This window comes from Xenia sp. Carnegie-2017, unplaced genomic scaffold, assembly GCF_021976095.1.
Source record: "Xenia sp. Carnegie-2017 unplaced genomic scaffold, XeniaSp_v1 HiC_scaffold_16, whole genome shotgun sequence".
Classification (NCBI taxonomy): domain Eukaryota; kingdom Metazoa; phylum Cnidaria; class Anthozoa; order Malacalcyonacea; family Xeniidae; genus Xenia; species Xenia sp. Carnegie-2017.
Window position 1 is genome coordinate 12,302,429 of NW_025813469.1, and position 72,089 is coordinate 12,374,517.

Consider the following 72,089-nt stretch of genomic DNA (forward strand, 5'->3'; position numbering starts at 1 on the left):
TCGTTATGTTGGTCACTGTCAAGTAAAGAAATTCGTCAAGTAAAAACAATGTTTGTATAAAATCGGACTTTCAATTTATTTTGCTCACTGAACTGGACAATGAAGAATGAATGGGAATTTATGTGATGATAATAATCGCAATATTGTTATTGATTTCCAAACCAATCAATCAATAAAATTTTATTTCTCTGCACTACTTTTTTGCTATTTTCTTATTTTCAACATTCACATCTCTTTCGAGCTTTGTATGGTGCCTTATTGTGCATTTGGTACATAAATTAGAAGATGTTCTTTAATAAAACGACAAAAAATGCTTTTGTTATGTTGACCTGACGTATAAAACGACAAAAAATGCGCTCGTTATGTTGACATGACGTATAAAACGCCAAAATATGCTCTCGTTGAGTTGACATGACGTATAAAACGACAAAAGATTCGCTCGTAATGTTGACATGACGTTATGGTAAATTGAACAGTAAACTTCATCAACAGTATGCACATATGAATATTTGCTCCTTCCTCCCCAATTATTGAGCTGCGTACGGCACTGATTAAGTTTAATTTGTACGATAAGCCATTTCATACGTCATCTCATACAGTTCAGTGTAAAAAATTATTTGTTTATCGCTACATTTTGAAGCTAGACGGTACGTTGAAATTTACAGTTAACGTTTGATGAACACGCAAATTGGAAGGAATGAATAACAACACCAAATGAGAAAATTAAATAAAAATATTCTGAAGCTTAACTCGAATAACTGGTGACTTGATTGATAAACTTGTAGATAAATATGGCAGCCATTATTTCACGTTATAACATGTTGGTGAAGGAGCAAGGATATTTTCACCTCCAGGCTCAAACGATAAGTCAATCAGTGAGATCCATGTCGAAATACAAGCCACTAGAATGTTGTAATAATGGCTTTGTATAACACCATTCTTCCTGAGATGATTTTTTGAAATGTTAGAGTGGCCTTTTTTAACTATTATTGCGTACTTCAGAAACACTTGAGAAAAAAGTGTTTTATGCACTATGTAGCCAATATACAGAGTGTCATCAGAAAAACGGAACCGTACAAACAATTTGTATGCATTAAAAGGAAATCTGCAATAGACAATATAGTCGGCAATAGACAATACAGTCTGCAATGGCTAATTGCTCGACCTGGTTCATTTAGTAACACGCTTGTTTGTTGCAAAATGTTCGTAGCAACTATTGGAAAATGTGAATACCTTTTTTGATTGCTCTCTCTAAGTTATTGTCGCTTTGATTTTAGAAAGCATTTCCTTATTAGATTTGAGACAAAAATCAGTGCATCATAGTAATTTTAAATTGCTTTGCTTTTAATTTTTAAATTCAACTTTTAAATCCCAGAGGAGCAGAACTGTCAAGAACATTAAACTGTTGTTAATGCTAGTTATATTATCAAAATATTTTTTCTTACTGAATCGATTACTAAGGGCTGATCATATGAGCCCGGCTAACCGGGATTCAGTGAGGCGTTAGATGATTTTGGCAAATGGAAACGATTCTATACTTATCATAAGATAAATCTTCTCGAGCAATTTCACAATATTCTGATTTAATGACAGCGCAAAACATTTAAAATTGAAACAGCCAGTTTGGCCTAATTTGAGAATTTCAACAGAAATGACTTGTGGCGCTTAGCAAACAGTTGTAACTTTTACGCTTAAAGTTTTGCCCCCTTTCAATGCAACAAAATCATTTAATGCATCACTAAATCCCGGTTAGCCGGGCTCATATGAACAGCCCCTAAGTCAATTTGTAATGGCAGTGTTTGAATACGTTCATTTGTATTAATCTTTTACAACATTTGAAACATCATGGCTTACATTTCTTTAGTCACTGAAGATAGATTTTCTTCAAATCTCTCCAAAATCATGAGAAGCAATCTTTCTGCATTCACATAACTCAATTTCATGTTTAATCTTGTCTCGTTTGTTTATCTTCTTGACGCAACGTTCATTAGAACACAACACTGGAGTAAAACCACAATTTTCAACATGTCTTTCAAGATCTTCAACATTTATAAATTCAGGACAACCACGACTGGCGTAGTCGCAACTTATCTTAAACTTAGAAACCAAGTTATTTATAATACGCGCTGGAAGAAGTGTAGCTAGTTATCATGACATTGAGGACATCTTTGTGCATTAACTCGTAGTGGTTCTTCAATAGAAAAACGAAAAAAGATGTGCTCGTTATGTTGACACATTCTGGCATCTTTAACGACGTTCATGCAAATCGAACAATGAAATTTTCATCAACAGCAGTCTTAAATCTCCATTCATCATATCCACTTTCATAATCATTTAGATAGCACGCCATTTCCGAATATATTTCTGAAAAATCTAATGTCAAACTTACTCTAAGAGGTAGAAAATTATTTGTTTAATGTCCCGTTTTGCAACTAGAGAACACGTTCAAAATCCTATAATAGATATTATGCTGATTAAACGCAGACGTTAAGACAATAAGACAAATTCGTTCAAATATAAATATGCAGGGCGTATATGTGTTGTACTCAAACATGGCAAACAAAGAAAGTCCACAAAATTAAGTGCATCGATGAACACAGTTCAAATGATATTGGAACTATTGTCATCAATATCAACATTTAAATAAACATCGAGATAATCATGTACGAAAACTTCATTGTTTAGAGCAAATGTTCATAGAAAACAAATAGAACGAACGGGCTGTAAGTCGGAATAACACGGCTTTGCTTCTCACAAAATGCTTCCCAAAATTTCACCGTAAAAATGCCACGAAAGCATCATAATATTATTCTCATTCATTCTTTCACGCTCAGGTCACACGACCAATTATTAATAATAATCGTTTTATTGCTAGCACACTCAACAGTCAAATGCATGTCACGTGATTGTACTCACATAACATTCAATAATCACCACTTAGGTCATTCCTCACTTTTTGATGGTAAATTTCTTAAATATTTTTATCTATCTAATGTTGTTCAGTATTACAAGTTCGATGCTTTGAAACAAGGAGAGGTGTACCCTTTACTCTTTATGAAAGTATAGATAGTGACAATATAGTTTGGAACAGGGAGAGATGTACCCTTCACTCTCCATGAAAGTATAGTTTGTGACTAAATAGTTTAAAACAGGGAGAAGTGTACTCTTCACTCTATATGAAAGTATATTTAGTGACTACATAGTTTGAAACAGCGAGAGGTATACCCTTCACTATCCATGAAAGTACATTTAGTGACTACATAGTTCGAAACAGGGAGATGTGTACCCTTCACTCTATATGAAAGTATAGTTTGTGACTAAATAGTTTAGAACAGGGAGAAGTGCACCCTTTACTCTATATGAAAGTATATTTAGTGACTACATAGTTTGAAACAGCGAGAGGTATACCCTTCACTATTCATGAAAGTACATTTAGTGACTAAATAGTTTGAAACAGGGAGAGGTGTACCCTTCAATCTCCATAAAAGTATAGTTAGTGACTACATAGTTTGAAACAGGGAGAGGTGTACCCTTCACTCTATATGAAAGTACAGTTAGTGACTAAATAGTTTGAAACAGGGAAAGGTGTTCCCTTCACTCTATATAAAAGTATAGTTAGTGCCTACATAGGTTGAAACAGGAGAGGTGTACCCTTCACTCCATGAAAGTATAGTTAGTGACTACATAGTTTGAAACAGGGAGAGGTGTACCCTTCACTCTATATGAAAGTATAGTTAGTGACTACATAGTTTGAAACAGGGAGAGGTGTACCCTTCACTCTCCATGAAAGTATAGTTAGTGACTACATAGTTTGAAACAGGGAGAGGTGTACCCTTCACTCTATATGAAAGTATAGTTAGTGACTACATAGTTTGAAACAGGAGAGGTGTACCCTTCACTCTCCATGAAAGTATAGTTAGTGACTACATAGTTTGAAACAGGGAGAGGTGTACCCTTCACTCTCCATGAAAGTATAGTTAGTGACTACATAGTTTGAAACAGGGAGAGGTGTACCCTTCACTATCCATGAAAGTACATTAAGTGACTAAATAGTTTGAAACAGGGAGAGGTGTACCCTTCACTCTCCATGAAACTATAGTTAGTGACTACTTAGTTTGAAACAGGGAGAGGTATACCCTTCACTCTCCATGAAAGTATATTAAGTGATTACATAGTTTAAAACAGGGAGAGGTGTACCCTTCACCCTCCATGAAAGTATAGTTAGTGACTACATAGTTTGAAACAGGAGAGGTGTACCCTTCACTCTCCATGAAAGTATAGTTAGTGACTACATAGTTTGAAACAGGGAGAGGTGTACCCTTCACCCTCCATGAAAGTATAGTTAGTGACTACATAGTTTGAAACAGGAGAGGTGTACCCTTCACCCTCCATGAAAGTATAGTTAGTGACTACATAGTTTGAAACAGGGAGAGGTGTACCCTTTACCCTCCATGAAAGTATAGTTAGTGACTACATAGTTTGAAACAGGGAGAGGTGTACCCTTTACTCTTCATGAAAGTATAGTTAGTGACTACATAGTTTGAAACAGGGTGAGCTCTACCCTTTACTCTCTATGAAACCATAGTGAGTGACTACAGTGTGGTAATTTACTGTTTGCAAAGTGCAACGTGCACATTGTAGTAAAATATTAAAATTGGCACATTATTTTTTAAGCAATATGGAAAGAAGTAAATATTTTGCATTAATTACTAGCCCACAAATTGCCATTCTTTGTAGTATGATATCAATAGGATGTTTTATTATCCGATTCAAACATTAATAACAGAAGTTATACATACAGAAGCTTTTACAAGCTAATCCAGAGAAATGAGAAGTAAACATATTAGTCACATCATGTCGGGCAAACATGCCTATTTTTCAGAACAATTGACTTCAGAAAGTGACCAGTTGTACACATGAACCGTTTAACTTGTTTAAATGTAAAATATGGGCACAATTTTACTACTGCATCATGTTTAGCTTAATGAAGAGTTTGTTTGAATCTGACTCTGAAACTTCATGTAATATCAATCTAATTGTGACTTGAGAGAAACATTTTTCTGAAAAACAAGAGCACATCATTTTTTTGACACTAATTCATACAATGGGTGACTACTTGGCCAGGAACAGAGATAGGTCCATCTTTCACTCTTCATGACAAAAAAGTGGGTGATTGCCGAGTTTGAAAAAGGTAGAGGTGTCTGCTTTACTCTCCAGGAAGCATAATGAATGACTACTTAGTTTGAAACAAAGTGAGGTGTAACCTTTACTCTTAATGAAAGAAAAACAAATGAGATAGCTTAAAACAGGGAGAGATAAACCCTTCACTTTCAATGAAAACATAGTGAGTGACAAGTAGACTTGGAACAGGGAGTATATTAACCGTCACAAGCCAATACTACATTTAAGGGGTTGAATACATTATTTCACTTCATGAATTTTCCATGCAAATTTTTTATGCATTTGATTTTGACAAGGATTCATACACTGTGTCCGTTCACTGTGATTGAAATTACAAAAAAATATTTTAAATTATGGACTCTAACTTAAATTTAGACAAAAATAAAAAATGCATATCACATAAGAGTTACCTCACCTGAACATAACAGAGGATGTACTGTTTGAATTCATTGTTCATAATCCAAATTCTGATGACACTATCTATATATATACATAAAATTCAAAAAGAGAAAGAAATAATTATTTATTCATAGGCTAAGCTTACCATCCCCTCCTCTCCAAGGTACTTCACTTAAAGTTGAGGCAACTGTGGGGGGTCTAGTTTTGGAAATTCAGTTAAAAAACTTTATCATCATAATTTATTTCAAAGATATTTATTCTTGGGAAGCATATCAAAGAGTTTCTGAGGGCATCGCTCACTGTAGCAATACTAAAGTTAATTTCCAGAAACTAAAAACTTAAGACAAGACACAGTTGCGATACTTTACAAATTTGACAGCCATGTTGGCCATGTTGTTCTGTTCACTGAACTGCATAAACAAATTACTCACCCGCAGCAAGTTGTTCAGATTCAAGACTGTGGCAAAACGCAAAAACATGCTTCTTTACTTTTCTTTCCCCATCCAAACAAGCAGCTAGACATTGAAAGAAGCCTCAAAACACTTTTCAAAGATTAAATAATGTAATATATATAATATATTTTTTACAATTACGGTAAATTTGGCGCCACTCTCCGCCACATTGCATTGAAAAAACAATTTGCGGTATTTTCCGAAGAAAGCGACAAACGCTCAACATGGTATTTTTCGTCTTCGTTCGTATCCGACTACTACCGAGGATACGAAATTGACAACTAACGAAAGCAGAGTTCTGATTGGCTTGAATCAGCCATTTTAAAGATCCAGTTGCTGATTCCTGATGGCAATATAGCCGCTTATTTTTTTGAAAATGAAATTCTTATTATTGATATGATTGTTTTTGAGGAAACGCAGGAAACAATTTACACAATACAAATACAGGGCAGATTGTATAACCCCCCGCCTGATAGTTCTACTCCTTGGATTGTATTTTCTCAATTCCATCAATTCAAAAAGCTATGGACAATCAATAAATAAACTGCACAGGCGTATTGAGGAAACCTTGGGCATACCTCGAGAGCTGATCAGTGAAAGCCTGAGAGCGAAGATCGAGGGTTGCACCTGCTCGAGAGTTCTTACAAACGTCTCTGAAGTTTGCATAAGCCATGCAGTCCAAACACGAAAAACACCTTTTATTTCTTTTAAAAAATAACTATAGACAATTTTAAACAAATGTTTTCATGATCGATTTGCAAATTCTCTTCGATTGAGTGATTGATTTGTTTGGTTTAGCTCAGATCGGTTTGTTTGCACAGACTAATGCAAACACTTTCGTTAACCAATCACTGCACGCGTTTTATTGTGTTTATTTTATGAATAAAATATTTATCTTCAATGGGAGAAATGTGTTTTTGAGACTGAACTCTAAATTTCTTGATTTCTTTAGGAATAGTTTTCAATGCCTCCTGACATTTGAAATGGCAAAAAGATACACATTCTTGGTACATAACTCCATATTATTGTATCATCTTACTTTATTAATATCTCACTTTAAAAAAAACGAAAATTCTAGAAGAGATTGGAAATCGGTGTTTACAGAAACTTAAATTTAGAGCTTAAACATTCTGTTCCAAACCACCCGTATGATTGTGCGTGTAGTCATCTGCGACAATTGTTTAAAGTTGTGTACATCGAAAGAGTTTACATTTAAAAAATATTTTGACAGAAAAACAAACTAATAGGATTTCCTATTCAAGTTATTTTTCCTAAATCTATCGGACCACTTCACATTTTGGCACAGTCGCGAGTTAAATATAATAATTATTACGTCATTGTTCAAGGTGCAAAATAGAAATTGCCGTCATTTAATTTTAGCTCGTGTGAATTCATTCCACAGGGAAGTCTACTGAAGGTCAACATTTCTCCTTTCATCTTTGTTTATGTAAACGTTAAAGAATGATAATTTAATTTTGATATAACAAAAACGATCAAACAATGTCATTTCAATGGTAGTTTTCCACTTAAGTTTCTTTTTGTTATAAGTAGATGAAAATGTAGTTAAATAAGTAAATTGTGAATTTTGACATGACATCATGGCAACCATAGAAGACAGATCATCACTATACATGACGTCATTTATGATTGTTCATATTTGAAAGTGCTAAAAACGGTAACGGCATTGCTTCGTCAGCCATAAACTATAATTGGACAACTTATAGAAAAAATTTCTTCAGTCCCAGTTTATTTTTTATGACTTCAGAATACTTTACTTGATTTTCTGAATGCTTAAAAATAATGTGTATCCATTACCAAATAAGGTTAATTGTGTAGTAATTACATTTTGCTTCATTGCATTCCGATTTGAAATAGATGTGACATTTATTTTCAATATAATTTCTGATTAAATCACCAACTGAGCAAACCGATACCTTCGAATGGATTTTTTTTAACTTACTTATGAAACCACGCAATCGGTAGGGTAGCCATCCAAATGTTTTTCTGTTTACTCACTTTGAAAACAACAGATTTCAAAAAGAAAGAAAATAATGATAACGCTCTAAAATTTACATAACTAGCGTCAGTGTTATTAAAGCTCACACACTCACTGAGTGTGGCTTCAAAATCATCTCCTAACCATCTAAAGACTATTTCTACTCTAACGATTGCTCCAGGAGAATTATTTCAACAAAAATCTTGCTATGAATAAAGAAATAGTTTACCATTGATTAGCGGGAGTGCGTTTTTAGTGTCGCAATCATTGAGTGTGAGTGTGAGGGCGCTCTTAGAACACAGGCACAAAACTTGCGGGATAGCTAATGTCAATACTACTGCACAGTGCCCACACAACATTAGTTCTTTCTTTGCCGCATCGTATGGTATGTTCGTGCTCAATTTTGTCTGCGTGTTTTAATCAACTTTGTCTCTTGCATAAAGCTGCATCATTAATTTATATTTTTTTAAACGTGCCGAAAACAATGTGATGACGAGATGTCCATATTTCGATTAGTAAAACTGGCGTGGGTACATTCATTCTTAGTTTTCTTCCGGATTAAAGCTGTCATTAAAAGGCAATAGAGTAAGTTTTGAAAGAAATTGAAAAAACAATTTGAAAAATCGTGTTCCGTTGCGTGACTGTTTGTGAAAAAACAATTTTATTTTCGTTCCGTGCGACGAATGTGATTTGCGTTGGAGGTGCACGCGATATTGACGTCTGGTTTAGATTTAATTAACAGTCCATAAAATATACAGTGTTGTTGAAAGTTTTGTCTTTATAGATTCCATCAATATAGTTTCTTGATCAGCCACGTTGGGATGTCGAACCTCGAGTCTTTCTGATGTAGTCAAGTGGAATGTCTTCATCGGGAGTGATCTGATGTTGAAACTTGAGTTTTTGTACATACTTAAGTCAAGTGTTTTCATCAAGTGTGATTTGATTTTGAATCAGAAGTAGCCCTTACATAATTCGAGTGTATATTCAGGAGTGATCTGATATTAAAACTTGAGTATTTTTGTACGCAGTCTAGTGTTTGCTTGAGGTGATTCAATGTTGAATCTTCAGCATAAGTGCATGATCTGATTTGAAATAGGTTTTTGACCCGCATTGACTCCAGCGCTCGCATAACAAATTCGCCGAAAGCTGAGCACTGATAAATAATTTAAAAATTAGAGATTGGCAGTCTTCTTTCACTCATCTAATTTTATTGCTGAAATTTTGCGCATCAACATTCTATTATTACACTAATTACTTATGATAACTTCTATATTTTTCACTCACACCGAGAAATTCATCATTTCACATCATCAGAAATTCATCATTTCACTTCTGAAAATACAGCTTGTGCAAAATTGAAACTGTCGTGTTCAGGAATTGTAAACAGCTCACAATACTGAATTAACGGTAGCATCGCGACGCCATGGGAAAGTTGTTTCGTCTCCACTAAACTATTTACATAATTCCCACGTATTTTAATGTCATTATTATACGTTCTCCTGCTGTTCTATAAACTAATCAGAGAGACTTTGCCATTAAAACGAACGTTCTTTTTATAAACAATACGACTTGCAATATATTTACTAAAAACAAAACCGTGAATCTCGAAACGTGTAGACGCATGTGTAGGATGATCGTATTAAAAGAGGAAAATTTTGCATTATTATCGTGTCGGCACATTTGACCTGTTCTTCGTTTGAACCATTTCAAACTCTGTTGCCATGTCTGCATGTGTAACTAAGTAAAGGGATCTATTTCAGTAACGAAGACTTTGTGAAGAGGAGGGAAGGGTGTTGGAAAAGGAGTAACGAACTAAACACTAACAGTGTCTCAGTGGGGTGGGGAGGAAGGAGAGTGGGAAAAACACGAAGTATAAGTTACACAACAAAAAATGATATGTTTAATAACTACTGGATCCTCGTCTTATTTTAGTTACAGCTTTGCAACATCGGTTAGACATGCTGTATGTTAAATCAATGTATCTTTTGCGCGGATCGTAAACATCATTATCTAACAGACAAACTACGAGCAGCTCTTTTCGACTGCTTCTGCATAATCGTAATTTAATGAGTGTATTTAGCGAAAAACTCTCATCTAAATATATGCTGTGATGATGCTCTAAGCTTCTTGCATGCTGCCTAGTAATTAGTCAGGTCTTTTTTAAAGGCAGGTCTCATTCCATGGATGTTTGGAGGCCAAAGCTACAATGAAAACACTTTTTTCACTTGCCTTTCATGACAAACCTCGTGACTACGGTCGTGTTTGTTTACTACGGTGTTTTTTTATGTCTTATCTAATTTTTTAATGTGATCAGAAAATTAAAAAAATTTTAATCCAGAGTGCCCAAGCTTTTCACTTTGAAGATCTTGAGGGGACGGGTTAATGCACTTTCAAAGTTGAGTTTCGACAAAATTTTCGAGCGTGGCAAAAAGGTGGCTGTATTTTTCACGAAAATGAAGTTTTTCTCTTTGAATTCACGTTTTCCTCATTGACTGTCCTGTATAAATACCTTTCTGCCTTTTAAAAGATTTTCAAAACAATTTAAAAGGTTCCTTGCTCACTAGATTAATTCCAGCCATGTGGCCTTGTGTTAATGTATTTTAAGTGACCTGCATGCGGGCTGGTCAAATGAAAAAGAAAGTTGTCAAGAAAATTCTAGGTTTTCCTCAGGTGCTCTGTTTCTACACCAACTGTTAACAGGCTTCATATAAACCAGGGGTGGGCAACTTCTACAGTCGGCTGGCCAGTGAAAAACCCTTCAGGGGCCGGACCCGGCCGACGGTCCTTATGTTGCCCACCCCTGATATAAACCATGCTATAGTTGTAATCAAACTATAGGGTTTTTCCTCCATTAGGACTAAGTTGGTAATGAAAACAAAAATGAAGTTAAAAAGAAAAAAAGTTAAATACTTACTGATGTTCAATACTTGGTGAAACACACCAGCAGTACAAAAAACTTTCAATTTCAAAGTAGCTAGTTTATACAACTGTATAAATACATTATTAACAGCCAGCTTGTGAATAGATATCATTCTGTTTGATGATGCATGGTCCGTGAAATAAAACCGAAATACTACAGTTTAAATTGTCTCGGTTAGAACTTGAAAAACTGTGTATAAATGATGTCTTTTTACCGATATATTTTATAATTTAGAATATAAGCGTAAAATTTGCGAGTCCCTACGCTAGTATGGCCATGTTTTCTTTATCATACTGATCACGAAGGGTAGATTAATCTTGACAACAGAAAAAAAAACAACACGACACTTCAGAAACGATGCGTTAAATAATTTGATAACATTTTAATCTGCTTTTTTTTGCCACACATATCATATCAAGAGTTCATCTATAGCTATATAACAACTCCAGAGGTCTCGTGTCGCAGGCTAATAATGGATATATCGTGATAAACTATACGTGTATTGGATAAGTTCTTTATACATAATTATACATTTGATACATATTTATTGCTTATATCATGAGCTGGATAAAATTCGATGTATTTTTCCCCCATTTAAGACGGAAACGCTTTGCTGAAACAAGGCTGGAAAAAAGCATTCTTCTTCATCGATTAACGGATGTATTTTCCTTCAAATTGAATTAATCTTGCCTCGGCCTAACTATTTCATAAACATTTTTTGCTGTGCGTTGGTATGATGAAGCAAAGATTGCCAATATTCCAACCTCGAATCAGTCTGTCAAATCAGTCTGAAATTTCAGCTTAGATGAATATTTCCAAGCCCTGTCTACTACATAGCATTCATAATTGTTCAGCATTACTGAGATTGTTGTTGGTCAGTAGAATATGAATAACAAGTCGGATTATACCAGCTTTGAACAGCTGAGAAGATAAAACGGATAAAGATCGCGAATATTTTTGTTAACTTTATACCAAAACTTTTGTTCCGGAGTATTTATATCTTACGCTGACGTCATAGTATATGCTGACGTCATAGTAAAGCCATCGAAAAAATGCTTTTCATATATTCTCATTTCTAAGCCTTATTGTTATTGCGATAGCGTTTGAGGCATTGCTTCGTCTCCTCGAAGTCAAACCATGTCGGTCCAGGTCCATTCTGATAGATCAGTTTGTCCTCCTCAATGATCGCTATTCTGTTCGGACAACCGCTGAACGCAGTGCTTGCCGCGTTGTCCAGGGTATCCGAGTAAACCGGAAAGTTAGTCGGGACGAAGGCACGAAGAATCTGCGAGGCTTCCACGCGATCCTCGATTGAAACGTGTCTTCTTACAACATAGGTGTTCTATAAAAAAACATAAGGAATTACAAGTTATGAGCTATCAGTAGCAAGCCAGACATTTTAAGTTTACTTACTGTAAAAACAACAGATTTCTAAATACTTTAGTAATTCAATATTTATATAGCGAGAGCAAAGCTGTAGACTTTGCCCACTACGCTACTCACTTCTATAGCCTATGTATTGTCAAGGTACGGCATTAATATACTAAATATGCACTTGTGTATCATCATGTATTCATTCAAGATTGATGGAACCATGATGTACTTGTGTATTGTAATACATTAACGGTTTTCAATGCTATTTTTTTTCTGTACTCCGTTACTTAGACATTTCCAAACGTTTTTTTGCGCATTATCACTTGCGAGTTTCATTTTTCTTTATATACGATCTACAATACACTCAATGATAAGTCTTGTCAATCAGTTAAAGTCGTAAAGAGATTTCTTCCCTTAGGAAATGAGTTGGAACGTTATTACTTCAGTAATGCGGAAACTAAAATATCATTTTCATTATACGCATGTCGGTGCTGCGTGAGTAACGTGTTTACGCACGTGTACAATATTGGCAACGGCCAACTACTTCGCTGCATATCAAAATTCAAAATAATTAACTTGAACATTATTCGTTAAAAGTGCACGGATAATGTATTGCAAAATAAAGTATATAATGTACGCAAAGTGAAGCCAGTTGCGCCCGTCAAGAATAGTACTTGCGGTTCCTTATCCAATTGTTCTCAGTTAAGATGCCTAAGTAAGGCTAACAAACAGTTGATCGCCCCACGATTGTTCATAGCGTCCCGCGAAGATATGGCGAAAATCAACAAACACACATATATTGAATTTAACTGCGAAAAGCAAGTTTGATATCAAATATCGCTGTATGTAACAAAAATCACCGGATCGCTGACAGGTTTTCGTACGAGTCTATTGAAAAAAATGTTTCGAAGGTTGATTGCAGTTAAAGAGAATCCAATCAAGTTATCTTCTTATTGTTTATAGAAATACATGAATTGTATTTGACACTCACGAATGTGTTCTAGAATCTCATTCACACCCAAAACTCACTAAGGGTCAAAATCACCTCATGCATATAACTATTCAAAAACGGCGTTTTCCCTTTGCTGATTTTTTGATTTGAAATATTTTTTGAAAAGAACCTCGCCATGAATGGAGAAACGAGTTTTCCATTGAATGGTGGGAGAGAAAGATTTCTCCGTCGCAATCAATGAGAGCGAGCGAGCTTCTATAATACGGGCGTAGGACAAAAAATTCCTCTAAACATCCCTTAATTATCCACAGTCGTTCGTACCTTCATTCTCCAGCCATCTTGAGGATGAGCTTCTTGGACGTAGACAAGGATAAAGTCGGCAATATCTTCAAACTCGCGTTGTACTTGTAGCATTTGCTCTAACTTTACTATGATAACTGGACAAGTACAGCTGCCAAAAATTACAACGAGCAGTCGATTCTGCTTTACCAATTCGAAAAGGTGAACGACGCTTTGACCTTTCGTTTCCGCAATCGAAATCGGGTTTGGCGCCGTGCAACCAATCTTGGACGCGCGATTGAGCTCATTCTTTTCGTATTTCCAAAGAGTTTGAATGAGGTTCCAAGAGAAGAGAGTAGTTATCGACTGGCATAACTATCGACGCTTCTCGGTTCATTTTCTTTATGATAAACGTACGAATGCACGGATTATTTTTTAAAATGTTGCCAAAGACATACAACAGGGCGAGTATTACGAAGAGCATATACAATTACTAATTTCAGAGATCGCTCATTCACAAATTTTCAGATAAATCAACTGCGCATGCGCAGTCTGTTTGATCATGCGCAGTCGAATTGATTAGCTTCCAAAGTTCATGGTCATGGCAACGACGAACTGCGTCTACTAGCACCGATTATGAAGTCAATAGCATGCTTATTATTAATTTAATAGAAAAATAATTTGCGCATGTGCTCTAGCGCATGCGCAGTCCACTTAACTAATTGTTCATATTCGTGGCCACGACTAACTATATGTACTTGCACTATATTTGTGGCAATTGGCTCACTTAGTTGCAAAGTATCAAAGAATTTATCTGGGCATGCGCAGTAATGACTTTAATATAACCGCAACTTTCGTATGCCTCTGAATTTTTGTGTATATATATATAAATCTAAAACTTCATATAGTACATGTCAACTAGCAATGGAAGCTGAGTGCGATAAAATATGCAGTATGCACTTCGGTCGCGACCGCACTCTCCCTGTGTACCTGAGCAAAGCCTATCGCAGGTGATCTCGGGGTCTGATGGGCGGAAGCTCGTTATTGGCATCTTCCAAGTAGGATAATGTGGATGGGCCGAAATCACCCACCGAAACGTTAACATGCGGCGTTATAGTGTTTTACGCTTAAGAAGGTATCGGGAATCATGGACCGAAAACGGGGTTTTTTGCTTTTGAATTTTATTTCTTTTGTTTATATCATAAAAGAAACTAGAGTACACTTTGAATTATCTTGCAAATCATCTCTTGTGGTGATTGCTTCCTCTTCACTATTGAAATTAGATGCCTCGTTCTAAACGAAAGACGCAGGTAGTTATCTTTACATATCTTCAGCGACATCATGAAGAATTCCCACTACTTTATACCCCGTGAGCCAACGACCTTCCAAATTGTATATGTGATTAATCGATGTTTCTGTTGAAAATGTCTTCAGAACACTCGGTGTTGTTAATGGACTATTATTGTATTGGAACCTCGTCCTCGCTAGAGCTTTTATCGTCGTCAACATACTTGAAATCATTCGCGTTTTCATTGTTTCACGAGTCCTCATCCAAAATTCTCGAGCGTACGTTAGGTGCTTCTACTACGTTCAATTTTATCAAGGTATCTTCAACCTTGCGTCTCTGTTTCTCCTTTGTCATGCTTCATTTTGTTTCACTGTTGGAAGTTTCATTTTCAAGTATTTGCTCTACATCAATCCACGAATTATAGTATCAGTCATAAATACTAGAGCATTGTTTATTCACAAAATATTCAGATACAAACTTATGGAGAAAAAAAACATATCTAACATTTTCACGAATATTACGAGTGGCGTAACAAAGTGTTGATGAATTTGATATGCATTTGTCAAAACAAGGTTAAGTTGACAAAGAGAATGCCAAAATTGAAATATATTATTGAAAATCTGCTAAGAGCATATACAAGCACTAATTCAGAGCTCGCTCAATCACAAATTAATTTAGAACGATCGACTGTATGTTTTAGTATCCAATATGGAAGAATTAGCTCGCTCAGTTACAAATTTTCAGATAAATCAACTGCGCATGTGCAGTTTGTTTGATCATGCGCAGTCGAATTGATTATTTTCCTAAGTTTATGGTCATAGCAACGACCAATCGCATCTACAAGCACCGATTTTGAAGTAAATAACAGGCTTATTAACAAAATAAAGAAAACATCTGCGCATGCGCTCGAGCATGCATAGTCCACTCGACTAATTGTTCATAGTCATGGCAACGACTATAAAACATGTACTTGCACTATATTTATGGCAATTGCCTCACTTAGTGGCAAACTATCAAAGAATTTATCTGGGCATGCGCAGTAGTGACTTTAATAATACCGCAACTTTCGTATGTCTCTGAATTTTTGTGTATATATATATAAATCTAAAAGTTAATACAGTAGATGTCAACTAGCAGTGGATGCTGGGTGCGATATGTATGCAGTGGCTTAGAGTAGAGGCTCAAACTTTGGTCGCGACCGCACTCTCCCTGCGTAACCCTATCAAAGCATATCGCAGGTGATCTCGGGGTATGGTGGGCGGAAGCTTGATACGTATTGGCATCCCCAAGTAGGATAGCGTGGAGGGGCCGAAATCTCCGACTGAAACGTTAACATGCGTTGTTCTAGTGCCTTACGCTTAAAAAGGTATCGGGAAGCATGGACAGAAAACGGGTTTTTTGTTTTTGAATTTTATCTTTCTGTTTATCTCATTAAAGAAACTAGAACATCCAAGGATACTGCAAGGGTTCAAAAAATTTTGATTTTTGACTTATAATTTAAACTAACTCTAAATATGTTTATACATTTTTTACATTATGGATTGTAAATTTCTTTTAACCTTACAAAATTTTCATGATTTAATCAGGAAAGGAACTTCTCTTCTCGAGTAATTTTGCGATTTAACAAAACACTTTTCGGATTCAAAAGAATTCTTTTGATCGCATAGAGACAGCCATCCAGATTTATTACGTACCTAAGCGTATATAAAGCATTTCCAAATCACGTTCAAAATTTCCTTCGCAACACCAAATTACCATCTATTTAAACGATGTATGTATTAAAAAGTTACCTTGACAAATGAAGCACAACCTCCTTTTTCCAATCATTTCCAACACCTCAAATTCATTTTCTCATGGACATTCTATACGATTTGTCAATTTAGTCAATAAAAACAGCAGCAACAAGCTGTTAGCGCATAATAGTGCGAGTGCCAATTAACTTGAAAATTTTCACGTTTCCACAAAGAAATGCCGTCTAGTGTTATTTTTATTCTTTAGATATGTAGAGGTTTCTTTACCGTAGAATTTCTTGATGTACTAACGAGTTTGTGTTCCAAAAAACGCTAAAGAAATTCCTGGTTTTACATTATGGTTTAAGTTATTGTGGTTTAATAGGTTAATTTTGTATTAAAGAATATTAGAAATCAGGAAGGAGTGAACGATATAACGAATTTTTAGAGTTTTTCACCCAAAATTTCTTTGTGGCATCCATATTTGTGATAACCGGTTCCAGACCTCTTTGTATATCTTAATAGAAATCAATGTGTAATGTATGATGACAGGAAATTTTCCTGCTGGACAGAAGAAGCAGGACCACGAGCTGCACAAATGATTATTAAGTACTTTCGAGTTCTTTGTTTTGGTTTCATCTTTAAGGACTTGTCAGTGCCCTTGAAGTAATTCTTGATTTAAAAAATTTTTAAGTGCTGTTTATATTAATTGTTCAATTTCAAATTTTCAAGTGTCCTTAAATTCATTTTTAAATATCTGATATTGATTTTTCAATATACAGACATATTATCAAATCACCACAGGTTAAAACTTAATCATTGGTGAATGCAGTTGGATTAAACTATGTTATCTTTTTTCTTTCTTAACAGTGTGGTGTTTTGGCTTGACTTCTCTGCGCTCCACAGATTTTCAATCAGATTGCATACTAGATTGCTATGGATAATTGATTTTATAATAGAACATGCTAAGTTCATAACTTTCTGAGATGGTTGAATACTTTGTTTGCACTTGTGTATATAGATTGGCTGAATTTTTTATTGCGTCTATTCAGTGCAATTGTAAGTGAGTTTTGAAAATATTACATGGGAATAATTGAATCACGATGCAACTTACACTTTATTAATAATGCAAGTAAAGTTCACTACAATTTTAACAACTAGAGTTAGTAGGGTTTACATATAAATATTTAATTCTCAATTAAATAGTGATAGATAAATGCTGCGTAAACAAATTGTGAAATGTGCGTTGTTTTGTGATAAAGAATTGAATCCTGAAAAAGCTTTAAGGTCTTTTATATAAGACTTAGTACATGTAAGAAACTTTTACTTGGATACTGCTTTGAGTAGCGTATTTTCCATGGTGAATGACAACTACAGAGTTCTATGAATAACTGTTAAAAAATCAAAATTAAGATATCTTTAAAATACATGGCACGATGTATTTCCGTGCAGACTTCTCATAAAGTGCGAAGTATACTTTCATGAAAAGCAAAAGTCTACTTATTAGTTGTGAAGACAAGAAAGAATAACATCACCGTTAAACGGAGTGGTGACGTTTAAGCGCTTAAAACAGGGATACTTTAAAATCCTTATCTAACCGTTTATTGTTCAAAATGATGCAAAATGGAGGCTAGAACTCTCTTTTCTACTGTCACTCTCGGTTTTCTGTTGTTTGATGCTGTAGGTGGCTTTGATAATACAGCAATCAGCGCGTTTCTACCGTGGTTTCTGTACAGATTTTGGAGGTCAGCGTATGATAGTCCACTGCCAGCAATCTTTTCTGCCATGTCTTTACTTATCACCGCTTGAAAAAAACTATCATCGCTGTATAACTTGTTCTTCATTGTTTGAAGAAGCTGGAGTCGATGGTCCAAATATTGCATATCTTTTAAAGCATCGTTAAAGAAAATCGGTTTACAATGATTGATAATATCGTGTTCGGTCAATTTGATTGGTGAAGAAAATAGAATTCGTTGCAAAGCTATAACGTCTTCTGGTCCCTCGTGTGCAGCATATGTTTCACCAAACAAAGTCTTGTACAGGGACAGCATGTTTAAAGGGCAACTCTGTCCGTTCGGCTGAATCAACGCTGGATGCTTTGTTTTTGATAAATGCTTAAACAAAGGAAGACTGTCGCCAAAAATAATCTCTAAAGCTCGCATTGATTCATGGATATCATTCTCACTGTTGTGAAACAATATTTTTGTGTCAAACAAGCTTGCATTGTGGCCGATTAATACAGTGCATACATCTTTGTTGGTTCTAGCTTTGCTTGCAATCTTTAATGTAGTTCACGAATAGCGAAAGAGCCTCTTGACAGGTAAATGACTCCAACGCCTCATCATCTTTAAAAAATGTTCGTCTTCCATCAACTGTTTGCACTGACAGTTTATTGTCGAAGGTAGCATAATAATGAATGTCCTCATCAGGTAAAATGTATTTGCAAAACTTAATTTGACCTGTTTTGTCGATAGCTGAAAGTTGACATAACTCGGCACCTCTATCTAATGAGGTTGTTTCAATATCAAACACGATGATATTGTATTCTATATTGATGTTGAATTTTTTAATTTGACAACTTGGCCTTGGGATGAAAGCGGAGATTGCTTCTTCATAAAAAGTCAGTATTTCTCTCGGGATACTTTCACTCGCACTGGTTGTAGACTCAAACTGATTCAAGCTCATGGCACTGTCGGACTTATACGTACGTTTTGCCCTCTTGATTTCCTTTTTACGCAGTGCTTTGATACCAGGATCTATATCCAAAGCTTTGAAACGTAGAAGAAATAATAATATAGGCAACGTTGGTCTAGTCCACAGCACTAGCCAGGGAAAATTTATAGAAGACCGAATAGACGCTGTTAAATTTTCAATGATAATGAAAGCGACGCTGCTTAATTGGTAATGATGAAAATGACCCTACGGTTGCCCGTATGTGCAATACACAAATAAATATAGAAGTGCGTAAAAAAGTTATAAATCTCCAGAAAAAGAATCATAACGAAAATCAAACTAAAGTAAATGGTTTGAACCAAGGAGAATCGTTATATCTTTGTAAATGTAGATCGTCCAGGTTGGTATAGTCCTGTAAAGGGCTGTTTTTGTTGTTGTTGACTGACGTTTCGACAACCTTAGTGGTAGTCATCTTCATTTGATTCTGAAGAAGACTACCGCTAAGGTTGTCGAAACGTCAGTCAACTACAACAAAAACAGTCCTTCAGGACTATACCAACCTGGACGATCTACATTTACAAACATGAAAATCAAGCTAGGTACAAGTAAATAAGGAACATTAAGTGTTAATTTTTGAATAATACGCGACAAAAAGTATTAAAAAACACGACTAAATCTTTTACTTGCGTGGAATGTAGAATCACCAGATATAGTTTGATTGCAAAATATAAAGTTGCATGTGAGAAGATTATGGATTTTGTGCGACGTTAGGTGTAAACGATACATGTTCTCAACTTGGCCTGCTTTCACAAACCAAATCACACACATGCGAAGCCGATTTTCTTGACACGTGTAGCATTTGGCGTATTCAAACTTTTCCATAAACGATTTTTTCGACTCTTACAACTAGTGTGAACTAGGCTTAAGTACTTTTCAATTTTTTTAAATTTGATTTTGAAGGACTTTTCATGTGCTCTTAAGATGACTTTCTAATTTAAAAGCTTTTTAAGTGTCCTTTAAATTGATTTTTTCGAACTAGAAAGTTCTTCTTACTGGAAAACACGGGTACGGGTACACCGGTAGAATATGACGGGTAGATTTTAACGGGTAGATTTTGACGGGTAGATTTTGACGGGTAGATATTGACAGGTAGATTTTGATGGGTACATTTTGAAGGGTAGATTGTCACAGTTGTTTATTTTGATGAGAAATACAAACACACGAACATATACAAGGAAATATATTTGCAAATTTCCAATGTTTTTTAGAGAAATCTACTCGTCAAAATCTACACGTCAATATCTACCCGTCAAAATCTACCAGTAAAATCTACTCGTCAATATCTACCCTTCAATAACATCTACCCGTCAAAATCCACCCGCAACCGTGTACCCGTATCCGTGTTTTCCAGTTAATCGAAAAGTTCTTTGTTTTATGTTAATTTCTAAGGACTTTCAAGCTCCCTTAAATTGATTTTCTATAATTTAAGGACTTTTCAAATGCTTTAAGCATCTGCACGAGCCCTGAATAGTAATACTATCTTACCTATATATCATATTTCTTCTATATGATGATGAGGAACTTTCAAAAAAAGCTGTCTATAAAAGTGAAATATAGCTGCATGAATTGTTTCGTTATAGTGAATCAGCGTGATTTTTTTTGCTCGGTGAATTTTTCTTTCTTTTTTTTCTAACTTTTCAGTAAGGGCCTATGACTGTTCATATGAGCGTGAGTTTTTTCTGCTCGGTGAATTTTTCTATTTTTATTTTCTGACTTTTCAGTAAGGGCCTATGACTGTTCATATGAGCGTAATTTTTTCAGCTCGCTGAATTTTCTAATTTTTCTCTGACTTTTCAGTAAGGGCCTATGGCTGTTCATATGAGTCCAGACATACCACTGACCGAGCTAAATATGACCTCGCTTTTATATGAGTAATTCAACCCAGTCTGCCGCGGCGAAATAGCAAAAAAACAATTTGCAAAATGTTGCGGGTTAAAAGTAACTTGGCACATCATACACCGGAATTCTTTGAATTGTATGGGTTTATTACCATTTATACCAATAGTTTATACCTTTTATAGTCTATGTTTTTATAACGAATACTAATTTTATATTCAAATAATGAATTCAACTTTAAATCATGTCATTATTCTAGCGTAGTTGCTTCTTTTCGGCTTAATTTCCGCTTCCACTCCATTGGCCGCCATGTTTTTAATATCATAATTTCATCTCGGAAAGCGAGAATTCACACGGAAAATTTTCATACTGCCTACATATGACCTCGCTTCCTACAGATGAAATCTAGACCACCGAGCCAGCCTGCCTTCACAGTTAACACAATTAACTGTGACTGTTCGACTATTGTCCACAAGCGCATTGATTTATTTGTAGGGTAGTTTTTAGTCCTGCTGGACAAAAGCAGAACGAACAGTAGGTACGTCAACGGTTATTAAGCACTTTCAAGTTCTTTGTTTTAGTTTCATTTTAAGGACTTTTAAAAGTGCCCTTAGATTGATTTTCTATTTTATGGACTTTAGAAGTGCCCTTTAAATTTATTTTTCGATTTAGGGACTGTTGAAAGCTTTAAGAACCTATACAAGGCCCTGATTAGTAATGCACGTTTTATAGTTTTTATGACCACGAGAAATTCTAAAAGCAGCCTGCTTGTAAGTCCTAATAAATTTCTTTCAATGTCATTATGACTTGCTATCAAGTAAATGGTTCAATACTTTAGTTTTAGGTGTGTAAATAGTGTGACTGAAGTTTTATTTTGTTCATGTAGTGTAGTGGGGATTTTATATAATTATATTACAATAGCTCAAGCAAAATGCAGCTTATACTTTAGTAATAATGCAGGTGAATTCCACTAATAATTGTGACAACCAGTTTGAATATTAATACATTTAAATATTGAACTATCGACAGTTCGTGATAAATATACGCTGTGTGGGTTGTATTTAGTTAAAACCAAAATGTAAAATATCCTTCATTTTATATTGAAAACATTTATTTAACTCTGTTCAGGATTTAACTCTTACAGTGATTTATTATCACCAAACAAAGATTGAGTGATTTAGTTTTTCCGATCACTTTCTTTTCAATTGTAAGCTCTCGACCGTAACAGTTTCACACTGCTGCACACAATTCAAAAGAAAATAATCACAAAAAGTCGATCGCGCGACAATTTACCCTGAATGGAAATCAGCCTTTACACAGCCGCGTTTACACTACAAGCCTTTGCCTTACCTAGGACTTATACAGTCGCGTTTATACTACGAGCCCTTGCCTTACCTAGGACTTATACAGTCACGTTTACACTACGAGCCTTTGCCTTACCTAGGGCTTACACAGCCGCGTTTACACGCCTTTGCCTTACCTGACTTACACAGCCGCGTTAACACTACAGGCCTTTTTACCTAGGACTTACACAGTTTACACTACAAGCCTTTGCCTTACCTAGGACTTATACAGTCGCGTTTATACTACGAGCCCTTGCCTTACCTAGACTTACAGCCAAGTTAACACTACAGGCCTTTGCCTACCTAGGACTTTACAGCCTGTTTACACCACTTCCTTTGCCTTACCTAGGACTTCTTACTACGAGCCCTTTGCCTTGACTTACAGCACGTTTACACTACAGCCTTTCCTCACCTAGGACTTGCCGCGTTTCCTACAAGCCTTTGCCTTACCTAGGACGTACACAGTCGCGTTTATACTACAAGCCTTTGCCTTACCTAGGACTTTACAGCCTTTCCAGCCTTTTCACCTAGGACTTACAGCCTTTACACTGCCTTTGCCTTTACCTAGGACTTCCATTACCTTACCTAGACTTCCATACTCTTTGCCTTACCTAGGACTTCCAGTTTATACTACAAGCCTTGCCTTGACTTAGCCTTACACTACATGAGCCTTTGCCTCACCTAGGACTTCACAATCGCATTTATACTACGAGCCTTTGCACCTAGGACTTACACAGCCATTACACTAAGCCTTTGCCTTACCTAGGACTTACAGCCGTTTACACAAGCCTTTGCCTTACCTAGACTTACACAGTCGCGTTTAAACTACGAGCCTTTGCCTTACCTAGACTTCACAGCCGCGTTCACACAACGAGCCTTTGCCTCACCTAGGACTTACACAATCGCATTTACACTACGAGCCTTTGCCTTACCTAGGACTTACACAGTCGCGTTTACACTACGAGCCTCTGGAAATTTGAATAACAATAGATTTTGCATGGGAATTGATTAAATTGTGGCGAATCGCTCATAGCTTAAGACTGCGTTTACACTATACCGGATTCCCACATCACGACATCTTCATTTTCTTTAAAGGGGTAACTGTACGGACTAAAAGCTGATAGATCTAGTCTATTTGACTGTGTTTCTGACGTCGAACAAATTCATTGCATTTTAATATAAAGAATATTCAACCTGCTCCGATACGAATCCGGTACAGTGTAAACAAGGCCTAAATTTCTACGTCTCCTCAGCTGAGCAAAACTGCATCCTGACTGAAGTTCGGTAAAAATAGACACAGTTCTACTCTATTTCAATGTAGCTATTGGGTAAAGTAAGGATGAAAGAGACAGTTGAGAAAGTTTTGGGGCATTAGCTTTTTGAATCACATCACGAATGGATTTTGAAAAAATTACCGACTAACCAATTGTAAGTTTGATGATGAAAAAATAAAACAGTATTTGCTTAAATCATTCTATAGTCAACGCCTTGTATTGTTGTCAACTTGTCTTGTTTTTAATTTATATTGTTGAATTTGCTTGGCAACCGACAAACACCTGTCTTACAACGACCCCTTTTTGTTGTAAGACAGGTTTTTAGAGGAGACCTAAATGCTATAAAACCTATTCATAACGTCACCCTATAGTGTATGCTTGCGTATACATACTTATATGGGGGATATTGACCAATCGCTACCATACGCTGGTGCTATATGCGTCTTTGTAACAGGGAGGTTATTCACGAATCGACTTGTCGCATGTTATGTTTCTATCAAGCTTATATCAAATATTCATATAATAATTTGTAAGAACGAAAGATTGATGTCATTGTTAACACCAGTCAAAAAAATATGCTCTGGTACAATGTTTATTGCTTTTTTAAAATGCATGTGTAGAATAGAGAAAGTTCTCGTGAAGAGATATTAATATATTTTGAATACCTCAATATGTGGGTGGCTTGAACGTAATGAGTCATTGAATAACACAAAATTTAATTGCTTATGGCGTACATTTAAAATAATTTTTATTTTTGCTTTATATCGTAACTAACCGCATAAAATGTCATAAATAAATCCCCGCATACGCCTAAAATTACTTTCATATTACTTTGCTATATATATATTGCACAATGTCAGTAAGTTGAACACCTAACATACCTGCTAATTTAAGTACTGTGAAGTAATGGAAATTTCAATAGTATAGTTGTGTAAGTTTCATTATGATTGGTTCAAATTTAAGAATAATGCATAAATGGAAGAAATATACTTATAATCATGAAAACAGACAGATTAAAGACAAACTGTTTTAGATTTTAACAATAAAGTAATAGAATCATCTGTATATATTCAAAATTTAAACATGAAATTGATTCATGTTTCGGTTATTATACTTCAGGCACTTTCATTTCTTGGCGGAATTAAAATTTTAGACATATTTACAAGCGGCATTTCTGACATTGTATGGCGCCGGGAAGTCAAGAAATCTTTAAAAGAAATAAAAGACAAATTAGATGGTCTTTCGCAGGTAGATCTTCGTTCGAGTATAGACTCTTTGGAAGAAGGAATTGTTGAACTTTTTCTGTGCTTTGACAAAGTGAAAAATTTTGAATGGAGAGAACGTACAAAAGCAAATAATGACGACATTTCAACGGCAACGTCCAGTTCCAATGTGCGTAAAGCTTGGAGTTCAATGAAACAATTCATTCACGAAAATAAAAATTTAGAGACTGGGTCAATTAGCTTTGAAAATGCAAAGAAAGAATTTCAGACATCCCGGTCAAAAGCAACGGATGCGTTCAACAACGAAAATTTAAGCTTTGAGAACAGAATATTAGCTTTAAAAGTTAAGATCGTGGCAATATTTTTGGAGCGCCTTGATTGCCCAGAGGAAGAAGCCATTAAGTTGTCCTTTCAGTATATGAAAGAGCTACATCAACTGGCCGAAGTTTGTAAAAAGTTCTCACTTCACATCAAGGGTGGCTGGATAGCAACATTGAGAAATATAATAGACGACAGAATGAAAATTATAAAACCAGTGATGCTCCTCAACCGTCAATTGTATGACTTGATTGGAAGTATCAAGTACTATAGTAGTCATGTACGGGATTGGCCGACTATTGAACTTGGAGAAGGACTGTTGTTTAACCCCATATTAGACTGGCGAAAGATCTCCACCACAAATTCTTGGGGTGAAGAGTTGATTGCATCTCCTAACGAATTCGAATTTGTTTTTTCTATCGGACCACATTTGCGACGTATTATGAGTTGGGATGTTAACAGTCGTGGTGAAATCGTAAGTGGTACTAAGCACGAAATTAGACTTTATAAGCCATATGTTAATACTAAAGAGCGAGGTTATAGATATGATGACGTTTGTTATACATATCCATGTCATGAATATAAGTGGATCAGTGCTTTATCAGTGGATCAAGAGGATAACGTGTACGCAATACGAATGGTTGCTAAATTTGATGAAGAAAGATTTGAGAAGTCTTTTCATATTTTTGATAAAGATCTATCCTTGAAACATAAAGTGGACATTCAGCCTAGTGTGGACACTCGGGGCTGTAGCCGTCCCTCTGTGGGCACTCCTGATCATTGTTTGAAAATCTTTAACAATAATGTTGTGCTGCTCGAATCTCTAGTCAGGCGTAATGGTTACCCTTGGACAGGTGAAGTGTTTATTCATGACAAGAACGGAGTATTTCGCAAGCGTTTTTTTGCACAAGATTATGTGGAAGCATTGGGTATTTCTAACAAAAATATCTTTCTTGGTGGATGTGATGATATCTACGTTTACACGATGGAAGGCTCGTTGATTAAGAAAATAACACTATCAATGGAAGAGATTTATGATATAGCATTTCATTTTGGTCAAGGCAAACTTCTTATTTCAATTTGGCCAAGTCGTGCTATCAGTTATGATCTTGACTCCGAGGAGGAAAACGAGCTGATGCAGGAAAATCCTATTAGATATACTGTAGTCAAAGGGCATCCTGGTGGACCTACTTTGTTGGCCCAAGGGCCTAAGCGCATCTTTAAAGACCAGGAGTTGCATAAAGTTCTATTCATATAACTTTAAAAATTTTAACCTTCTTGCTCAATTTCAAATTTAGATTTACACAATTAAAATGAGAACCACTATTTTTACACATTCTTTTAAACTTAATTCATTTTAAGCTGAGAAGAAGACGTTCACGCCTTAGATCATGAAAAAGGCGGCCGTATCAAATCTCGTCCTAATAGACTTTTTCATACGAGCATCTGCATTGAAATTGGACTGCTTCCAAAATATTATACATGATTGTTTATTAAAATTCAAACTCTAAACTGTTTCATAGTGTAAGCAAAATATTCCTCTCGCATATATGAATACATATTTACTAAAAACCCGTAAAAAGTGAGTAATGAAATAACCTTGGAACAGGATTGTCTGAATGTAATTTTCTTGTTTTTTTTTTACATTTTATACGTACAGATAATACGATATTGCAGTTGTAGAATGCTAAACATCAATAAAGATAGAGCAAAATAACAGTGAAATAGTGTAATATTTGTAGAATAAGGGGCCCCGAAATCAGTTTACTTTACTTATAAAAATGACTTATTTAAATATAATCCTCGATTTTATTCAAAGCATAGCTAATAGTTATACCACTGAGCTGTATGTTAATTACGTGAACGGGAAATCCATAGAGATTATAAATAATACTAGAGGTGAAAAAACTAGACGACGAAAAGTTGGGGGGAGGGGGGTTAGGTCCCAGTATCTTGTTTCGTGAAGACGCTTAGTAAAGACAAAGAACCCAAAAATTATTTTGCCATCTTCCTTTGAGTTTCGGGCTCGTTCTTAATATACTGTTGTACGTGTTTTTGTTCTTCTTTCTTAACATAGATAAATTTTATCCATTTTAGCATTTTTATATTTAGATGTTTTTTTTGACGAGCTACCAGCGTTTTTTACCATCAGGTAAGACTTTCCGCGCTTTGTGTCTATAGTATACATACGACCAAATTAGAAAAAAAAATTAGTGTGTAGAGCTTATTTCAAGTAGGTATTAGTTCTCATCCATTGAAGACGGCTGATCATACTCCGTTGGCATTATAATATTATAACTATCAAACGAGAGAAAGTAGGATACTGGTTTGGGAAGCCGCAAAATAAAGTGAACCATTTGATGTTTGTAGATGACTTGAAGTTGTTAAGGAGATTAGAGGGTGAACTGAAAAGTCTGTTTGATGTCATACAAATCTGTTCATTCTAAAGATATTGATTTGTATAAAAGTGCTGCTTTGGTTTTAAAACAAGGGGAAAAAGTTAGTTGTGAGTGAATTGTTTTACTAGACCCCTGGCAATATGTGAGCTAGATGAAAATGGATACAAGTATTTGGGTGTGTTAAAAGGGGCTGACATTATGCAAAAGGAAATGAAAGAAAATAAAAAGAAATATTTGAGGATGAAATTGGTAGCAAAATTATAGTTGTATGCAGGAAATTTCATAAAAGCAATAAACGCTTCGGCTTATGGAGCAATACGATACATAGATGGGATTTTGGATTAGAATAAAAAAAATTGAGGGCTTTGGATTTACATACAAGGTAGAAAATAAAAATGTTTGAAGCCTTTCATAAAAAGGAACTGTGGCTAGACTTTAAATGAAGAGAAATGACGGAAGAAGAGCTCTGATTAGTAGTGTCGAATGTGGGAAAGAAGAAGAACTTGGATTATTTGAGTATGTCAACGCAAGTGAAGAATTGATGTTGAAAGCTGTTAGTGAAAGAGAGAGAACAACAAGCGAGTGGAAAAGCCGAAGGAGGAAAGAGAGTTTTTTCGAACAACGATTGCATGGAAAATATACCAACAGAAAAATATCGATCCCCACTTTCAATTTATTACCAGGAACACGAAGTCACGAATAAACTCCAATGAGAAATATCCAATGCTTACATTTCCAAAATATAAACCTAATTTTTTATGTTTATTTTCATAACACCGTTCAGAGTGCCACTTTGCCAGCTAATTCCTTGGGTGCCCATAGCTTTGCCCACTCGTAGCTAATAGCAGTTACGCCAATGGTTATAATAATCGTCTAGTGCAGACGTGCCCCTATAAGTAGTGTTATTGTTCATTATATGAGCATTCTTGGCTGTGATTGGTCAACTACCTTCAGATAATTCTTGATATCTGCAGGTTATGACGTCACACCTACAGATAATAGTTTCTACAAAAATAGCCGCCATTAAAAGCCGGTGTTGAAAACAAATCAGCGATGTTTGCCCCAATTTCTAAAAACGATGTGAAAGCTTTTAAAGGAAAACGATGCGGAAAACACTAAAAAAGCGACGAAGCTGGCTTCAAACACACGTACAACATATTTAAACAAGACGAACTTGAATAAACCGTCTGCCATAAAAAAATTAGCGAAGGTTTCAAAAATGTTTTATATTGATATGTTTTGATAATACTTCAGTGAATAATAAAACAATTAATGAATTCGTGTTTCGCATGATATCAAGAATTGTCCAGACCTTGGTCAATGTTATATCCGCCTCAGCTTCGCTTTAGCAGATAACAATGACATCGGTCTGAATAATTCTTGATATCATGCTCAATCTCATCCAATAATTGCTTATTATTCTGTCTCACGAAAAAGTATCGTTCGTTTTATTGCAAAAGCTACTACCTAAAAACTGGCGTAACATAACAATGCACATTGTTTTCTTAAAAGCTCATTTCATGATTATGATTGGTTGATGCATCGATATTTTATTTCTAATGCATTATAGATATTTTTGAACAATGAAAATTTTGATCATATTTTTAACGCTTCATACAAGACTCAGAACTCGACGTTTTCAGCGAAGGATTTGGAATGTTCGTTTGAAGTTTAAAGAATATATCAAGGTATGGATAAAACTGGTAATTAACGTAAGTTATTGTACGATAACTTTGTTAAAAAATACTTAACGGTAGAACACTATGACATCTGGTTTAATTTAATACTTGTGCAAGTATTTCGTCTTTCCCTTGATGGCGACAAAAAGTAAACTTGGTAGCTTATTGTTCCTCGCAGGAACAATGAAGCAATGCTTACAAGTATACGAATACCTTGTTCAAATAAAGCGACAACTAAGATGAAAACTATGATATGCATGTTTAACAAAAAATTCTTCAAAAGTGACTGGAATTCGTTTTCGCAAATGCTAGAGACATAATTCGATAGATTACGACAGTTTTTAAGATATCTCAATGAGTAATTAAATAAAAATTTTTATATATATACTTCAACTTTGTTTTGAACATTGTTCTTATTCAAACTTGTTTTGGTGTAATTTCTTAAGATTTTTGCATGGAATTAATTTCATAATGGCGAATCACTAATACCTTAAATTTTTAAATCTCCTAAGCCAAGCAAAACTGCGTCCTGAGAGAAGTTCGGTAGAAAATAGACACAGCTCTACTCTATTTCAATGCAGCCATCGGAAAAGTAAGGATGAAAGAGACAGTAGAGAAAGTTTGAAATAATAATTTTTGTATTGAATTCTCAATGGAATTTGAAAAATTCACCGACTAAACACAAAGATCTGATGCACGAAAAATAACGTGCTTTTTCTTTAATTAAAAAACATGAAAGATGATTTATGTATCCTACTTGAAGATACGAATTCCAGACAATTTATACGAAAAAAATCAGGTCGTTTTAATTCAGCATAAAGTCAGCGATGTTACTAATAAGTAATATGTAGCATTTCATAACAGCGGGGAGGCTTCGATTACACAGAACAAATTCCAATAGTTTGTTCTTCGATATATTTACAATTTAAATGACCAAAATTATGAACGTATTATGAATTTGAAATTCCTGCTATAATTCATTTTTTCTGACGCTGGTTCAACTATGCGTCAAATCATACATGGGGGAAATTTTGAAAATATCTTAGCGATCAATTCCCACAATACACTCCTTCATTTAGACTTTTCTAAGGTACAAAAAATACACTTTGTAAGCAGATAAAAATTTTCTTCTACAAAACATACAATTATAGTGTAAATGAATACACTTTGAGTTTTGAAACGTGTGCTTTTCTCTTTTTAGTGTTGTAACCAATCCAAATCTAAAGCATGACGTTTGACATAAGAGCGCATTACTATAAAATATGGACATTTGGTGTGGTAAGTTGGTCCGAACCATTAAACAGAATGCTGATATTTGTTATATTTATTTATAGATTCATCATATATTTTTAGAATATTGCTGATTGTAAATGCATTCCAAATGACCCTTAGAAAATTTTAATTTCATGAAGATAGTTAAAGAATGAACGGAATATGAACTGCTCTGCTACTTCCCGCCAAAGCTTTAAGGCATCAATTCAACAAATCTTTGCAAGCACGGCCCAAAGACAGTTTGTTAACACAGTAAGCTAAAATAAGCAAAGCCGCAGGAAAAGGAGGAAAGTGGGGGCAACTGCTCCCAATATTTCCCATACTAAGGCTTAATATATGAAATTCAAAAATGCCAGTCATATAAATCAATGCGTAATATATCTAAGTGACCATTGGGGAGTGTTTTGCCCCTGCAAAATGAAATCCTACATGCACCACTGTAAATGAGAGACTTTAACTAAAAACATTAGTGTCTGCTGGCTCATGTAAGTAGAGGCATATATACCAAAGGATAGCACAAATATTCATCTCAATGGTTTGCGCTTAAACAATTAGGATATCTTACTTTTAGACAAGACTGCACTTACCATCTAATGCAGGATGTACACTGGCTAAGATATAATTAAGCTGACCATATGTTTTTGTACACAACACTCAATCGTGAAAATTTATATTTATTTTGTAACAAAGCTTATGCGTTGTTTGAGTGAAGAGTTATTTATCCTGTTTGCGATTGTTTCTAAAATTGGTAGTTTAATGTCGTGGTCACTCACAGCAAGATAGCAATTTTATGGATCGAATTTGGGAAAATAGATTAAAATAACTGGGATAGTTTTTTTGTGGTTAAATTATTGCAAAAATATTAGCGACCTTTTCAAATGATGTGAAAACAATCAGCACTTTTTTGACATAATTACGTAACGGACCAATCAGAATGCGTGATGAAAATAAAATATAAACAAATCAAGCACTATGTTTAATCAACTTTCTGCAGTTTGTTGTTGAATCTTTTGACGAAATAAAAGCTGTCTGTTAATAAATGAGTATTTTTCTTCAATTTTGCCGTATGACATTTTCAATCATAGGAATTTCCTCAACACGTATCTAAAAAGAGAAAAATTACCATGCTGCTTCCATGAAGTTTTAGAAAGCAAAGTTATTATCGGGGTGATTGAACAAATGTAAAAACAAAAACGAATGACGTCATCCCAAGCAGCGAGTTGACGTTTAGAGCAGCAATAAGTTGTAGACGGTCCATCTTCATTTAAATTGCCATGTTCTAACCAACACAATTTAAAGTTTATGAAATAAAACAGATTATCCTAAATATAGCTCTTTTTAAGATTTGGCAACAATATGTCGTAAAAGTAACCAGAGCTTAGGATTTCGTACAAACTATAATTAGTATTGCCGCACATACAGAAACTATTTCAAATGTCATCAAAGGCGTCGGCGAGGGGTGACGTTGGGCGACTGCCCCCTAATATTTTCTAAACATAAGTCTTTACATACATAAGTAAATTACTCAGTCATGCATATAAAACAATACGTAATACATGTTAATGACATTTAAGGGGTGTTCCCCCCAAATATAATCCTTGTACCAGCGTCACTGAATGTTATTACATATTATATAATGACACGAAGAAGTTGAGCAATTTCATTTGTCGCGAGCTAATAGGAATTGACGTCACAGAAAATTTCATGTTTATAAAAACAAATGGCGAATATATTTGAAATTTATTGCAATACCTCCCTGAATGGGAAAATAAAGATATTTACAAAAACCTAGTTGAGGCAGTTAACGTATTTGAGCAAAAAGAAAAGAAAAAACCCCGTTTTCAAACATTAATTTGTCCTTCGTCTTAGATAACAAAATTTCAACAAAATTGGTCAGCCATTGCTTGTTTATTTTGTTAGCCAATCACGTTTTATGACGTGATTAAGCTAGCAAATAGAATTCCTTCAATCCTAGAGATCACGTCAGCGTGATATTTGCAAAATCAAGGCTTTTCAACGTTCCAAGTGTTGGGAGAAAAGAAGACAAACTGTTTGACGGTTTAATTTGGGAATTTTTTGATTTTAATTTATAAAACAAATAGATGACAGTTAACCGTTGTCTATACAGTTATAGATACACGGGTATGACGTCATTTATGATAAAGACTAAAAAAGTGACCACGAGCCGCCGGGGCGAGTTTTCCATTTAAGTATTCTACAATTTAGGCATATGGAAACATGAGCTTGCTCATTAACAAAACGTAATTGCAGAAATGATTGACCATAGTGCTTATTTTGTCTACATTCAATTCTGTTGACACATATTGATTGGCTATTGAAATATCCACAAAAGCACTAATTGCTTGAACATATTTGGACATTGAGAGGCCAATATCCGAGTTTGGAAATCCATTTCGCTCTTTGACTGGAAGATCTCCTTTCAGACCCTTAAACATCCTGAAATTAGTAGACCATTTACTACAAGCATCTTGATAATAATCATTACTATTTTCGACAAAAGCTAATTTCCGGGTGATTTTTTGAGCTAGATAGGGTAGGGGATAAATAGAGGTTGGGTGCAATGTCTGCTACCTTTCAAATGGATAATTATTACCAGGACGCAATTATGGGGTGTGGGCTTAGTACGAGTAGATCATCTCCTTATTTCCTTATACAGCTCAATTTCTTGATTTCCCCTCTCCAGAGATGGTACAATGCATGAAACCGGGGTAAAATAGTTATTTTTTTGTTGTTCAGGCTCTTTTGCTAATTGCCGTCATTGTATTTTGCATATGGGGAAGACCAAGATACATGGAATACGGAATGAGTGTTGTTTTGATCTTTGTGATTAGTTTAAATGCCATCCTCATACTAACAATAACGGATACAAGTCCATTAGTAAGTAAAAAAAATGGCTTAACTATCTTCGTCATCGAAACAAATAGCTTTCATAAAGAAACAAAACTTTACTACTATAAATTCCTAATATGAGTAACAAAATACACTTTAAGAGAGCAATTTGAAATCACCTCCATTGTACTTGTGATTTTAAGGTCTACTGGTGCAAAAATTTTTTCGCCATCTGGTTGCTTGCAGTTGGGGCTCTCTTAGCTTATATGGTTCATCAATAGATGGAAGAAAACTTCAAAAGGACGCATGGCATTTTGTAGTTGGCTTTAAAATTTCGCGACTCTCGGTCACTAACTCACTCACGCGTAACGTGGGACTGCATAAATTTCAACTTTTTTAATTCACAATATACTTCTTTCATAATACGAACAAACACTTTAATTGTAAATAACGATTTGTATTGTTGTCAATTTTTATTGTAATGAACTTGTATTGAAGTAATTTTGATTGTTGTCAACATGTCTTGTTGCCAACTTATATTGTTGTATTTGCTTGGTAACGAACAAACACCATCTTACAAGGACCATTTTTCAAGTTTTCCTAAAGTAGAAAACTTGTAGATCAAATTTTTAAGAGATTTGATTGATTGAGAATTCGCGTTACGACATTTTTTCACAAGGGTAGAAACAGTAAAGGCCGTGTTGCAAAAATGGCTCATGCATCATAAAGGCAATATGTAAGGTTTAGATTAAAAGTGAAAAATATATATTGCATAAGAGCAATCCTACCTGAACTTTACGGAGGATGTATTCTGTTGACACCATCTGCATGTACCTAAAATAAACAATAGGTCATGGTTACAAGTTGATGTATTTATAGGCAAAGCTTTACAACCTTTCTCCCCAGTTAATTTATTTAAATTTGGGGCAGATCTGTGGGGGTCTTATCCTAGAAATTCAGTTAACAGAACTTTTATCATCATTTAATTATCTCAAAGACATTCATTCTTGGCAAACTAAAGTCAAACTCTACGTATAGTCATCAAAAAATGACTAACACTATTGACTCCAAAGCAAGTTGTTCAAAGTCAAGATTTCGGCAAAAACGTGTTGTTTTGCTTTTATTCCTCTTCAAAACATGCACCAAGACAATGAAAGAAGCCTATAAACACTTCTTAAAGATTGCATTAGGTAATACATCTTTTAACAGTGGTTGGTGAATTTGAGAATCGGGGCCACATTCGTAAAACAATCAGTGGTACTTCGTCTACTCTCCGGAAAAAGAGACGAGCGCTTAAAGTGGTATTCTATTTCTTAGCTCGTATCTGACGATAACCGAGGATTACAAAATTGACAACGCAAGCAGAGTTCCGATTGACTTGAAACAGCAATTTTCAAGGTGTTGATGGCTCATTGTCTGCTCAGTTGTAAGTAAACAACACGATTTACTACTTGCTCGAGGTAAGTAGTGAACAGCTATCAACGCCTACAGGACGAATTATTTTATAATATTATCTTTGCAGCATTGTCTGCTCAGGCAGAAGTAAACACGATTTACTACTTGCTCGAGGTAAGTAGTGAACAACTTATCAACGCCTACAGGACGAATTATTTTATAATATTATCTTTGCAGCATTGTCTGCTCAGGCGGAAGTAAACACGATTTACTACTTGCTCGAGGTAAGTAATGAACAACATATCAACGCCTACAGGACGAATTATGGAAGACGTGGAATTATCTTCAAAAATTATTTTTCATACAAAATAGCAATGAGTTTATTACTAAAAATCGTAAGATTTCTTGAGGACGTCACCGCTGTTTTGTTTCAGTGCAAGACACTTTGAACACAAACACATCACATGCATTTTAAGCGAGAACGCACAGACAAAAAAGAAAGCTTAAGATGATAACTGGACCTTTTACGAAACAGATTAGACCTTCATAAAGGTTTTGCTCATATTTTTCTTAAACGTATCTCATATTTTGTACAGGGTTGATGTGTATTATTTACATGTAAACTCTGTTTATGGTCGAGCTATCCGAAATGCTTACCTATTTTTACATTTCAGTTTAACTAGGTGCACTGTTGAGGCGAGACCACTGGGCGAGACGGTTAACGTACTTGAAACTGAAGTGTAGGAACGTAATTATGCGAAGTGTGTAAGTTTTAATAACGCGTTTGAGAGAAACAAGAATAGGCTATCCCCATTTTCCTATGTTTTTAGATAACTCTAGATAAACAAAATGCACGTTATGGACACGTCACTGTAAGCTCTTAACTTAACTATGGGATCCTCTAATGCAATGCTCAGTGCTGTAAGGAAAACAACAACGAAAGTCAAACCCAGTGGCATGTTCCAAAAGCCTGTATTTTGTCGTAATCTATCAATCAGGTCACACAGCAGTACAAGTTATCAGAAGTAGAAACTTACTCGAAGAAACATTCTGAATTGTATTGTGGATAAGTTTTTACGGTAACTTAGTTGTAGATTTTCAACAGTGTTCATTCGCGTTCATCTTCGCCGTTCAGTTGAAATCGGCAATCTTACTTTTCGTCAGAGGTGAATACATGAACAAAACAGTTTATAATTCTTTCTTTAGTTTCGAGGAAATCCTTTAATACATTACTATCATTATTAAATTTAGGGGTTTTACGTAAGTTAAGAGTTTTTTTTATTAGTGTGGGTTCCGTTATTAGTAGGCGTGTAAGCGCATATATTGCATTGGAAAAGGTAGATGATGGAACGAGCTGAAACGTACAATTTTTTACAAGGATGATAGAATGAGCTTTGTAAGGAAATCATGTGATATCCTGAAGTGCTATCATTAATATAAATAGTTGTAACTATCTAATGAAAGGGGGATGTTACGTTTGTGTGTTCAATTAAGTATAGGAAAATAAAGTCCCAGAGTGTTATAGGATCAGCTCACGGACCGAAAGGAGTTTTCCAACATTTAGATTTCAATTTTCGTTATGAAAGTCTTGGTATTCACAGCGTTCGTGGTGCTCCTTCTCGGGTCGCTCGATCAAACGCAGGCGGTTGCCCCATTTTCAGGGTGTTTATAGCACTGGGCTACAAGTTGGCTACAAAAACGTACTACGCAAAATGCAATCCGCGAAACTTTCCTTCTCACTTGAATTGCCCTTCAGTCGCCTACGGTTTTGGCGGGAGCAAGAACTCGGCCATAAAAGCCGCAAGATGGTACGCGGATGGTATTGAGAACGGCTGTGGTCGTTATGTTGGTCACTGTCAAGTAAAGAAATTCTACAAGTAAAAACAATGTTTGTAGAAAATCGGACTTTCAATTTATTTGGCTCACTGAACTGGACAATGAAGAATGAATTTATGTAATGATAATAATCGCAATATTGTTATTGATTTCAAAACCAATCAATCAATAAAATTTTTTTTCTCTGCACTACTTTTTTGCTATTTTCTTATTTTCAACATTCACATCTGTTTCGAGCTTTGTATGGTGCCTTATTGTGCATTTGGTACATAAACTAGAAGATGTTCTTTAATAAAACTACAAAAAATGCTTTTGTTGTGTTGACCTGACGTATAAAACGACAAAATATGCCCTCGTTGAGTTGACGTGACGTATAAAACGACAAAATATTCGCTCGTTATGTTGACATGACGTATAAAACGACAAAATATGCGCTAAATTGAACAGTAAACTTCATCAACAGTATGCACATATGAATATTTTTTCTTTCCTCCCCCCCAAATATTGAGTTGCGTACGGCACTGATTAAGTTTAATTTGTACGATAAGCCATTTCATACGTCATCTCATACAGTTCAGTGTAAAAAATTATTTGTCTATCGCTACATTTTGAAGCTAGACGGTACGTTGAAATTTACAGTTAACGTTTGATGAACACGCAAATTGGAAGGAATGAATAACAACACCAAATGAGAAAATTAAATAAAAATCTTCTGAAGCTTAACTCGAATAACTGGGGACTTGATTGATAAACTTTTAGATAAATATGGCAGCCATTATTTCACGTTATAACATGTTTGTGAAGGAGCAAGGATATTTTCACCTCCAGGCTCAAACGATAAGACAATCAGTGAGATCCATGTCGAAATACAAGCCACTAGAATGTTGTAATAATGGCTTTGTATAACACCATTCTTCCTGAGATGATTTTTTGAAATGTTAGAGTGGCCTTTTTTAACTATTATTGCGTACTTCAGAAACACTAGAGAAAAAAGTGTTTTATACACCATGAAGCCAATATACTGAGTGTCATCAGAAAAACGGAACCGTACAAATAATTTGTATGCATTAAAGGAAATCTGCAATAGACAATATAGTCTGCAATAGACAATATAGTCGGCAATAGCTAATTGCTCGACCTGGTTCATTTAGTAACACGCTTGTTTGTTTCAAAATGTTCGTAGCAACTATTGGAAAATGTGATTACCTTTTTTGGTTGCTATCTCTAAGTTATTGTCGCTTTGATTTTAGAAAGCATTTCCTTATTAGATTTGAGACAAAAATCAGTGCATCATAGTACTTTTAAATTGCTTTGCTTTTAACTTTTAAATTCAACTTTTAAATCCCAGAGGAGCAGAACTGTCAAGAACATTAAACTGTTGTTAATGCTAGTTATATTATAAAAAAATTTTCTCTTACTGAATCGACTACTAAGTCAATTGGTGATGGCAGTGTATGAATACGTTCATTTGTATTAATCTCTTACAACATTTGAAACATCATGGCTTTCATTTCTTTAGTCACTGAAGATAGATTTTTTTCTAATCTCTCTAAAGTCGTGAGAAGCAATCTTTCTGCATTCACATAACTCAGTTTCATGTTTAATGTTCTCTCGTTTGTTTATCTCCTTGCCACAACGTTCATTAGAACACAACCCTGGAGCAAAACCACAATTTTCAACATTTCTTTGAAGGTTTTCAACATTTGTAAATTCAGGACAACCACGACTGGCGTAGTCGCAGTTGATCTTTAACTTTGAAATCACGTTATTTATAACATGCGCTGGATGAAGCGTAGCTACAGTTAAATCATATTGACATTGAGGACATCTTTGTGCATTAACTCGTAGATGTTCTTCAATAGAAAAACGAAAAAAGATGTGCTCGTTATGTTGACACATTCTGGCATCTTTAACGACGTTCATGCAAATCGAACAATGAAAGTTTTCGTCAACAGCAGTCTTAAATCTCCATTCATCACATCAACTTTCGTAAGCATTTAGATAGCACGCCATTTCCGAATATATTTCTGAATAATCTAATGTCAAACTTACCCCAAGAGGTAGAAAAATATTTGTTTAACGTCACGTTTTGCAACTAGAGAACACGTTCAAAATCCTACATTAGATATTACGTTGATTAAACGCAGAAGTTAAGATAATCAGACAAATTCGTTCAAATATAAATATGCAGTGCGTATGTGTAGTACTCAAGCATGGCAAACAAAGAAAAGTCCACAAAATTAAGTGCATCGATGAACACAGTTCAAATGATAATGGAACTATTGTCATCAATATCAACAGTTGAATAATCGAGATAATCATGTACGAAAACTTCATTGTTTAGAGCAAATGTTCATAAAAAACAAATAGAACGAACGGGCTGTTAGTCGGAATAGCATGGCTTTGCTTCTCATAAAATGTTTCCCAAAATTTCAACGTAAAAATGCCACGAAAGCGTCAAAATATTATTTTCATTCATTTTTTCACGCCCAGGTCACACGAATCAATTATTAATAATAATCGTTTTATTATTGCTAGCACACTCAAGCTTCAAATGCTTGTCACGTGACTGTATTCATATCACATTCAATAATCATTATTTAGGTTATGTCCTCACTTTTTGATGGTAAATTTCTAAAAAAATTTTATTTGTCTAATGTTGTTCAGTATTACAAATTCGATGCTTTGAAAGAAGGAGAGGTAAACTATTAATTCTTCATGAAAGTATAGTTAGTGACTAAATAGTTTGAAACAGTGAGAGAGGTACCCTTCACTCTCTATGAAAGTATAGTTAGTGACTAAATAGTTTGAAACAGGGAGAGGTGTACCCTTCACTCTCCATGAAAGTATAGTTAGTGACTACATAGTTTGAAACAGAGAGAGGTGTACCCTTCACTCTCCATGAAAGTATACTTAGTGACTACATAGTTTGAAACAGGGAGAGGTATACCCTTCACTCTATATTAAAATATATTTAGTGAATACATAGTTTGAAACACGGAGAGGTGTACCCTTCACTCTCCATGAAATTATAGTTAGTGACTATATAGTTTGGAACAGGGAGAGGTGTACCCTTCACCTTCCATGAAAGTGTAGATAGTGACTACATAGTTTGAAACAGGGAGAGGTGTACCCTTCAGTCTCCATGAAAGTATAGTTAGTGACTAAATAGTTTGAAACAGGGAGAGGTGTACCCTTCACTCTCCATGAAAGTATAGTTAGTGACTATATAGTTTGGAACAGGGAGAGGTGTACCCTTCACTCTCCAAGAAAGCATAGTTAGTGACTACATAGTTTAAAACAGGGAGAGGTGTACCCTTCACTCTCCATGAAAGTATAGTTAGTGACTACATAGTTTGAAACAGGGAGAGGTGTACCCTTCACTCTCCATGAAAGTATAGTTAGTGACTACATAGTTTGAAACAGGGAGAGGTGTACCCTTCACTCTCCATGAAAGTATAGTTAGTGACTAAATAGTTTGAAACAGGAGAGGTGTACCCTTCACTCTCCATGAAAGTATAGTTAGTGACTACATAGTTTGAAACAGGGAGAGGTGTACCCTTCACTCTCCATGAAAGTATAGTTAGTGACAAAATAGTTTGAAACAGGGAGAGGTGTACCCTTCACTCTCCATGAAAGTATAGTTAGTGACTACATAGTTTGAAACAGAGAGAGGTGTACCCTACACTCTATAATAAAGTATATTTAGTGACTACATAGTTTGAAACAGGGAGAGGTATACCCTTCACTCTATATTAAAATATATTTAGTGAATACATAGTTTGAAACAGGGAGACGTGTACCCTTCACTCTCCATGAAAGTATAGTTAGTGACAAAATAGTTTGAAACAGGGAGAGGTGTACCCTTCACTCTCCATGAAAGTATAGTTAGTGACTACATAGTTTGAAACAGAGAGAGGTGTACCCTTCACTCTATAATAAAGTATATTTAGTGACTACATAGTTTGAAACAGGGAGAGGTGTACCCTTTACTCTCCATGAAAGCATAGTTAGTGACCACATAGTTTGAAACAGGGAGAGGTGTACCCTTTACTCTCCATGAAAGCATAGTTAGTGACTACATAGTTTGAAACAGGGAGAGGTGTACCCTTCACTCTCCATGAAAGTATAGTTAGTGACTACATAGTTTGGAACAGGGAGAGGTGTACCCTTTACTCTCCATGAAAGCATAGTTAGTGACTACATAGTTTGAAACAGGGAGAGGTGTACCCTTCACTCTCCATGAAAGTATAGTTAGTGACTAAATAGTTTGAAACAGGAGAGGTGTACCCTTCACTCTCCATGAAAGTATAGTTAGTGACTACATAGTTTGAAACAGGGAGAGGTGTACCCTTCACTCTCCATGAAAGTATAGTTAGTGACTAATTAGTTTGAAACAGGGAGAGGTGTACCCTTCACTCTCCATGAAAGTATAGTTAGTGACTACATAGTTTGGAACAGGAGAGGTGTACCCTTACTCTCCATGAAAGCATAGTTAGTGACTACATAGTTTGAAACAGGAGAGGTGTACCCTTCACTCTCCATGAAAGTATAGTTAGTGACTAAATAGTTTGAAACAGGGAGAGGTGTACCCTTCACTCTCCATGAAAGTATAGTTAGTGACTACATAGTTTGAAACAGGGAGAGGTGTACCCTTCACTCTCCATGAAAGTATAGTTAGTGACTAATTAGTTTGAAACAGGGAGAGGTGTACCCTTCACTCTCCATGAAAGTATAGTTAGTGACTAAATAGTTTGAAACAGGGAGAGGTGTACCCTTCACTCTCCATGAAAGTATAGTTAGTGACTACATAGTTTGAAACAGGAGAGGTGTACCCTTCACTCTCCATGAAAGCATAGTTAGTGACTACATAGTTTGAAACAGGAGAGGTGTACCCTTCACTCTCCATGAAAGTATAGTTAGTGACTACATAGTTTGGAACAGGGAGAGGTGTACCCTTTACTCTCCATGAAAGCATAGTTAGTGACTACATAGTTTGAAACAGGGAGAGGTGTACCCTTCACTCTCCATGAAAGTATAGTTAGTGACTAAATAGTTTGAAACAGGGAGAGGTGTACCCTTCACTCTCCATGAAAGTATAGTTAGTGACTACATAGTTTGAAACAGGGAGAGGTGTACCCTTCACTCTCCATGAAAGTATAGTTAGTGACTAATTAGTTTGAAACAGGAGAGGTGTACCCTTCACTCTCCATGAAAGTATAGTTAGTGACTAAATAGTTTGAAACAGGGAGAGGTGTACCCTTCACTCTCCATGAAAGTATAGTTAGTGACTACATAGTTTGAAACAGGGAGAGGTGTACCCTTCACTCTCCATGAAAGCATAGTTAGTGACTACATAGTTTGAAACAGAGAGAGTGTACCCTACACTCTATAATAAAGTATATTTAGTGACTACATAGTCTGAAACAGGGAGAGGTATACCCTTCACTCTATATTAAAATAAATTTAGTGAATACATAGTTTGAAACAGGGAGAGGTGTACCCTTCACTCTCCATGAAAGTATAGTTAGTGACTAATTAGTTTGAAACAGGGAGAGGTGTACCCTTCACTCTCCATGAAAGTATAGTTAGTGACTAAATAGTTTGAAACAGGAGAGGTGTACCCTTCACTCTCCATGAAAGTATAGTTAGTGACTACATAGTTTGAAACAGGGAGAGGTGTACCCTTCACTCTCCATGAAAGCATAGTTAGTGACTACATAGTTTGAAACAGAGAGAGGTGTACCCTACACTCTATAATAAAGTATATTTAGTGACTACATAGTCTGAAACAGGGAGAGGTATACCCTTCACTCTATATTAAAATAAATTTAGTGAATACATAGTTTGAAACAGGGAGAGGTGTACTCTTCACTCTCCATGAAAGTATAGTTAGTGACTACATAGTTTGAAACAGGGAGAGGTGTACCCTTCACTCTCCATGAAAGCATAGTTAGTGACTACATAGTTTGAAACAGAGAGGTGTACCCTACACTCTATAATAAAGTATATTTAGTGACTACATAGTCTGAAACAGGAGAGGTATACCCTTCACTCTATATTAAAATAAATTTAGTGAATACATAGTTTGAAACAGGGAGAGGTGTACTCTTCACTCTCCATGAAAGTATAGTTAGTGACTACATAGTTTGAAACAGAGATAGGTGTACCCTTCACTCTCCAGAAAAGTATAGTTAGTGACTACATAGTTTGAAACAGGGAGAGGTATACCCTTCACTCTATATTAAAGTATAGTTAGTGACTACCTAGTTTGAAACAGGGTGAGCTCTACCCTTTACTCTGTATGAAAGCAGAGTGAGTAAGTAAAGTGTGGCAATTTAATGTTTGCAAAGTGCAATTAGCACATTGTAGTAAAATATTAAAAATGGCACATTATTTTTTAAGCAATATGCAAAGAAGTAAATATTATGCATTAATTTCTAGACCACAACTTGCCATTTTTTGTAGTATGATATCAATATGATGTTTTATAATCCAATTTAAACATTAATAACAGAAGTTATACATAAAGAAGTTTTTACAAGCTAATCCAGAGAAATGAGAAGTAAACATATTAGTCACATCATGTCGCGGCAAACATGCCTATTTTCAGAACAGGAGTCTTCAGAAAGTGACCAGTTGTACACATGAACTGTTTAACTAGTTCAAATGTACAATACAGGCACAATTTTACTACTGCATCATGTTTAGCTTAATGAAGTGTTTGTTTGAATCTGACTCAAAAACTTCATGTAATATCAATCTAATTTTTACTATGGGTGACTACTTGGCCAGGAACAGAGATAGGTCTATCTTTCACTCTCTATGACAAAAAAGTGGGTGATTGCTGAGTTTGAAAAAGGTAGAGGTGTCTGCTTTACTCTCCAGGAAGCCTAATGAGTGACTACTTACTTTAAAACAATGTGAGGTGTAACCATTACTCTTCATGAAAGAAAAATAATGACATATGTTAAAACAGGGAGAGATAAACCCTTCACTTTCAATGAAAGCATAGTGAGTGACAAGTAGACTTGGAACAGGGAGTATATTAACCGTCACAAGCCAATATTACATTTAAGGGGTTGAATATATTATTTCAGTTCATGAATTTTCCATGCAAATTTTTTATGCATTTGATTTTGACAAGGATTCATACACTGTGTCCGTTCACTGTGATTGAAATTACAAAAAAATATTTTAAATTATGGACTCTAACTTAAATTTAGACAAAAATAAAAAATGCATATCACATAAGAGTTACCTCACCTGAACATAACAGAGGATGTACTGTTTGTATTCATTGTTCATAATCCAATTCTGATGACACTATCTATATATACATGAAATTCAAAAGAGAAAGAAATAATTATTTATTCATAGGCTAAGCTTACCACCCTCTCCTCTCCAGGGTACTTCACTTAATGTTGAGGCAACTGTGGGGGGTCTAGTTTTGGAAATTCAGTTAAAAAACTTTATCATCATAATTTATTTCAAAGATATTCATTCTTGGGAAGCATATCAAAGAGTTTCTGAGGGCATCGCTCACTGTAGCAATACTAAAGTTAATTACCAGAAACTAAAAACTTAAGACAAGACGCAGTTGCGATACTTTACAAATTTGACAGCTATGTTGTTCTGTTCACTGAACTGCATCAACAAATGACTCACCCGCAGCAAGTTGTTCAGATTCAGGACTGTGGCAAAACGCAAAAACATGCTTCTTTACTTTTCTTCCCCCATCAAAAAAAGCAGCTAGACATTGAAAGTAGCCTCAAAACACTTTTCAAAGATTAAATAATGTAATTGCTGCCACGCTGATGCGAGACACTAATCTTGACATGTCTCGGCCCATTCCTCTACTCGACCTATATAGAGGTAAAATCTCGATTTGTGTCTGTCTGTTAACATTTCCGGGGGGGATTTTTACGGAATGAGGGGGGAAGAACAATCACAATAAGGTAGAACCTTTCGGAACTCCTGTCAGTTTCTATTTGATCTTAAATGTCTGGAATCCGAATAGATATGCGGCCTAAACAACTTTATACAATAGATACCAAAATCGAGTGATTACCGACATCAATTATATATCTCGTTTGGCGAAAAACATATGAAATGGATTCACCGTGCCGTATTTAGCCAGCTCGGTTCACAAATTTTATCTTGCACTCTATGATCGCACGGTGAGAAAAATGTACTGTAAGCATGTATTTATTTTTGTTCGAGCTTTTATTATTACTTGAAATATCGGTGTGGATTTAACTAAACGTCAAAAATAATTTAAACGCATGGTGGGAGTTCAACCATGAAATATGAATTACGAATATGATGAAACGTTTGCTCTTTGCGATAACTTTTCATCATTTTATCGCAGTCGCACATAATCATCGGAAAATAGGTTCTATCAAAATGTTATAAAGGAAATAATGGAAACAAAACTACAGTTTTATAATATAGTCCGCTTCTACGTTTGAAAACATGCGTTCGATCGATCGTTTGAGTAAACAAAGTATCATGCTTTTAATCAAAAAGCAATTTAAAGACTCAAAAGAATCAAAAGTATCAAGACATTTAAAAGAATCAAAAATTGTTTTCGTTCGAAATGGTAATGAATTTATCTTTAAAATTATTTTCACGCGTGAAATGAAATAAGATGTAAAGCACGGAGTTATTTTTCGCCGGAAATCAACCGTCGACTTTCAGAACGCGTGCCTTTGTTTGCATGTATACCAAATAAGGTATGGCACGTTTGAAAGGCCCGTTCACTCGATCCGATTTGTCGGATCCGGTTTTGTCAGATCCTAAAAACGGATCGTGTGAGCACATATAAAGTTAGTCTCCGACAGTCGGATCCGTCAATCTAAAAAAGAGGATAGAAATAGCCTAGAATATAATGACTAGCCAAATTATATATGTTTGAAAAGACATGGAAACAAGAAGAAAAGTACGCAAATATATCGATAAATGGACAACACAAATGGCTGCTCTCAAGATTATAAATATCTAAACGTATCTAAATATCAACACAACTATCTGACCGTCTGAACAAGCAATCAAAAGACGGAACCAAAACAATAGGATCTGACAAATCGGAACGTGTAAACAGGCCTTCAGATAGAAAGAAAACTTTGCCCATGGCGAAATAAACCTTGCCAACGCAAAGCTAAAAGTTAGAGACACGCATGTAAAATTTCTTTGTCTATCATTCTAATCACCCAATCATAACGTATGTATGAAACCACCTAGAATGCTGTACACGGAGGTGGCTCCAATGGATGTCACTACGTTCTGAACCCTGCAATTTTTCCAGATAAGGGGTCGGGGCAGCAATCCCCCCTTGCGATAGCAACTTCTAGTATATATAATATATATTTTACAATTACGGTAAATTTGGCGCCACTCTCCGCCACATTGCATTGAAAAAAAAATTTGCGGTATTTTCCGAAGAAAGCGACAAACGCTCAACATGGTATTTTTCGTCTTCATTCGTATCCGACTACTACCGAGGATACGAAATTGACAACTAACAAAAGCAGAGTTCTGATTGGCTTGAATCAGCCATTTTAAAGATCAAGTTCCTGATTTCTGATCAGTGTTGCCACGCCTTGGGATTTCTCCCAAGATCTTGGGATTTTCTGCTCAAGCTTGGGATCTTGGGAGTTTTTCGAAATATTGTAAAATCTTGGGATATTTTGTTTAAATATTTTATATGTAATATTATCTCGTATTATGAATTTATAAATAAGTGTGACACGTGTTTATAAAGAAGCTTGACAACCTTCACACCCTCCCACTGAAGATGCCGTCTGAATCTGATGTTTATTTGAACATAATATAAGTTCTTTTACCGTGGATATTCTTTAAATTAATGTACGTGTATTCCATAAAACGCTGAAGCATTTCTTTCCATCGAAAATATTATTAATTGGTATTGCATTTCTTGGTTGTCTTTACTATTGAACAGTAGAAATCAGGAGGGAGTGAATATTAAAAATAATTTTTAAAGTGGAAGTTTGACAACTATATTTGATCATTTCAACACTTATATACATATCTATAACTATCGATTTTTATGAAATTAAAATTAAAACAAAAATCAATTCATTCCACTCCTTACATTATGCGTTCATTAGTGTGGCTAATCGTGTACCCATGACAAAGGGGTCCCCCAGAAACGACTGTGGGGGATCTTGGGACTTTTTCCTCAAAATCTTGGGAATTTGTAAAATAGTGAGTGGCAACACTGTTCCTGATGGCAATATAGCCGCTTATTTTTTGAAATGAAATTCTTATTATTGATATAATTAATTTGAGGAAACGCAGGAAACAATTTAACAATACAAATACAGGGCAGATTGCATAACCCCCCGCCTGATAGTTCTATTCTTTGGATTATATTTTCTCAATTCGATCAACTCAAAAAGCTATGGCCAATCAATAAATAAACTCAGTAATAACTAAGTTTCATTCATGTAAAGAAATATAACCATCTTTTAGCACACTTGAAAGTCTCGAACGAAAACAGTCAAAGAAACTTAAAACAGGCCAACAGGCCGTAAAACACTATTTAAAAGCGACAAGTGGAAGTACCACTGAACTTGTTTGTACAGGCTTATTGAGGAAATCTTAAGCAGACCTCGAGAGCTGATCAGTGAAAGCCTGAGAACGAAGATCGAGGGTTGCACCTGCTCGAGAGTTCTTACAAACGTCTCTGAAGTTTGCATAAGCCATGCAGTCCAAACACGAAAAACACCTTTTATTTCTTTTGAAAAATAACAATAATGCGAAATAGACAATTTCAAACAAATTTTTTCACATTCCCCTAAATGCATTCATGATCGATTTGCAAATTCTCTTCGATTGAGTGATTAATTTGTTTGGTTTAGCTCAGATCGGTTTGTTTGCACAGACTAATGCAAACACTTTCGTTGACCAATCACTGCACGCGTTTTATTGTGTTTATTTTATGAATAAAATATTTATCTTCAATGGGAGGAATGTGTTTTTGAGACTGTACTCTAAATTTCTTGATTTGTTTAGGAATAGTTTTCAATGCCTCATGACATTTGAAATGGCAAAAAGATACACATGCTTGGTAGATAACTACCTATTATTGTATCATCTTACTTTATTAATATCTCACTTTAAAAAAAACGAAAATTCTAGAAGAGATTGGAAATCGGTGTTTACAGAAACGTAAATTTAAATCTTAAACATTCTGTTCCAAACCGCCGTATGATTGTGCGTGTAGTCATCTGCGACAATTGTTTAAAGTTGTGTACATCGAAAGAGTTTACATTTAAAAAATATTTTCACAGAAAAACAAACAAATAGGATTTCCTATTCAAGTTTTTTTTCCTAAATCTATTGGACCACTTCAAATTTTGGCACAGTCGCGAGTTAAGTATAATAATTATTAAGTCATTGTTCAAGGTGTAAAATAGAAATTGCCGTCATTTAATTTTAGCTCGTGTGAATCCATTCCACAGGGAAGTCTACTGAAGGTCAACATTTCTCCTTTCATCTTTGTTTATGTAAACGTTAAAGAATGATAATTTAATTTTGATATAACAAAAACGATAAAACAATATCATTTCAATAAAAGTTTTCCACTTAAGTTTCATTTTATTATAAGTAGATGAAAATGTAGTTAAATAAGTTAATTGTGAATTTTGACATGACATCATGGCAACCATAGAAGACAGATCATCACTACACATGACGTCATTTATGATAGTTCCTATTTGAAAGTGCTAAAAACGTTAACGGCATTGCTTCGTCAGCCATAAACTATAATTGGACAACTTATAGAAAAAATTTCTTCAGTCCCAGTTTATTTTTTATGACTTAAGAATACTTTACTTGATTTTTTGAATGCTTAAAAATAATGTGTATCCATTACCAAATAAGGTTAATTGTGTAGTAATTACATTTTGCTTCATTGCATTCCGATTTGAAATAGATCTGACATTTATTTTCAATATAATTTCTGATTAAATCACCAACTGAGCAAACCGATACCTTCAAATGGAATTTTTTAACTTACTTATGAAACCACGCAATCGGTAGGGTAGCCATCCAAATGTTTTTCTGTTTACTCACTTTGAAAGCAACAGATTTCAAAAAGAAAGAAAATAATGATAATGCTCTAAAATTTACATAAATAGCGTCGGTGTTATTAAAACTCATACACTCACTGAGTGTGGCTTCAAAATCATCTCATAACCATCTAAAGACAATGTCTACTGCAACGATTGCTCCACAAGAAATATTTCAGCAAAAATCTTGCTATGAATAAAGAAATAGTTTATCATTGATTAGCGGGAGTCCGTTTTTAGTTTCGCAATCGTTGAGTGTGATGTGAGGGCGCTTTTAGAACACAGGCGCAAAACTTGCAGGATAGCTAGTTGAAAAAACAATTTAAAAAATCGTGTTCTGTTGCGTGACTGTTTGTGAGAAAACAACTTTATTTTCGTTCCGTGCGACGAATGTGATTTGCGTTGGAGGTGCACGCGATATTGACGTCTGGTTTAGATTTAATTAACAGTCCATAAAATATACAGTGTTGTTAAAAGTTTTGTCTTTATAGATTCCATCGCTATAGTTTCTTGATCAGCCCCGTTGGGATGTCGAATCTCAAGTCTTTCTGATGTAGTCAAGTGGAATGTCTTCAACGGGAGTGATCTGATGTTGAAATTTGAGTTTTTGTATATACTTAAGTCAAGTGTTTTCATTAAGAGTGATTTGATTTTGAATCAGAAGTAGCAATTACATAATTCGCGTGTATAATCAGGAGTGATCTGATATTGAACTTTGAGTATTTTTGTACGCAGTCTAGTGTTTGCCTGAAGTGATTCAATGTTGAATCTTCAACATAAGTGCATGATCTAATTTTGAAATAGGCTTTTGACCCGCATTGACTCCAGCGCTCGCATAACAACTTCGCCAAAAGCTGAGCACTGATAGATAATTTAAAAATTAGAGATTGGCAATCTTCTTTCACTCATCTTATGATAACTTCTTATTTTTCACTCACACCGAGTTTTCATCACAAAAATTCATCGTCTCGCTTCTGAAAATACAGCTTGTGCAAAATTGAAACTGTCGCCATGGGAAGTTGTTTCGTCTCCACTAAACTATTTACATAATAACTCAGTTTCATGTTTAATCTTGTCTCGTTTTTTATCTCCTTACCACAACGTTCATTAGAACACAAAACTGGAGCAAAGCCACAATTTTCAACATGTCTTTCAAGATATTCAACTTTTATAAACTCAGGACAACCACGAACGACGTAGTCGCAACTGATCTTTAACTTAGAAACCATGTTATTTATCATACGTGCTGGACGAAGTGTAGCTACCGTCAAGTTATGTTGACATTGAGGACATCTTTGTGCATTAACTCGTAGATGTTCTTAAACAGAAAAACGAAAAAAGATGTGTTCGTTATGTTGACACATTCTGGCATCTTTAACGACGTTCAGGCAAATCGAACAATGAAAGTTTTCATCAACAGCAGTCTTAAATCTCGATTTATCATATCCACTTTCGTAAGCATTTAGACAGCACGCCATTTCCGAATATATTTCTGAATAATCTAATGTCAAACTTACTCCAAGAGGTAGAAAATTATTTGTTTAACGTCACATTTTGCAACTAGAGAACACGTTCAAAATCCTATATTAGATATTACGTTGATTAAACGTAGAATTTAAGATAATCAGACAAATTCGTTGAAATATAAATATGCAGTGCGTATGTGTAGTACTCAAGCATGGCAAACAAAGAAAAGTCCACAAAATTAAGTGCTTCGATGAACACAGTTCAAATGATATTGGAACTATTGTCATCAATATCAACATTTAAATAAACATCGAGATAATCAGGTACTAAAACTTCATTGTTTAGAGCAAATGTTCATAGAAAACAAATAGAACGAACGGGCTGTAAGTCGGAATAGCACTGCTTTCTTTTTAAACAAAATGCTTCCCAAAAATTTCACCGTAAAAATGCCACGAAAGCATTATTCTCGCTTCATTTTTTCACGCTAAGGTCACACGAACCAATTATTAATAATAATCGCTTTATTATTGCTAGCACACTCAGGCTTCAAATGCATGTCACGTGACTGTATTCACATCCATTCAATAATCACCATTTAGGTTATATCCTCACTTTTTGATAATAAATTTCTAAAAAAATTTTATTTGTCTAATGTTGTTCAGTATTACAAGTTCGATGCTTTGAAACAAGAAGAGGTGTACCCTTCACCTTCCATGAAAGTATAGTCAGTGACTAGATAGTTTGAAACTGGAAGAGGTGTACCCTTCACTCTCCATGAAAGTATAGTTTGTGACTACATAGTTTGAAACAGGGAGAGGTATACCCTTCACTCTCCGCGAAAGTATAGTTAGTGACTACATAGTTTGAAACAGAGAGAGGTGTACCCTTCCATTTCCAGGAAAGTATAGTCAGTGACTACTTAGTTTGAAAGAGAGAGAGGTGTACCCTTCACTCTTCATGAAAGTATAGTTAGTGACTACATAGTTTGAAACAGGGAGAGGTATACCCTTCACTCTCCATGAAAGTATAGTTTGTGACTACATAGTTTGAAACAGGGAGAAGTGTACCTTTCACTCTCCATGAAAGTATAGTTTGTGACTACATAGTTTGAAACAAGGAGAGGTGTACCCTTTACCCTCCATGAAAGTATAGTTTGTGACTACATAGTTTGAAACAAGCAGAGGTGTACCCTTCACTCTATATGAAAGTATATTTAGTGACTAAATAGTTTGGAACAGAGAGAGGTGTACCCTTCACCTTCCATGAAAGTATAGTTAGTGACTACATAGTTTGGAACAAGGAGAGGTATACCCTTCATTCTCCATGAAAGTATAGTTAGTGACTACATAGCTTGAAACAGGAGAGGTATACCCTTCAATCTCCATGAAAGTATAGTTTGTGACTACATAGTTTGGAACAGAGAGAGGTGTACCCTTCCATTTCCAGGAAAGTATAGTCAGTGACTACTTAGTTTGAAAGAGAGAGAGGTGTACCCTTCACTCTTCATGAAAGTATAGTTAGTGACTACATAGTTTGAAACAGGGAGAGGTATACCCTTCACTCTCCATAAAAGTATAGTTTGTGACTACATAGTTTGAAACAGGGAGAAGTGTACCCTTCACTCTATATGAAAGTATATTTAGTGACTAAATAGTTTGGAACAGAGAGAGGTGTACCCTTCACCTTCCATGAAAGTATAGTTAGTGACTACATAGTTTGGAACAAGGAGAGGTATACCCTTCACTCTCCATGAAAGTATAGTTAGTGACTACATAGTTTGAAACAGGGAGAGGTATACCCTTCACTCTCCATGAAAGTATAGTTTGTGACTACATAGTTTGGAACAGGGAGAGGTGTACCTTTCACTCTATATGAAAGTATATTTAGTGACTAAATAGTTTGGAACAGAGAGAGGTGTACCCTTCACCTTCCATGAAATTATAGTTAGTGACTACATAGTTTGGAACAAGGAGAGGCATACCCTTCACTCTCCATGAAAGTATAGTTAGTGACTACATAGCTTGAAACAGGGAGAGGTATACCCTTCACTCTCCATGAAAGTATAGTTTGTGACTACATAGTTTGGAACAGGGAGAGGTGTACCTTTCACTCTATATGAAAGTATATTTAGTGACTAAATAGTTTGGAACAGAGAGAGGTGTACCCTTCACCTTCCATGAAAGTATAGTTAGTGACTACATAGTTTGGAACAAGGAGAGGTATACCCTTCACTCTCCATGAAAGTATAGTTAGTGACTACATAGCTTGAAACAGGGAGAGGTATACCCTTCACTCTCCATGAAAGCATAGTTTGTGACTAAATAGTTTGAAACAGGGAGAGGTATACCCTTCACTCTCCATGAAAGTATAGTTTGTGACTACATAGTTTGGAACAGGGAGAGGTGTACCTTTCACTGTATATGAAAGTATATTTAGTGACTAAATAGTTTGGAACAGAGAGAGGTGTACCCTTCACCTTCCATGAAAGTATAGTTAGTGACTACATAGTTTGGAACAAGGAGAGGTATACCCTTCATTCTCCATGAAAGTATAGTTAATGACTACATAGTTTGAAACAGGGAGAGGTGTACCCTTCACTCTCTATGAAAGTATAGTTAATGACTACAAAGTTTGAAACAGGGAGAGGTATACCCTTCACTCTCCATGAAAGTATAGTTTGTGACTACATAGTTTGGAACAGGGAGAGGTGTACCCTTCACTCTATATGAAAGTAAATATTTAGTGACTAAATAGTTTGGAACAGAGAGAGGTGTACCCTTCACTCTGTTAGATTTAGAGGTTTTACCGAACATCAGATAGAATCATAAAGGAGTTTAACAACATAACGATTGACAATATATTTTAACATAACATGTGCTCTCTTTTATAAGGCAGAACAACAAGTACATACGTCACATGATTAACAATTAAGTTGAGAGTTATACACTGTGATGTCATTTCCTTTTTTAACACTCCCACTTAACGATCAACTAAATTACTTATTAAGTTAAATTTGTTTTACACCAAGAAGATCTCTAAAACGTTCATACGTAGGCTTGCTTAATGGTTTAGTCATAATGTCAGCAATCATTGATTCTGTAGGACAATACTTTACGCATATTGCGTTCTTATTAACTTGCCCTCTAATGAAGTGATAGGATATGTCAATGTGCTTTGTGCGATTATGAAATTTCGGATTCTTGCACAATTGAATGGCTCCTTGATTATCTTCGTAAATTGTTGTAGGAACAGGTTTCAACAATTCAATATCATTCAGTAATCTTCTTAGCCAGATACACTCTTGTGAAGCTGAACTCAAAGCAATATATTCGGCTTCAGTTGTAGATCTTGATACAGATGTCTGTCGTTTACTGCACCAGCTTATCGTACTGTTTTGAATCTGAAAACATACCCTGATGTAGAACGTCTTGTCTCCACATCACCACCCCAATCGGCGTCTGAAAACCATACAAATCAGAATCTTTTCCATTTGCAGTAAACAAAGACCATAGTCCATCGTTCCTTTGATATAACGAAACACTCTTTTCACTGTTGCCAATGATCTTTACCTGGTCTGGACATATATTTAGATAAAGTTGCGACGGCGGCAGCTAAGTCTGGACGAGTTGCAACAGTTGCATATGTTAAGCAACCTATTGCCATTTGATATTTCTGAACATCTACTGGCTTCTCATTATCAGATAATGATACAAACTTCTTTGACGTATCTAGTGGTGTTGATACTGGTTTTGATTCATCCATTCCAAACTTCTTTAGTACTCCAAGCAAATATTGTGACTGACTGATACTAAGTGTTTTAGCTTGACGGTTGCGCTTTATTGACATTCCCAAAATGTAACCTACTTCACCAACATGTTCGACTTTGAATCTCTTAGCGAGAGATCTCTTTTCTTCAGTCAACATATCTGTACAATTAGAAAACCACAGTATGTCATCCACATACAAGGCCAATATGACAAAGTCGATTTTACCATTCTTTCGTTTAATGGACTTTATATAGACACACGAATCTGCATTACTTTTTCGATATTCATTTCACAATAGAAACTTGTCGATTTCAGAATTCCAACATCGTGCAGCCTGTTTCAAACCATATATGCTTTTCTTCAATCGACATACATAATTCTTCTTCTCTTGATCAACATAACCTTCCGGCTGTTTCATGTAAATTTCAACTTCTAGCTTACCTTGCAAAAAGGCAGTCTTTACGTCAGTTTAGTGAACTTCCCAGTTGTGTATGTTCGCCACACTCAGCAATAATCTAATTGATGCATAACGAACTACTGGTGAAAAAACTTCTTCATAGTCGGTACCTTCAGATTGAGAGTAACCTTGCGCCACTAATCTTGCTTTGTATCTTCCACAGATCCATTCTCCCATTTACCTTGAATACCCAACGACATCCTACTATATTCTTCCCTTCAGGAGGAGGAACAAGTTCCCATGTCTGGTTATCTAATAATGATTGATACTCTGAATCAGTTGCTGTTCGCCAATTGTTGCTGTCTTCACCATTCCAAGCTTCTTGGATGTTACATGGTTCGTTGATGTCAGCAGTCAAGCTTTGTGAGAAGTAATTCTCTTCATCAAATCTGTTGGGAGGTCTAGATATTCTTTTTCTGGGAAGGCTTTGAGTTTCTCTAAGAAAATTTTCTTCATATGTCGCTCCCACTGGTTGAAGGTGCTTATCTGCTTCAACTGGGTTTTCAATTTCGTTATTTTCTTCTTGAGCAAATTCTTCCATTGGTATTTCATGTGGTTCATCAATCTTTTCTTCTAGTGGAGTGTAAAAGTTACCGAACTGTTTGTTTTCATTACCTTTCAAGTCGTAAAATCTTTTCTCAAGAAAGACAGCATCCCTACTTCGAAAAAACGTTTGACTGAGTACATCAAATAATCTGTAGCCTTTCGTCCCTTCAGGATATCCGATGAAGATACACTTCTTTGATTTCTCTGAAAATTTCTTTCGTTGACTTGCAGGCATGTGAGCGTAAACTAGGCATCCAAATACTCTCAGATTAGAAACATCTGTTTTTTTATTGAACAAGCATTCAAACGGTGTAACTCCATTAAGTGATACTGTCGGACTTCGATTTCTGAGATAGACAGCTGTATTCACTGCTTCTGCCCAAAATTGTAACGGCATATTACTGTGTGATAACATTGATCTGGCTGATTCTACAAGTGTGCGATTCATTCGTTCCGATACACCATTCTGTGCGGGATTATACGGCACAGTAAGTTGATGTGTAATTCCTTTCTGTTTAAGAAATTCTTTAAATTCTTTGGAACAATATTCCCCACCATTGTCTGTCCGTAAAAATTTAACTGAACAACCAGTGATGTTCAAAACCATTGCATTAAATACTTTAAACTTCTCCAATACTTCATGTTTGTTCTTAATGAAATAAACATAAGTGTACCTTGAAAAATCATCAATAAAAAGAACAAAATACTTTGAACCACCAAGTGAATTTGTTGACATTGGTCCACAAACGTCACTGTGCACCAATTCAAACGGTTTAATTGCACGCTTTGCTTCCTTTTGGGATACTTGGATTTATGATGCTTACCCATAATGCATCCCTCACATGGAGATCCTTCCTTAGGCGTAGTATCCATGCCAATAACCATATTATCATTCAGCAGTTTTGAAACATTGTTCATTCCAAGGTGACCAAAACGATAATGCCATAACATTAATTTATCATCTATTGCAACATTCACATAGTTACCTTCAATGATTTTCAATACATACAGTTTTTCCAGCATTATACCACTTGCCAACAACTTTGTACCTCTAAAGATTTCACATTGATCATCTCTGAAAGTAACACATGCTCCAAGCTTTATCATGGCTCTTACAGAAAGCAAATTCCTACCAAGATCTGGTACATACAACACATCTCGCAAACTTATCTTCTGAGGTCTTTCATTTGCATCAGCAATAATACGACAAACCCCTTTACCATATGCAAGAATACTTCTATTATCTCCAAGATTAACAATTGATGGATTTGAAAATTGAACATATTCAATCAAATTGCTCTTATTATAGGTCATGTGCTGTGTGGCACCTGAGTCGATAATCCAGCAGTTATTATTCCATGAACTTGAGGTATACAATGCTTCGTCTTCCACCATATTATCATCATCCTCTTTCTCTACACAGCTAGCAGATTCACCTTTCTTTCTTTCATTACTTTTCTTGTTCTTGTCGTCGAGGACCTTTTTCTTTGGACAGTCACGAGCAAAATGCCCTCTTTCATGACAGTTGTGACACTTCCCTTTAAATACATATTGTTGCTTTCCTTTTCTCATATTTCTTCCAGCAGCAAATGCTCCTTCAGGATCCTTTCCGTCTTGTCGTCGATCAACATCATTTAACAACATGTTTTTCACTTTGTCGTAAGATAAGGAGTCATCACCTATTGCATCCAGGGCTGTAATCAAGGGTTTGAACTCTTCAGGCAAACTCGCTAAGAGTGTCATTGCCAGTTCTTTGTCCTCTACTTCTACCCCATTTCTTTTAGCTGGTCATGCAATGTTCTTAAGTGACTAATATGCTCCAACATGCTTTCTCCTGAACGATAACGGCAAGCGTAGTATTGTTGTCTCAATCTCACTTTCTGTAACAGAGATTCTCTAGCAAATTGCTTCTTTAGAGCGTCCCATGCTTCTTTTGCAGTTGTGGTATGGCGTACATGAATTTGATATTCTGGTTCGATAGCCAGACAGATGTGAGTCCATGCCTTCTTCGCATTACGCGCAAAACTCTGACAAACTTCGGCACTTTCCGACGTAAGTTGAGCAGTACCCTCAGCATGTTCAAACAGATCAAGGCTTTCTAAATACAAACGCATGTTAAAAGACCAGGTCCGATAATTCGACCCATTTAACTTCGCAAATTTGAACGAATTCAATTCAGCCATATTCATTTTATATTCGACCGCAAAATACTTATAGAAATATCTTATAAAATCGTCGACTTGTTCGATTCACATGTAGACCATAGCATTCTGGGCCCATAACCTGTTAGATTTAGAGGTTTTACCGAACATCAGATAGAATCATAAAGGAGTTTAACAACATAACGATTGACAATATATTTTAACATAACATGTGCTCTCTTTTATAAGGCAGAACAACAAGTACATAGGTCACATGATTAACAATTAAGTTGAGAGTTATACACTGTGATGTCATTTCCTTTTTTAACACACTCTTCATGAAAGTATAGTTAGTGACTACATAGTTTGAAACAGGGAGAGGTATACCCTTCACTCTATATGAAAGTATATTTAGTGACTAAATAGTTTGGAACAGAGAGAGGTGTACCCTTCACCTTCCATGAAAGTATAGTTAGTGACTACATAGTTTGGAACAAGGAGAGGTATACCCTTCACTCTCCATGAAAGTATAGCTTGTGACTACATAGTTTGAAACAGGGAGAGGTATACCCTTCACTCTATATGAAAGTATATTTAGTGACTAAATAGTTTGGAACAGAGAGAGGTGTACCCTTCACCTTCCATGAAAGTATAGTTAGTGACTACATAGTTTGGAACAGGGAGAGGTGTACCCTTTACTCTCCATGAAAGTATATTTTGTGACTAAATAGTTTGAAACAGGGAGAGGTGTACCCTTCACTTTATATGAAAGTATAGTTTGTGACTACATAGTTTGAAACAGGGAGAGGTATACCCTTCACTGTCCATGAAACTATAGTTAGTGACTACATAGTTGGAAACAGGGTGAGCTCTACCCTTTACTCTGTATGAAAGCACAGTGAGTGAGTACAGTGTAGCAATTTACTGTTTGCAAAGTGCAATTAGCACATTGTAGTAAAATATTAAAAATGGCACATTATTTTTTAAGCAATATGCAACAAAGTAAATATTATGCATTATTTACTAGCCCACAAATTGCCATTCTTTGTAGTATGATATCAATAGGATGTTTTATTATCCGATTCAAGCATTAATAACAGAAGTTATACATACAGAAGTTTTTACAAGCTAATCCAGAGAAATGAGAAGTAAACACATTAGTCACATCATATCGGGGCAAACATGCCTGCATTTCAGAACAGGAGTCTTCAGAAAGTGACCAGTTGTACACATGAACCGTTTAACTTGTTCAAATGTACAATACAGGCACAATTTTACTACTGCATCATATTTAGCTTAATGAAGTGTTTGTTTGAATCTGACTCGGAAACTTCATGTAATATCAATCTAATTGTGACTTGAGAGAAACATTTTTCTGAAAACAAGAGCACATCATTTTTTTGAAACTAATTCATACAATGGGTGACTACTTGGCCAGGAACAGAGATAAGTCTATCTTTCACTCTTCATGACAAAGAAGTGGGTGATTGTTGTGTTTGAAAATGGTAGAGGTGTCTGCTTTACTCTCCAGGAAGCCTAATGAGTGACTACTTACTTTAAAACAATGTGAGGTGTAACCATTACTCTTCATGAAAGAAAAATAATGACATATGTTAAAACAGGGAGAGATAAACCCTTCACTTTCAATGAAAGCATAGTGAGTGACAAGTAGACTTGGAACAGGGAGTATATTAACCGTCACAAGCCAATATTACATTTAAGGGGTTGAATATATTATTTCAGTTCATGAATTTTCCATGCAAATTTTTTATGCATTTGATTTTGACAAGGATTCATCCACTGTCTCCGTTCACTGTGATTGAAATTACAAAAAAATATTTTTAATTATGGACTCTAACTTAAATTTAGACAAAAATAAAAAATGCATATCACATAAGAGTTACCTCACCTGAACATAACAGAGGATGTACTGTTTGTATTCATTGTTCATAATCCAATTCTGATGACACTATCTATATATACATGAAATTCAAAAGAGAAAGAAATAATTATTTATTCATAGGCTAAGCTTACCACCCTCTCCTCTCCAGGGTACTTCACTTAATGTTGAGGCAACTGTGGGGGGTCTAGTTTTGGAAATTCAGTTAAAAAACTTTATCATCATAATTTATTTCAAAGATATTCATTCTTGGGAAGCATATCAAAGAGTTTCTGAGGGCATCGCTCACTGTAGCAATACTAAAGTTAATTACCAGAAACTAAAAACTTAAGACAAGACGCAGTGGCGATACTTTACAAATTTGACAGCTATGTTGTTCTGTTCACTGAACTGCATCAACAAATGACTCACCCGCAGCAAGTTGTTCAGATTCAGGACTGTGGCAAAACGCAAAAACATGCTTCTTTACTTTTCTTCCCCCATCAAAAAAAAGCAGCTAGACATTGAAAGTAGCCTCAAAACACTTTTCAAAGATTAAATAATGTAATTGCTGCCACACATCAGCGTGGCAGCACACTAATCTTGACATGTCTCGGCCCATTCCTCTACTCGACCTATATAGAGGTAAAATCTCGATATGTGTCTGTCTGTTAACATTTCCGGGGGGGATTTTTACGGAATGAGGGGGGAAGAACAATCACAATAAGGTAGAACCTTTCGGAACTCCTGTCAGTTTCTATTTGATTTTAAATGTCTGGAATCCGAATAGATATGCGGCCTAAACAACTTTATACAATAGATACCAAAATCGAGTGATTACCGACATCAATTATATATCTCGTTTGGCGAAAAACACATGAAATGGATTCACCGTGCCGTATTTAGCCAGCTCGGTTCACAAATTTTATCATGCACTCTATGATCGCACGGTGAGAAAAATGTAGTTTAAGCATGTATTTATTTTTGTTCGAGCTTTTATTATTACTTGAAATATCGGTGTGGATTTAACAAAACGTCAAAAATAATTTAAACGCATGGTGCGAGTTTAACAATGAAATATGAATTATGAATACGATGAAACGTTTGCCCTTTGCGATAACTTTTCATCATTTTATCGCAGTCGCACAGAATCATCGGAAAATAGGTTCTATCAAAATGTTATAAAGGAAATAATGGAAACAAAACTACAGTTTTATAATATAGTCCGCTTCTACGTTTGAAAACATGCGTTCGATCGATCGTTTGAGTAAACAAAGTATCATGCTTTTAATCAAAAAGCAATTTAAAGACTCAAAAGAATCAAAACTATCAAGACATTTAAAAGAATCAAAAAATTGTTTTCGTTCGAAATGGTAATGAATTTATCTTTAAAATTATTTTCACGCGTGAAATGAAATAAGATGTAAAGCACAGGAGTTATTTTTCGCCGGAAATCAACCGTCGACTTTCAGAACGCGTGCCTTTGTTTGCATGTATACCAAATAAGGTATGGCACGTTTGAAAGGCCCGTTCACTCGATCCGATTTGTCGGATCCGGTTTTGTCAGATCCTAAAAACGGATCGTGTGAGCACATATAAAGTTAGTCTCCGACAGTCGGATCCGTCAATCTAAAAAAGAGGATAGAAATAGCCTAGAATATAATGACTAGCCAAATTATATATGTTTGAAAAAGACATGGAAACAAGAAGAAAAGTACGCAAATATATCGATAAATGGACAACACAAATGGCTGCTCTCAAGATTATAAATATCTAAACGTATCTAAATATCAACACAACTATCTGACCGTCTGAACAAGCAATCAAAAGACGGAACCAAAACAATAGGATCTGACAAATCGGAACGTGTAAACAGGCCTTCAGATAGAAAGAAAACTTTGCCCATGGCGAAATAAACCTTGCCAACGCAAAGCTAAAAGTTAGAGACACGCATGTAAAATTTCTTTGTCTATCATTCTAATCACCCAATCATAACGTATGTATGAAACCACCTAGAATGCTGTACACGGAGGTGGCTCCAATGGATGTCACTACGTTCTGAACCCTGCAATTTTTCCAGATAAGGGGTCGGGGCAGCAATCCCCCCTTGCGATAGCAACTTCTAGTATATATAATATATATTTTACAATTACGGTAAATTTGGCGCCACTCTCCGCCACATTGCATTGAAAAAAAAATTTGCGGTATTTTCCGAAGAAAGCGACAAACGCTCAACATGGTATTTTTCGTCTTCGTTCGTATCCGACTACTACCGAGGATACGAAATTGACAACTAACAAAAGCAGAGTTCTGATTGGCTTGAATCAGCCATTTTAAAGATCCAGTTCCTGATTTCTGATCAGTGTTGCCACGCCTTGGGATTTCTCCCAAGATCTTGGGATTTTCTGCTCAAGCTTGGGATCTTGGGAGTTTTTTTCGAAATATTGTAAAATCTTGGGATATTTTGTTTAAATATTTTATATGTAATATTATCTCGTATTATGAATTTATAAATAAGTGTGACACGTGTTTATAAAGAAGCTTGACAACCTTCACACCCTCCCACTGAAGATGCCGTCTGAATCTGATGTTTATTTGAACATAATATAAGTTCTTTTACCGTGGATATTCTTTAAATTAATGTACGTGTATTCCATAAAACGCTGAAGCATTTCTTTCCATCGAAAATATTATTAATTGGTATTGCATTTCTTGGTTGTCTTTACTATTGAACAGTAGAAATCAGGAGGGAGTGAATATTAAAAATAATTTTTAAAGTGGAAGTTTGACAACTATCTTTGATCATTTCAACACTTATATACATAAACTATCGATTTTTATGAAATTAAAATTAAAACAAAAATCAATTCATTCCACTCCTTACATTATGCGTTCATTAGTGTGGCTAATCGTGTACCCATGACAAAGGGGTCCCCTAGAAACGACTGTGGGGGATCTTGGGATATTTTAAAGGATCTTGGGACTTTTTGCTCAAAATCTTGGGAATTTGTAAAATAGTGAGTGGCAACACTGTTCCTGATGGCAATATAGCCGCTTATTTTTTGAAATGAAATTCTTATTATTGATATAATTGATTTGAGGAAACGCAGGAAACAATTTAACAATACAAATACAGGGCAGATTGCATAACCCCCCGCCTGATAGTTCTATTCTTTGGATTATATTTTCTCAATTCGATCAACTCAAAAAGCTATGGCCAATCAATAAATAAACTCAGTAATAACTAAGTTTCATTCATGTAAAGAAATATAACCATCTTTTTAGCACACTTGAAAGTCTCGAACGAAAACAGTCAAAGAAACTTAAAAACAGGCCAACAGGCCGTAAAAACACTATTTAAAAGCGACAAGTGGAAGTACCACTGAACTTGTTTGTACAGGCTTATTGAGGAAATCTTAAGCAGACCTCGAGAGCTGATCAGTGAAAGCCTGAGAACGAAGATCGAGGGTTGCACCTGCTCGAGAGTTCTTACAAACGTCTCTGAAGTTTGCATAAGCCATGCAGTCCAAACACGAAAAACACCTTTTATTTCTTTTGAAAAATAACAATAATGCGAAATAGACAATTTCAAACAAATTTTTTCACATTCCCCTAAATGCATTCATGATCGATTTGCAAATTCTCTTCGATTGAGTGATTAATTTGTTTGGTTTAGCTCAGATCGGTTTGTTTGCACAGACTAATGCAAACACTTTCGTTGACCAATCACTGCACGCGTTTTATTGTGTTTATTTTATGAATAAAATATTTATCTTCAATGGGAGAAATGTGTTTTTGAGACTGTACTCTAAATTTCTTGATTTCTTTAGGAATAGTTTTCAATGCCTCATGACATTTGAAATGGCAAAAGATACACATGCTTGGTAGATAACTCCTATTATTGTATCATCTTACTTTATTAATATCTCACTTTAAAAAAAACGAAAATTCTAGAAGAGATTGGAAATCGGTGTTTACAGAAACTTAAATTTAGAGCTTAAACATTCTGTTCCAAACCACCCGTATGATTGTGCGTGTAGTCATCTGCGACAATTGTTTAAAGTTGTGTACATCGAAAGAGTTTACATTTAAAAAATATTTTGACAGAAAAACAAACTAATAGGATTTCCTATTCAAGTTATTTTTCCTAAATCTATCGGACCACTTAACATTTTGGCACAGTCGCGAGTTAAATATAATAATTATTACGTCATTGTTCAAGGTGCAAAATAGAAATTGCCGTCATTTAATTTTAGCTCGTGTGAATTCATTCCACAGGGAAGTCTACTGAAGGTCAACATTTCTCCTTTCATCTTTGTTTATGTAAACGTTAAAGAATGATAATTTAATTTTGATAAAACAAAAACGATCAAGCAATATGATTTCAATAAAATTTTTCCACTTAAGTTTCTTTTTGTTATAAGTAGATGAAAATATAGTTAAATAAGTTAATTGTGAATTTTGACATGACATCATGGCAACCATAGAAGAGAGATCATCACTACACATGACGTCATTTATGATAGTTCATATTTGAAAGTGCTAAAAACGGTAACGGCATTGCTTTGTCAGCCATAAACTATAATTGGACAACTTATACAAAAAATTTCTTCAGTCGCAGTTTGTTTTTTATGACTTAAGAATACTTTACTTGATTTTTTGAATGCTTAAAAATAATGTGTATCCATTACCAAATAAGGCTAATTGTGTAGTAATTACATTTTGCTTCATTGCATTCCGATTTGAAATAGATCTGACATTTATTTTTAATATAATTTCTGATTAAATCACCAACTGAGCAAACCAATGCCTTCGAATGGAATTTTTTTAACTTACTTATGAAACCATGCAATCGGTAGGGTGGCCATCCAAATGATTTTCTGTTTACTCACTTTGAAAACAACAGATTTCAAAAAGAAAGAAAATAATGATAATGCTCTAAAATTTACATAACTAGCGTCGGTGTTATTAAAACTCACACACTCACTGAGTGTGGCTTCAAAATCATCTCATAACCATCTAAAGACTATTTCTACTCCAACGATTGCTCCACAAGAATTATTTCAACAAAAATCTTGCTATGAATAAAGAAATGACTTTACCATTGATTAGCGGGAGTGCGTTTTAGTGTCGCAATCATTGAGTGTGAGTGTGAGGGCGCTTTTAGAACACAGGCACAAAACTTGCAGGATAGCTAATGTCAATACTACTGCACAGTGCCCACACAACATTAGTTCTTTCTTTGCCGCATCGTATGGTATGTTCGTGCTCAATTTTGTCTGCGTGTTTTAATCAACTTTGTCTTTTGCATAAAGTTGCATCATTAATTTATATTTTTTTAAACGTGCCGAAAACAATGTGATGACGAGATGTCCATATTTCGATTAGTAAAACTGGCGTGGGTACATTCATTCTGAGTTTTCTTCCGGATTAAAGCTGTCATTAAAAGGCAATAGAGTACGTTTTGAAAGAAATTGAGAAAAACAATTTGAAAAATCGTGTTCCGTTGCGTGACTGTTTGTGAGAAAACAATTTTATTTTCGTTCCGTGTGATGAATGTGATTTGCGTTGGAGGTGCACGCGATATTGACGTCTGGTTTAGATTTAATTAACAGTCCATAAAATATACAGTGTTGTTGAAAGTTTTGTCTTTATAGATTCCATCAGTATAATTTCTTGATCAGCCACGTTGGGATGTCGAACCTCGAGTCTTTCGGATGTAGTCAAGTGGAATGTCTTCATCGGGAGTGATCTGATGTTGAAACTTGAGTTTTTGTACATACTTAAGTCAAGTGTTTTCATTAAGAGTGATTTGATTTTAAATCAGAAGTAGCCCTTACATAATTCGCGTGTATATTCAGGAGTGATCTGATATTAAAACTTGAGTATTTTTGTACGCAGTCTAGTGTTTGCTTGAGGTGATTCAATGTTGAATCTTCAGCATAAGTGCATGAACTGATTTGAAATAGGTTTTTGACCTGCATTGACTCCAGCGCTCGCATAACAACTTCGCCGAAAGCTGAGCACTGACAAATAATTTAAAAATTAGAAATTGGCAGTCTTCTTTCACTCATCTAATTTTATTGTTGAAATTTTGCGCATCAACATTCTATTATTACACTAATCACTTATGATAACTTCTATATTTTTCACTCACACCTAGAAATTCATCATTTCACATTATCAGAAATTCATCATTTCACTTCTGAAAATACAGCTTGTGCCAAATTGAAACTGTCGTTTTCAGTAATTGTGAACAGCTCACAATACTGAATTAACGGTAGCATCGCGACGCCATGGGAAAGTTGTTTCGTCTCCACTAAACTATTTACATAATTCCCACGTATTTTAATGTCATTATTATACGTTCTCCTGCTGTTCTATAAACTAATCAGAGAGACTTTGCCATTAAAACGAACGTTCTTTTATAAACAATACGACTTGCAATATATTTACTAAAACAAAACCGTGAATCTCGAAACATGTAGACCCATGTAGGATGATCGTATTAAAAGAGGAAAATTTTGCATTATTATCGTGTCGGCACATTTGACCTGTTCTTCGTTTGAACCATTTCAAACTCTGTTGCCATGTCTGCATGTGTAACTAAGTAAAGGGATCTATTTCAGTAACGAAGACTTTGCGAGGAGGAGGAAAGGATGTTGGAAATGGAGTAACGAACTAAACACTAACAGTGTCTCAGTGAGGTGGGGAGGAAGGAGAGTGGGGAAAAAACACGAAGTATAAGTTACACAACAAAAAATGATATGTTTAATAACTACTGGATCCTCGTCTTATTTTAGTTACAGCTTTGCAACATCGGTTAGACATGCTGTATGTTAAATCAATGTATCTTTTGCGCGGATCGTAAACGTCATTATCTAACAGACAAACTACGAGCAGCTCTTTTTAACTGCTTCTGCATAATCGTAATTTAATGAGTGTATTTAGCGAAAACCTCTCATCTAAATATATGCTGTGATGATGCTCTAAGCTTCTTGCATGTTGCCTAGTAATTAGTCAGGTCTTTTTTAAAGGCAGGTCTCATTCCATGGATGTTTGGAGGCCAAAGCTACAAAAAAAACACTTTTTTCACTTGCCCTTCATGGCCAACCTCGTGACTACTATCGTGTTTGTTTACTACGGTGTGTTTTTATGTCTTATCCAATTTTTTAATGTGATCAGAAAGGTAAAAAAAATTTAATCCAGAGTGCCCAAGCTTTTCACTTTGAAGATCTCGGGGGGACGGGTTAATGCACTTTCAAAGTTGAGTCTCGACAAAATTTTCGAGCGTGGCAAAAAGGTGGCTGTATTTTTTCACGAAAATGTAATTTTTCTCTTTGAATTCACGTTTTCCTCATTGACTGTCCTGTATAAATGCCTTTTAAAAGATTTTCAAAACAATTTAAATGGTTCTTTGCCCAATAGATTAATTCCAGCCATGTAGCCTTGTGTTAATGTATTTTAAGTGACCTGCATGCGGGCTGGTCACATGAAAAAGAAAGTTGTCAAGAAAATTCTAGGTTTTCCTCAGGTGCTCTGTTTCCACAGCAAATGTTAACAGGCTTCATATAAACCAGGAGTGTGCAACTTCTACAGTCGGCGGGCCAGTCAAAAACCCTTCAGGGGCCGAACCCGGCCCGCGGTCCGTATGTTGCCCACCCCTGATATAAACCACGCTATAATTGTAATTAAACTATAGGGTTTTTCCTCCATTAGGACTAAGTTGGTAATGAAAACGAAAGTGAAGTTAAAAAGAAAAAAAGTTAAATACTTACTGATGTTCAATACTTGGTGAAACACACCAGCAGTACAAAAAATTTTCAACTTCAAAGTGGCTAGCTTATATAACTGTATATATACATTATTAACACCCAGCTTGTGAATATATATCATTCTGTCTGATGATGCATGGTCCGTGAAATAAAACCGAAATATTACAGTTTAAATTGTCTTGGTTAGAACTTGAAAAACTGTGTATAAATGATGTCTTTTTACCGTTTTATTTTATATTTTAGAATATAAGCGTAAAATTTGCAAGCTCGCTAGGCTAGTATGGCCATGTTTTCTTTATCATACTGATCACGAAGCGTAGATTAATCTTGACAACAGAAAAAAAACAACACGACACTTCAGAAACTATGCGTTAAATAATTTGATAACATTTTAATCTGCTTTTTTTGCCACACATATCATATCAAGAGTTCATCTATAGCTATATAACAACTCCAGAGGTCTCGTGTCGCAGGCTAATAATGGATATATCGTGATAAACTATACGTGTACTGGATACGTTCTTTATACATAATTATACATTTGATACATATTTATTGCTTATATCATGAGCTGGATAAAATTCAATGTGTTTTTCCCCCATTTAATACGGAAACGCTTTGCTGAAACAAGGCTGGAAAAAAGCATTCTGCTTCATCGATTAGCGGATGTATTTTCCTTCAAATTGAATTAATCTTGCCTTGGCCTAACTATTCCATAAACATTTTTTGCTGTGCGTTGGTATGATGAAGCAAAGATTGCCAATATTCCAACCTCGAATCAGTCTGTCAAATCAGTCTGAAATTTCAGCTTAGATGAATATTTCCAAGCCCTGTCTACTACATAACATTCATAATTGTTCAACATTACTGAGATTGTTGTTGGTCAGTAGAATATGAATAAAAAGTCGGATTATACCAGCTTTGAATAGCTGAGAAGATAAAACGGATAAAGATCGCGAATATTTTTGTTAACTTCATACCAAAACTTTTGTTCCGGAGTATTTATATCTTACGCTGACGTCATAGTATATGCTGACGTCATAGTAAAGCCATCATAAAAATGCTTTTAATATATTCTCATTTCTAAGCCTTATTGTTATTGCGATAGCGTTTGAGGCATTGCTTCGTCTCCTCGAAGTCAAACCATGTCGGTCCAGGTCCATTCTGATAGATCAGTTTGTCCTCCTCAATGATCGCTATTCTGTTCGGACAACCGCTGAACGCAGTGCTTGCCGCGTTGTCCAGCGTATCCGAGTAAACCGGAAAGTTAGTCGGGACGAAGGCACGAAGAATCTGCGAGGGTTCCACGCGATCCTCGATCGAAACGTGTCTTCTTACAACATAGGTGTCCTATAAAAAAAACATAAGGAATTACAAGTTATGAGCTATCAGTAGCAAGCCCGATATTTTACTCCCTCTAGGAAAATATATTTTTAAGTATACTTACTGTAAAAACAACAGATTTCTAAATACTTTAGTAATTCAATATTTATATAGCGAGAGCAAAGCTGTAGACTTTGCCCACTACGCTACTCTCTGCTATAGCCTATGTCTTCTCAAGGTACGGCATTGATATACTAAATATGCACTTGTGTATCATGATGTATTCATTCAAGATTGATGGAACCATGATGTACTTGTGTATCATGATGTACTAATTCAAGATTGATGGAACTATGATGCACTTGTGTATCATGATGTATTCATTCAAGATTGATGGAACCAAGATGTACTTATGTATCATGATGTACTCATTCAGGATTGATGGAACCAAGATGTACTTGTGTATCATGATGTATTCATTCAAGATTGATGGAACCATGATGTACTTGTGTATCATGATGTATTCATTCAAGATTATGGAACCAAGATGTACTTATGTATTGTAATGCATTAACGGTTTTCAATGCTATTTTTTTTCTGTACTCCGATACTTAGGCATTTACAAACGTTTTTTTGGGCATTATCACTTGCGAGTTTCATTTTTCTTTATACACGATCTACAATACACTCAATGATAAGTCTTGTCAATTAGTTAAAGTCCTAAAGAGATTTCTTCCCTTAGGAAATGAGTTGGAACGTTATTACTTCAGTAATGCGGAAACTAAAATATCATTTTCATTATACGCATGTCGGTGCTGCGTGAGTAACGTGTTTACGCACGTGTACAATATTAGCAACAGCCAACTACTTCGCTGCATATCAAAATTCAAAATAATTAACTTGAGCATTATTCGTTAAAAGTGCACGGATAATGTACTACAAAATAAAGTATATAATGTACGCAAAGTGAAGCCAGTTGCGCCCGTCAAGAGTAGTACATGCGGTTCCTTATCCAATTGTTCTCAGTTAAGATGCCTAAGTAAGGCTAACAAACAGTTGATCGCCCCACGATTGTTCATAGCGTCCCGCGAAGATATGGCGAAAATCAACAAACACACATATATTGAATTTAACTGCGAAAAGCAAGTTTGATATCAAATATCGCTGTATGTAACAAAAATCACCGGATCGCTGACAGGTTTTCGTACGAGTCTATTGAAAAAAATGTTTCGAAGGTTGATTGCAGTTAAAGAGAATCCAATCAAGTTATCTTCTTATTGTTTATAGAAATACATGAATTGTATTTGACCCTCACGAATGTGTTCTAGAATCTCATTCACACCCAAAACTCACTAAGGGTCAAAATCACCTCATGCATATAACTATTCAAAAACGGCGTTTTCCCTTTGCTGATTTTTTGATTTGAAATATTTTTTGAAAAGAACCTCGCCATGAATGGAGAAACGAGTTTTCCATTGAATGGTGGGAGAGAATGATTTCTCCGTTGCAATCAATGAGAGCGAGCGAGCTTCTATAATACGGGCGTAGGACAAAAAATTCCTCTAAACATCCCTTAATTATCCACAGTCGTTCTTACCTTCATTCTCCAGCCATCTTGAGGATGAGCTTCTTGGACGTAGACAAGGATAAAGTCGGCAATATCTTCAAACTCGCGTTGTACTTGTAGCATTTGCTCTAACTTTACTATGATAACTGGACAAGTACAGCTGCCAAAAATTACAACGAGCAGTCGATTCTGCTTTACCAATTCGAAAAGGTGAACGACGCTTTGACCTTTCGTTTCCGCAATCGAAATCGGGTTTGGCGCCGTGCAACCAATCTTGGACGCGCGATTGAGCTCGTTCTTTTCGTATTTCCAAAGAGTTTGAATGAGGTTCCAAGAGAAGAGAGTAGTTATCGACTGGCATAACTATCGACGCTTCTCGGTTCATTTTCTTTATGATAAACGTACGAATGCACGGATTATTTTTTAAAATGTTGCCAAAGACATACAACAGGGCGAGTATTACGAAGAGCATATACAATTACTAATTTCAGAGATCGCTCATTCACAAATTTTCAGATAAATCAACTGCGCATGCGCAGTCTGTTTGATCATGCGCAGTCGAATTGATTAGCTTCCAAAGTTCATGGTCATGGCAACGACAAACTGCGTCTACTAGCACCGATTATGAAGTCAATAGCATGCTTATTATTAATTTAATAGAAAAATAATTTGCGCATGTGCTCTAGCGCATGCGCAGTCCACTTAACTAATTGTTCATATTCGTGGCCACGACTAACTATATGTACTTGCACTATATTTGTGGCAATTGGCTCACTTAGTTGCAAAGTATCAAAGAATTTATCTGGGCATGCGCAGTAATGACTTTAATATAACCGCAACTTTCGTATGCCTCTGAATTTTTGTGTATATATATATAAATCTAAAACTTCATATAGTACATGTCAACTAGCAATGGAAGCTGAGTGCGATAAAATATGCAGTATGCACTTCGGTCGCGACGGCACTCTCCCTGCGTACCTGAGCAAAGCCTATCGCAGGTGATCTCGGGGTCTGATGGGCGGAAGTTCGTTATTGGCATCTTCCAAGTAGGATAATGTGGATGGGCCGAAATCACCCACCGAAACGTTAACATGCGGCGTTATAGTGTTTTACGCTTAAGAAGGTATCGGGAATCATGGACCGAAAACGGGGTTTTTTGCTTTTGAATTTTATTTCTTTTGTTTATATCATAAAAGAAACTAGAGTACACTTTGAATTATCTTGCAAATCATCTCTTGTGGTGATTGCTTCCTCTTCACTATTGAAATTAGATGCCTCGTTCTAAACGAAAGACGCAGGTAGTTATCTTTACATATCTTCAGCAACATCATGAAGAATTCCCACTACTTTATACCCCGTGAGCCAACGACCTTCCAAATTGTATATGTGATTAATCGATGTTTCTGTTGAAAATGTCTTCAGAACACTCGGTGTTGTTAATGGACTATTATTGTATTGGAACCTCGTCCTCGCTAGAGCTTTTATCGTCGTCAACATACTTGAAATCATTTGCGTTTTCATTGTTTCACGAGTCCTCATCCAAAATTCTCGAGCGTACGTTAGGTGCTTCTACTACGTTCAATTTTATCAAGGTATCTTCAACCTTGCGTCTCTGTTTTTCCTTTGTCATGCTTCATTTTGTTTCACTGTTGGAAGTTTCATTTTCAAGTATTTGTTCTACATCAATCCACGAATTATAGTATCAGTCATAAATACTAGAGCATTGTTTATGCGCAAAATATTCAGATACAAATTTATGGAGAAAAAAAAACATCTCTAACATTGTCACGAATATTACGAGTGGCGTAACAAAGTGTTGATGAATTTGATATGCATTTGTCAAAACAAGGTTAAGTTGACAAAGAGAATGCCAAAATTGAAATATATTATTGAAAATCTGCTAAGAGCATATACAAGCACTAATTCAGAGCTCGCTCAATCACAAATTAATTTAGAACGATCGACTGTATGTTTTAGTATCCAATATGGAAGAATTAGCTCGCTCAGTTACAAATTTTCAGATAAATCAACTGCGCATGTGCAGTTTGTTTGATCATGCGCAGTCGAATTGATTATTTTCCTAAGTTTATGGTCATAGCAACGACCAATCGCATCTACAAGCACCGATTTTGAAGTAAATAACAGGCTTATTAACAAAATAAAGAAAACATCTGCGCATGCGCTCGAGCATGCATAGTCCACTCGACTAATTGTTCATAGTCATGGCAACGACTATAAAACATGTACTTGCACTATATTTATGGCAATTGCCTCACTTAGTAGCAAACTATCAAAGAATTTATCTGGGCATGCGCAGTAATGACTTTAATAATACCGCAACTT

General features: G+C 35.5%; 3 protein-coding genes and 5 long non-coding RNA genes across 9 annotated transcripts; 3 read left to right on the plus strand and 5 right to left on the minus strand.

The window, feature by feature from the left end:
- The first annotated feature begins 2,007 nt into the window (after window positions 1–2,007).
- LOC124437342 lies at window positions 2,008–19,323 on the plus strand. The gene is made up of 4 exons (XR_006945661.1): window positions 2,008–2,079; window positions 6,702–6,708; window positions 7,413–7,415; window positions 19,311–19,323. It is a non-coding gene; the product is annotated as an uncharacterized LOC124437342 (long non-coding RNA).
- Window positions 5,614–6,232, minus strand: LOC124437341. The gene is made up of 3 exons (XR_006945660.1): window positions 6,174–6,232; window positions 6,012–6,095; window positions 5,614–5,661 (listed from the first exon to the last, which is right to left on the minus strand). It is a non-coding gene; the product is annotated as an uncharacterized LOC124437341 (long non-coding RNA).
- On the minus strand, window positions 11,316–13,781 carry LOC124437340 (thyroxine 5-deiodinase-like). Its single transcript, XM_046987315.1, has 2 exons — window positions 13,596–13,781; window positions 11,316–12,290 (listed from the first exon to the last, which is right to left on the minus strand). Exons 1-2 carry the CDS (start codon window positions 13,686–13,688, stop codon window positions 12,024–12,026), a joined length of 360 nt encoding a protein of 119 aa, XP_046843271.1. The 5' UTR covers window positions 13,689–13,781; the 3' UTR covers window positions 11,316–12,023.
- Window positions 19,324–29,301: 9,978 nt separating the features above from the next.
- Window positions 29,302–34,035, plus strand: LOC124436930. Its single transcript, XR_006945543.1, has 4 exons — window positions 29,302–29,385; window positions 30,578–30,654; window positions 33,406–33,546; window positions 33,702–34,035. It is a non-coding gene; the product is annotated as an uncharacterized LOC124436930 (long non-coding RNA).
- On the minus strand, window positions 33,880–44,704 carry LOC124436929. Its single transcript, XR_006945542.1, has 4 exons — window positions 44,398–44,704; window positions 43,996–44,059; window positions 34,287–34,332; window positions 33,880–34,098 (listed from the first exon to the last, which is right to left on the minus strand). It is a non-coding gene; the product is annotated as an uncharacterized LOC124436929 (long non-coding RNA).
- LOC124436931 lies at window positions 44,696–49,515 on the plus strand. 2 transcript variants are annotated; one of them, XR_006945545.1, is made up of 2 exons: window positions 44,696–44,920; window positions 49,316–49,515. It is a non-coding gene; the product is annotated as an uncharacterized LOC124436931 (long non-coding RNA). The 2 variants fall into 2 exon arrangements; XR_006945544.1 differs by having other exon boundaries at window positions 44,696–44,909.
- Window positions 49,516–56,827: 7,312 nt separating this feature from the next.
- LOC124436094 lies at window positions 56,828–57,244 on the minus strand. The gene has a single exon (XM_046986022.1). The coding sequence runs from the start codon at window positions 57,242–57,244 to the stop codon at window positions 56,828–56,830; it is 417 nt and encodes a 138-aa protein (XP_046841978.1).
- A 9,988-nt stretch (window positions 57,245–67,232) lies between these two features.
- Window positions 67,233–69,939, minus strand: LOC124436458 (thyroxine 5-deiodinase-like). The gene is made up of 2 exons (XM_046986390.1): window positions 69,777–69,939; window positions 67,233–68,206 (listed from the first exon to the last, which is right to left on the minus strand). The coding sequence occupies exons 1-2, from the start codon at window positions 69,867–69,869 to the stop codon at window positions 67,940–67,942; spliced, it is 360 nt and encodes a 119-aa protein (XP_046842346.1). The 5' UTR covers window positions 69,870–69,939; the 3' UTR covers window positions 67,233–67,939.
- Window positions 69,940–72,089: the final 2,150 nt, after the last annotated feature.

Bases quoted from the DNA above. Each gene is read 5' to 3' on its own strand.
- LOC124436458 (XM_046986390.1), bottom strand. From the start codon at position 69,869: ATGCTACAAGTACAACGCGAGTTTGAAGATATTGCCGACTTTATCCTT. The intron at 68,207-69,776 runs GTAAGAACGACT...TTTTTTTTATAG, and splicing joins AAGATGGCTGGAGAATGAAG to GACACCTATGTTGTAAGAAG.
- LOC124437340 (XM_046987315.1), bottom strand. From the start codon at position 13,688: ATGCTACAAGTACAACGCGAGTTTGAAGATATTGCCGACTTTATCCTT. The intron at 12,291-13,595 runs GTACGAACGACT...GTTTTTTTATAG, and splicing joins AAGATGGCTGGAGAATGAAG to AACACCTATGTTGTAAGAAG.
- LOC124436094 (XM_046986022.1), bottom strand. From the start codon at position 57,244: ATGGCTGAATTGAATTCGTTCAAATTTGCGAAGTTAAATGGGTCGAAT.